The sequence below is a fragment of the Xenopus laevis genome, chromosome 7S (assembly GCF_017654675.1).
Source record: "Xenopus laevis strain J_2021 chromosome 7S, Xenopus_laevis_v10.1, whole genome shotgun sequence".
NCBI classification, from domain to species: domain Eukaryota; kingdom Metazoa; phylum Chordata; class Amphibia; order Anura; family Pipidae; genus Xenopus; species Xenopus laevis.
The window spans coordinates 84,767,719-84,839,807 of NC_054384.1; positions in this window are offsets into that span (position 1 = coordinate 84,767,719).

Below are 72,089 nucleotides of genomic sequence, written 5' to 3' on the forward strand. Positions count from 1 at the left end.
TCCATCTCCTTGTGCACAAAGTTAAATGTAGGCATATAAGTAAATGTTTGCACTTGTGCTCTACCAAAAAAAAGAGAGGAAACAATGATCTTTATGGTGAAAAACACAAAATAAATACAGGTATAGGGTGCTAAGGATAAGTATTTTTAAGGCCATAATCATCACTGCTGGCAAAAAGAAAAAAGGATTTATTCAGCAAATAATGGATTTGTCACTAAAATGCTAAATGGTGGTTATGGATGAAAGCACCATTGGCGTAACTGTAGAGGAAGCAGACCATGGGTTAGCCCCCTCTATAGTGGTCAAATCCCCCTCCTTATTGACACAATGATGCCTGTGTGGGTATGTGGCAGGGGGGTTGGGTGGGGAGCCTGGCACGCTCTTGCTAAACCCCTGTGACGTGCCCTAACAGTGGCAATCCTGGTTTTAGAAGCCACAAATTGATGTACATGAGGCTGATTTGAAGATCGGATTTGATTAAACATATGTGCTAAATTGCACCAATGCACAGTGTTGGACTGGCCCACCGGGCCAGGGTGTCATGCTTCTAAACTTTTGGTCTATTTCATGGCCATTCCCTATTTATATGAGAACAAAGAGGCTAAATAGATGGATTAATAGATTATAGTATGTAAGAAAAGAGACTATGAGAATAGAGGTTGAGTGAGGAGAGGAAGAATAATAGTAATGAGGGTGGGCCCCTGGTCTAAGGTTTTTGGTGGGCCCCTGGTGTCCCAGTCCGACACTGCCAATGCAGTTATCCAAATCAACTAATTAGTGTTTTGAGTCTATATTAAATAAATAAAGGCAATATCTGACTGGCTGGTATAGCATTACTTCAGCTCAACGGTGTAACTATAGATGAAGCCTGAAAATAATAACCACCCTCTCCAACAGCTCCCTTACCTGCAGGAGAAAAGGGGGGGCATAGGCAGCTTGGAAAATGTGGCATGGAGTAGGCTGGTGCCAGGGGCAGGTAGTAGGCAGGCGGGGAGCGGAGGGCACACATATTAGATACAGTACTTCATCTACTTCTGCATTCTGTATAATGCAGTAGTATACTAAATTGATCCAAGAACTACATGATTTAGGGTTTGGATAAAGCATTTGTCTTTTATTAACTAAAATTAGATGTGTACAACTTAATTTGACCAAAGTTAATTGGTTGCCATTGATATTGTGCTAGAGCATTCGGTATCTGCCCCTATCTAGTATTGCTGCTGTGACAGGTATTTGGTTGCCAATGATATTGTGCTGGCGCATGCATTATTTTCACCTATCTAATATTGCTGCTGTGCCAGGTAATCTCATAGAGGGGTATCATATAAGTCAAAGGTGGGAACTATTCTTTCTGCCAAATCTCTATGAAATATCAAAAGTGTGACTTTGCTTTTGTTGCAATTGTATATTTAAAATAAGCAATGTCCCTATGATGTAAATCAATTATAGATAGCACCATAAAAGGTTGTTTCTTTTATCCATAATATACCGTATTGGCAGTGTATGCCTTTTCTCAAGGAGCTGATCTATCAGTGGTGAACTGTAGCGCTGCTACAATAAATTGACAGGGATATGGGGGTATCTGGTACAGATCATTTCCACTGTTCTTCAATTTTCTGCTAGAACCAAGTCTACATCACTCAGTAGTTTCATTCATCCATTGCTTTGGAAATCATGTGAAGCAAACTCTTTACCCGTTTGACAGTTCCTATTATTTAAATCTTTCCTGTAATGTCCAAGCACTGCTGAGGAATCAAACGGAACCTTATAATTTGCAGCAGTTTTCAGGATTTCACTTCATCCCCTCTGACTAAAAGTAAAACCTAAGGTACCTCTGCAGGCTAACACTGTCACAACAGAAAATGCCGCAATAATCTCAAGGGGCTCTTTCTTAGATGTTACAAATAATTACATTGCTTGACTGCAAGTACAGTAACCAGCGCTATTTAATGCATGACATAACGGCGATTCTTACTTGCATGCCTAAGAGATTCACAAGGCTTTAGATAACTGCCTGGCTATCCTTTTAAGACCAATCCAAAAATTTAACTAAATGGATTTGAGTTTATTTTTTAATCCTTATATTAAGGAATCTATTATGTATCAAGCCCATTAAAGAACAAAATAATTATTGTACTTTACACAAATAAACAGTTGGACACACTAGGGAAACCCAAGGGCCTCTTAGCAGAGTATTTACACTGAGGAGTATATTTCATAATGTTAAAGCTACTGTTTTCACGTAACATCAATTAAACTACTCAAAGTCAAAACTCATCACTTTTATGAGAGTGCTGTTGTCACGGCCGGCACCCAATACCAGAATAGGTGCCAAGTACCCTGGTCTCGGCTCGGCTTCACCAGTAGTGTGACCACCTTTGGGCTTTGGGAGGAGCCCTCAGCTTACTTGGGTGCCACCTGGACTTAACGAGGGGTACAAGGCGAGATGTTCTGGCTGGCGAAGGGGCACAGCTGGTAGCAAAGTCTTTTGGGCCGAAAGTCACAGTACAAGAGGATTAGGCAGAAGGATGGGCAGACAGGCTGGGTCGAGGCAGACGGATATCAGAATCGTCAGGCAGGCAAGGGTCAAAACTGGGTAGTCAATCAAGGGGTTAAGCAGGAGAGTTGCCGTAGGCAGGCAAGGGTCAGGATACGGAATGCAGAATAGTCAGGAACAGGCAAGGTCAAACACGGATAATCAGATCAGAATTTCAAAGACAGACGCACAAGGCTCAGGAAAACCACTAGAACAAGTTCTATCACGGGCACTGGCTGGGGGTCAGAATGGGCCTTAAATACAGTCAGATTTCGCGCCAAAACGTGCATCAATGTGCACTGGCGCAATAACGCCTGTTCCTTTAAGAGGCGTGCAGGCGCGCCCTAGGAAACAAGGATGGCGATGGCGCGGGCGACCCTGCCGCACAGGTAATTTTATTATAGCTGTGGAGCATTGTTTCCATAAACACACACACGCCCACACAAACATACACAAACTATTAGGAATTCTCTCCTATCTCAGCAATATCTGGTCTAGAATCTGATCCTAGCTCTTCCCTTTTTTGGACCTGCCCCTACCCCAGTGATTGTTTGGTTATTGGGTAATTTTTCAGCTCATGCCTGGAATTCTTTGTGCACCTTCTTGTGTATGATGTCATTGTACTTTGAATTCCTCTCTTATCTGTTACTGCTATTACCTGATCTACCTGGTTTTCATCAAAGATTGAATACATTGAAAGATTACATATAGTGATGGGCGAATTTATTCGCCAGGCGCGAATTTGCGGCGAATTTGCACGATTCGCCGCCAGCGAATAAATTGGCGAAGCGCCCACGAAAATTCGCGGCAAAAATTCGTCGGCGTCAAATTTTTTTTCCGAAATTTGCAAAATTTTCACAGTTTCGTGAATTTCGCCCATCACTAATTGCAGAAAGTCTGAATATGTGTCATTGTATTCTTCTTTAACCAAGTCAAGACAGCTGCTCTGCCAAAGAATACAAGAGACTGCATGGTTTGCAGAAAAAAATGACTCATTATATTGCATAAAAAAGGCTGAGGTAACTGTGTCAGCTAAAAGTGTAAGAAAACTAGGCCTAACACTAGGTTGGGAGAAGGAAAAATGGAACACATAGAACTGTATTGTAGATTACTGAAAAGGTTACGTTTTCTACTGGCTCAGGGTGTCCTGGTTAGCTGTAACCTATGCTCTGGGGGAGAGATGTGTTTCACAAACACTTAAAGGGATACTGTCATGGGAAAACATGTTTTTTTCAAAACACATCAGTTAATAGTGCTGCTCCAGCAAAATTCTGCACTGAAATCCATTTTTCAAAAGAGCAAACAGATTTTGTTATATTCAATTTTGAAATATAACATGGGGCTAGACATATTGTCAATTTCCCAGCTGCCTCCATTCATGTGCTCTGATAAACTTCAATCACTCTTTACTGCTGTACTGCAAGTTGTAGTGATAGCACCCCCCCCCAGCAGCCTAACAACAGAACAATGGAAAGGTAACCAGATAGCAGCACCCTAACACAAGATAACAGCTCCCTGGAAGATCTAAGAACAGCACTCAGTAGTAAAATCCAAGTCCCACTGAGACTGATTCAGTTACATTAAGTAGGAGAAATAACAGCCTGCCAGAAAGTAATTCCATCCTAAAGTGCAGGCACAAGTCACATGACTGGGGCAGCTAGGAAACTGACAAAATGTCTAGCCCCATGTCAGATTTCAAAATTGAATATAAAAAAATCTGTTTGCTCTTTTGAGAAATGGATTTCAGTGCAGAATTCTGCTGGAACAGCACTATTAACTGATGCATTTTGAAAAAAAACATGTTTTCCCATGACAGTATCCCTTTAAATTTAGCATAGAGAAATGAAGGGCGTATTGTTTTTTGTTTTGGAATAGAGCACACCAATTGGATCTGTGCCCAGGGCTCATCAAGACTTTAAAACATTGCTGATGTCAGAGGTCAGAAGAAGCAATACCACAGATGGTTTTCTATCAGTACAGTGACTTCCAGCAATGTACATTAGGGGACGTGAAGTAAAAAAGGAAAACTTTTTTTATTGCTCTCAGTAAAGCATGCAATTGCTCAATTTGTCAGTCTTTACTGCATGGGAAGTTACTACACGTGGATTGTTTCTTGTAATCACCTAAGCCGGCTTTTAGTGCAGGCTCAATTTCATGCTTGGAAGGAAACCTTACATCAAAAGGACTTAAAATCTTGCTTTGTTCTTAAAATAAAGCTCTTCCAATATAAGTAGTGAGGGAAAATAGGTTAATCTTAAGAATCTCTCTGTCCTCTAAAGCTCAGTATCCTCCACTGCAAGTCCGGATTTCAAATTATATTTCCTCAGCTATTTATGGCAAACATCAGGGCTCACTTTGCTTAACGTTGACATGTTATAAAAAAACGTCTTGTTGAGAAAACACCTTTTACAGTGAGAAGCTCTTCTGTTTCTGTCTGTTCTCATTTGGAATGGTTTGCTAATAAGAATTATCAATCTATTTATTATTCTGTTTTAATTTTCAGAACCTTGATTGGTGGTACTTTTGTTTTAGTACCCTCATGCCACTGCAACACATCTCTGGTATAATCTGCCTGAAATACTTTGAAATATATTCTTTATCCAAATAAAGGTTTGTAAAAGTGAATGTCGCATCAATTACTTTTAGGAGCCAAACAACATACCCAAAATACCCAAGCAACCATGCATTGATTTGAATAAGAGGCTAGATTATGAACATTACGGATGGGCGAATTTGACCCGTTTCGTTTCGCCAAAAATTCACCGCCGTCGAAATGTCGCAGACGTCCATTAAAGTCTCTGGGTTCATTTCTGCAGCTAAACAAGGCGAAAAAATTTGCCCATCCCTAATGAACAGGAGAGGGCCTGAATAAAAATATTAGTAATAAAAAGTAGCAATAACAATACATTTGCATTCTTTCAGAGCATTTGTTTTTAGCTGGGGTCAGTGACCCCCATTTGAAATCTGGATAGCATTAGAAGAAAAATGCAACTTATTAACAAACTATAAAAAATAAACAAAGAAGACCAATTGAAAAGTTGCTCAGAATGAGCAATTCTATACCATACTAAAAGTGAACCCTTTAAAACATTGCTTATTATCATCTACAGTATACATGTACTTTGCAGAACTCATACAAAGAAACACTGATCTTACACTTAATTATTATTTAAAGGGTCGGTTCAAGATTGCTACATGTATGCAATTAGGCAAAACATGTATGCAACTATGGGCTATTCCATTTTCTCAGCCTTTTTAACTGACTGTGCAAAAGAGCACTTTCATGTCTGTCAGCTCCAGAGCAGGTGGTAGTTACAAGGTAAGCTGAAGTGAACAGATACTGTATCTGTGAAAAAGCAAATGAACTGCACCAGATTGATTCCACTCTTACCGTAATTACAATGCCTAAGAAATATAAACGGTTAGCAGGTGTTAAACAGAGTTCCATGCTGAGTTCTGTTTATGGCAGAGGTTCCCAACTTTTTTTACTCATGAGCAACATTCAATAGTAAAAAGAAACACCACATTTCTTTCCTTCTATTGTGTGCATTTGGGCTTCTGTATCAGACTTCCTGCCTTCAGCTAAAGCCTCCAGGGCATGGGTTTAAACATGCTCAGATTGCTCCTCCCCTTCCTGCTGTAATCTGAGCCCAGAGCTATGAGTAGGCAGGGAGAGACTCAGGCAGGAAGTTACTGTATGTCAAACCAAGCCAATATGGCAGCTGCTATACTAAACAAACAGGATTTCTAGAGCTGTTTACTTAAGTATGGTAAAGCATTCCACAGAAAAAATATAGTGTTCTATCTTGTACTATTGTGACTAATCTATTAGTAATAAACTGCCTTGGTAACTTTTCTTCTCCTTTAAATAACCAAGTACAGCATTTATCAGTGATAGCAGTAGCACCATAAATACCATACCACTGATCTTCCGAATGCCTTCCCAATACATTAGGTGAGTGGTTCCCCCTCAAAGTGGGTGCACATCCTGGAGGTCAGTTAGGGTGAGATTTGGAAAAGCTTGATTATTTGTTGTCCAGCATGCTGTTTAAAATCAAATATAAATACGGGTGGACAGTTCTGTTGGAAGATATACAGTATGGTAGCACTCTCACCAAGTGTCCAAACCACCACACCACACAGTAGTGCCTTAAAAGGGAATTTCCCTGTCCCTACTCCAGTGGGTCATTGCCTAGGTTACTAACCATACTACTCATCTTGTTGAAGCACAGAAACACTAATCTACGTCAAGCTCTCATCCTCTAGAAATCCACAGTAGGGGCTATTACTCACACTATCCAGTCCTCCCTCACTAGATCACTTCTATCTGACTTCTACTATCATGATCCCTTACTAAAGGGTCCCTTTTCTTTAGGCTGATGCCTTTCCATTCAGGCACATTCCTCCCTCTTCCTCTAAGTGGAGTCCACAGAGACCTGTGCCTAATATCCCCTTTTACCCCCTAAAATGTACTAGGTTATACTGCATAACACCCCTAAACCAATAGAGAATGTGCACTTCTTGACAGGCATGTCTGAGTGGGCATTTCCATGGGTCCCCCTAAAGGTGTATGACATTGTTATCATGTCTCTTTAATGTTATAAAATATTAATTAGTCAGTAACGCAAAGCTGAATCATGGATTAAACACATACACTCAATACTCTATTATGCTTTTAAAGGTAACCATAATGTTTTAAGGCAGGTTGTAAAGATATACAGCCCTCTTGGCTTGACATATAGTAGCATGTTTCCAGAAGCCAAGTTGATAAAATGCCCATAGATTTGATAGTCTCAGATCAATTTAATCTCCTGTGAAGGTTGATTGTGTTCGTTCACTGGCATAAAATCCTATAGTAAATTTCCCCAAGCATCCTGTGTTACTGAGTTATGAGTCTCTCTAGCTGGCATTAACTGCCCATTATGTTCACCTTCAAGAGGGAAGTAGCCGGTAATGTGAGTGATCATAGTCTGCATTTTTAATATCTGGTATTTAACTATAGTCAATAAATACAGACATTACCCTGTGGGTTCCCCAATGCATTTGCTTTGCTGGAGACTATAAAACACAGTGTATGCAAATTTGAGAGTGTGTGCAATAAATCTAGCAGAGCAATGTTTGCTTTGGATTCCACTTTATGGCCATTTATGTTTTCTTAAGATCATATGAAACACCTTGCAATTTTACATGCCAGCTGATTGATATCATTTTCTGAATTTTACCTTAGCAGGTCCTCCTTTTGTCTCTAGCTGCTGTTAGTTTGCTAGATAGGTTCATTATAGTTCAATATATTTAACAACAACCACTTATACTTTATATTGCTAATTTCATAAATAGGGTGAGCGGATACCATGCTCCTTGTGCTTTTTTAAAAAGCAGAACCTACTATAATTTAATGTGCCAATTTTCTCTTCTACGGCACTAAAATGGATTATAGACCTGTGCAAATATGCTACAAAATATAACCTGGATTATAAAAAGATTGGCTCTTGAGAGAGCCGCCAACTGGATATATTTACTGTAGTCTAAATGAATTTTGTCTTATTAATTTACTCTACAACATACAATTGATCTGGAGCAAGGATAAATATACAGGATGGTATCCATGAACATTACATTTTTTTTGGTGTGTTTAAAAGGGATCTATACTCTCAAAAAAGAATCAATTTTAGGTTATTAAGAGTGATCACAATTTACATACATTATTATATTACATTGACCGTTTTAAACTACTAATACTTTTTTCTCAGTTGCTCTCTTTCAAGGTCAGTGACACTATAGGGTCGATTTAGTAAACTGCAATTTTTATGTCAGGTTTTTTGACTCCAAAAATCTGAAAAAGTCATGGAAAAAAGAGTGATTTTTATTATGATTTATTATGCGACAAAACAGCGACAATTAGAATATGAATATTCTCCAGCTAAAACCTGTCATGTGGAAGTCAATGACAGATTTCCCTTTTTTGGGTTTTTGGGTGTTTTTGACAATGGCTTTTGTACGACAATACAAAAAAGATGTAGTTATTGTACGACAAGTCAAAAATATATGCAGGTTTCGTAATTTTCCTGTTTGTGCTTTTTGAAATTGGATCTTTTAATAAATTCCATAACTGATTTTAGAGAAAGTGAGTTTAGTTGTGGTTTCAAAAACCTCTAAAACCCCTAAAATGTTACTGTTGATGAATAGGCCTCCACCTGTCTGCACTTCCTGTGTTGAGTTAACCCTAAGGTTGCTAACTATTAGTCGAGCCTGGTATTAGCAGTCTAAAAATGCACATATCTCAGAAACTGCTAAAAAAAAAAATGTAAAATACAAAAACGCTGAGGGAGGCATCAGTTAATTTTTTGGATTTAGATCCCTTCACATGTTTTTAGTAACCTTTAAACATGGTACTCCATATTGGAAAACCCAGACCCAGATTTCTATATGGGCTGCCCCTAGATAGTTGGTCCCCCCAAGCATTTCCCCCCTCCCAAGCGTGTCCCCCCATCACGAGTGCGCCCCCCCCAGCGAACATGCAGGCTACTTCCGGAGCACTGGAGACTAAGTGCGCAGCAACAAAACTGGAACGTGCTGGGTGGCGTGCCGCCCCAAAAATCTTGCCGCCCTCGGCCTTGCCACAAACCCGGACCTGGGAAAACCTCAGATCCCAAGCATTCTAGAAAACAGATCCCATACCTGGGATGGCTTTAAGGAGATCTGTTGTTTTGCAAGACAACATGTTTATTTCTGTCCAAATATCTTGTATTTTCAGGTGGTTAAAAGGAAGAAACTGCTATCAACAGAAGAGGCTTCATGCTACATTTATTGCAGTTTCAGCATAGTCTTGACAGTTTAATCATTCGCGCTACCATTTCTCACTCGTTTGACCAACAGCCATTTTGTTAACCCCATAAGCAACAATAAAACAACATTACCAGTTCTGTAAATGTCATCATTTATGTTTGTAGAGGAAGAGCAAATGAATGCCGTGTGCCATAGAAATTTCTGACCATACAATTTGTTGGATGAGCTATACAACATCTTTCTCTTCACTCCTCACTTTGACACACTGACTGAACCCTGGAATACCTGGGCTTATGTTGCTGAGAGGTTATATACATTACATTTACAAGGAATAAGGGGATGTTTGCATATAGGGAGATAATAGGTCAAATACATATTATTTTTGGATATAAATGTGGTAATTAAAAGAGGAATATGGAGTGTGACCTTTCCAACATATGGAGCATGCTACCCATCTTTTTTCATTGTCAGAATGTTTTATAGAAACTGATGTCATTAGGAACAATGAAGTTTACATTAATAATGCAGCTACATTGTCACATTCAGGGTCCTGCCCTATAATGCAGTTTCCTCTCTATTATTTACAGACTCACATCTATCTATCAATCTCTCTCTCTCTCTCTCTCTCTCTCTCTCTCTCTCTCTCTCTCTCTCTCTCTCTCTCTCTCTCTATCATCTATCTATCTATCTATCTATCTATCTATCTATCATCTATCTATCTATCTATCTATCTATCTATCTATCTATCTATCTATTACTGGACCAAGCTGCTGAATCATGACAAAGAGGAAAGTTTTGGCCAGTCTCTTAGCTACATTATTATGCTATTGGGGGCAGGTAATCTAGTGCTCCAGGGATTACTGGGCACCATAGATTACTGATTTTTTTTCAATCGATACAGATTTCTGGCAAAATGCTCATTTTTGTGATTGGAGAAAATTTATGCAAAGAATGCAAGAATTTCAGCATGTGTTTTGTTTCACCACTTCGCAATTTTTTATGTGGTTTTCAGGGCTGTATTTAAGTCTAATGCAACCCAAGGCACTGGAAGTGACGCCATGCAGACAGCGTATGACATCACCTCCACTAACAAGCACAAGGAGTATGTTCCCACCCCCCAGCTTAGCTGACAGATTTACCCACAACTCTCCATCAGCAGTTATTTAGGCACCCTAGGGCTGCTCATTTAAAGTAGAAGGAAAGGCTAAAACTAAGTATTTCTTATCAGAAAAGTCTACCTAAATATACCAGTAAACCTTCAAAGTAATGCTGCTCTGAGTCCTCTGTCAAAAGAAACACTGTATTTCTTTCCTTTTCTTTCCTGTATCAGACTTCCTGCCTTCAGCTTAAACCTTTTTGCCCTGGTTGTGAGCTCAGTTTGCTCCTCTTCCCCTCCCCTCCTCCCTTCTCTGCTGTAATCTGAGCCCAGAGCTATAAGTGAGCAGGGAGAGACTCAGGCAGGAAGTGATGTCACACCAAGCTAATATGACAGCTGCTATTGTAAACAAACAGAGCTTTTTATTCAGTATGGTAAAAGATTCTACAGAATAAATGTAGCATTCTAGCTTGCACTATTGCAGCTATTCTATTGGCAATAAAATGCCTCCATAGCTTTCTCCTTTAAAGCTGTCATCCTAAGCACAGGCCCTTGGGTGCCTTTATATAAAGTATATGGCCCTGGTGGTTTTACAACCTTTTCTGCAAGGCAAAATAAGGCAGTGTTTCTCATCACTAGGGGCACATTAGGTAGCCCCATCCTTTGCAGTTCATATTCACTATAAAGTTGCCCTGTGTATGGTTTTGTTATGACACATTGGTCTTTCACCATCACATGTAACCCTGTTATATATTTCATTAGAATTATCTACTACCAGCCATTTTTTAATAATGGAAGGTTAATTAAAAAACCATGCATAACAGTTGAAAAAAAAAAACGGTCAATATAAAAATTCCTAAGACAAACAACAAAATTATTTTCATCTTTCAGGTATTTAGTATTAATTATTTGTCAAGTTCTGCCATCCTATGGTTAATGGTGAGCATATGCCCTCACTGTCCTTAAAATTATTCCGACACTTAGCTTTAAAAAAAGATTAAATTAAAAAAAATCGTGGTGTCAGACACATCAAGGGAAAGGAGAGGTAGATGGTTTCTTTATCTTAGCAAATCCTTCTTGCATCATTTCTTTAATCTCATGCAGGCTAAATGGCTTTCTAATCTTCTTTCAAATAAAGATCAAGCCATGCCTCATATCATTATATGAATCTTCATTGCTTTAAACCACTGGCTGCTTTAAAGGATGATTAAAAAAAAGTAACTGTCACACTCTTGAGGTGATGCCTGTATGTATCATCTATTATGCAAATCTACTGTATGTCTTAATAAAGCCCTGAATTAATATGAATTTAGCTACCATGAAGGAACCACAGCATTATAAGGCATAAGTTATAAGGCAGAACTTTAAAGATTAACGCAGGCCACTGTCGTAATACAAAGATAAAAAAAATCCACTTTTTTCTGTGTATGTCAGACTGCTGATAACAAGACCTATGACCTGAAAAATGGAACCAGGCAACGATAGTGTATTAAGTTATTGATCAAGTCACACCAATCTCACTTTCCTTCCGTATCACAAAGTGCCTTGTCCTGTTTCAAGGAACATTAGAATTGGTGGTCGGCCTCAGACAGGATATAGAGATTTTTGGGAATTACAGTATCTGACTAATCATAATGGCAGTACCCGGATTATAGAACTTTTCGCTCAATGATGGACCACTGCCAAGAAAAAAAAACTTTGTAAAATGTAGGATTTATTTACTCATTTTATAAGCAATTATTTTTATGTATTAATCCTACAGCATACCTTTAGGGAATATTTTCTGATAGGAAAGTATTGAATCACCCATTTATCAAAGTAGATAAATGTGTCAATTTATCTAAATGGATTTGACTGCTTTGAGCAGTTGAACAGATTAATTAGCGTTCAGTGTCGGACTGCGGGGGTCCGAGCCCAACGCCACATAAGGGCAACAATCCTCTATCCACCCTCCCTTCCACCCCCTGCCAGAGTGTAACTGCTTTCCTTGTATTGTTCAGGGTAGGGAGAGAACACAGATAACAGAGTGTCAGGCAGGGGGGAGTGGATCTGTTTCAGTTGGGGTGTTGGTACTCAGTGCTGTACAGTTGCTTTTCTGTATACTATCACCTATCCAAATCATTATCCCTAAATTATTATAATTGCATGCGGGATTAGCAATTTGAAAATGTTTTTTCTGAACTGGAACAAATCGGCTGGCACAGAAAATAGAGTGCTAGAACACAAACTCTTGTTCTATGTTTTGCATGTCGTAGGCACAGGTAGCACTTCGCAAAATTCACAAATGGCAAAAAATTTGCAAAACGCATTGAAGTCAATGGGTGTCAAAATGATTTTGACGCACAAATGACAATTTTTATACGTGCAATTATTTTGTCCAAAATTCACAAAATAGCGAAAAATTTGCGAAATGAATTGAAGTCAATGAGCGTCAAAATAATTTTGATGCACACCTATTTTGATGCGAGCTACAATTTTTAATACATACGACTACTTTGTCCAAATGCATTAAAGTCAATGGGCGTCCGCACCATTTGACGCGCAATAATTTTTCTACGCATGTCAATTTTTTTTGATGCGCCGGATTTTTGTCTGGGAATTTTCACCCAGACAAATGAACTTGCTTGTGGTGAAATTTGCCATAAATTTGTGTCTGGAGAATTTATTCAACAATCACTAGAGAGAATTGCTAAAATTGTCCCTTAAAATCTTGCAATGGTCATTTTCTGAATTGGTTTGGTTACTGATTAAACTTTGCGAACAAATAGCTGGTTACAACGAACTGCTTCCAAACTACCAAACAAATAAAAAGAAAGAAAAGTTGATACAAAGGAAAAAAACAGAAAACTGGTGGGATACTCCAAACAGTAAGCCTTGGTCTTAGTTAGAATCCTTCAGTGATTAATTCAGCTGTAGAAAGCTAAATATGATGATGGCAATGATGACATTAATTGATGTGCCACACTCCACTAACAAAAGTGTGTGTGTAATGAAAGGCACAAAGTTTGCCCAAGTCTAGGGACCCGAAATAACCAATAAATAGCAAATTCTACTAGTATTTTGCACCTTTCATAGCATAAACCATTGGTTTTGATCATGGAAGGTCTAAAGACAAACCTGTGGATTTTCCAACTTCTTTCTTTCTGGTGTCTCCATGCCACAATTTTAATCTTAAAGTGGAACTACTACTAAAATGAAAATTTAATATGAACCTCATCAAGAACTTTTCTAAATATAATTAATTACAAATTCCGACCCATTTCTTCAATAATCAAGTTGATCTTTGCTTTCCCCCATTTTAGCATCTGTCTTTCTTCATTCTCTCTTCATACAGGTGTTGGAAGTCTGATTTTGAAAGACAGCTAGGTCCATTGCAGCCTTTGGGGGGGCTCCTTTTGCCTAGAGGATGTATTAGAGATCATTGTTTCAAAAGCATCGGAAATCCTGTTTCTTTGTATTCAGGGTCAAACTTAGTGTGTGCTGGAGTCAGTTATTTTTGTACCCCCCCCCAAAAGAACGGTATATTGGATCTAACTATCAATCAAAATCTGATACAGACTCCTGCATGAAAAGAGAATTACGAGAGGCAAATGCTGAGAGGGGGATAGTGAAGATAAACTGGATTATTTCATAAATGGTACAGAACTTTCAATTGATTACATTTTAATAATGCAATAGTTCCCCTTTAAAGAGATACTGCCAACAGATTTTATTTTTTTAAATATCTATTATAACATTGGCTTTGCATTTTTTTTTTTATAATTTTGTCATGACATTATTTGCTCCATGGGTTTCCATAACCTTTCTGATCCCCCATGTTTCTGTATGAGGGGTTACCATATTTGTGCAGCAGTAACTGTAGTAACTCTAACTGACAGGCTGAGAAGGGAGAGTCAGGTTGGCAAAACAGTCAGGCAATTACTTACAAATGCAGCCCTATCAGCGGAAAACCATCAATGTGACCTATAGGTCATTTTAAACTACATTAATATTTTGAAAAGTAGTTTTTTTTGTGTCAATATCACTTTAAAGGACATATTTTTGTCTGTTATTTATGGCTTTAGAATGCAATGAAAAGCAAAAGTAATTCTTACCACCACCACCGCCACCACCACAACCACGAGTAAGGGTAGGTGGCATGTCCAGATTTCATTAAACCACTGTGAAATACACCCTTTAGCTTTAACCTTTCTGAACCTTGTTAGGTCCACCATTTGTACTTCACCGGAGGGTTCAAATCAGGTCCACTCCATGTCCATCTGGATGAGGACCTTAAAATGGTAGGACGTAATTGGGCTTCGTCTTTAGCTCACTTATCACTTTTACATTGCCAAATTGCACTTTTCATTTTTTTTCCTCTGTTTTGTCTTTACTATTATTACAGGTTTATGGAACCATTGTTATAAATATATTAAGCCGTCCCTTTTAACTAAAAGGCAAGGGTCAAAGTGAATTCGAGGGAATTTTCGAAATTCAAAGTAATTTTTTGAATACTTTGACCATCAAATAGGATACGACGACTTAGAATTTACTTCGAATTCGAAGTAAAAATAGTTTGAATATTCGAATATTTGATAATCGAAGTTCTGTCTCTTTAAAAAAAACTTCGACTTCAATACTTCGCCAAATTAAACCTGCCGAAGTGCTATGTTAGCCTATGGGGACCTGCTGCAGCATTTTTCTACGTTTTTGAAGTTAAAGTAAAAATCATTCGATCGTACGATAAAATCGTTTGAAACGTTTGATCCGAAGGATTTAAACATTCGATCGTTCGATTTCACTTTGATCGTTCGATGGCCAAATTTGATGAAAAAAAGTTTGAATTCGATATTCAAAGTATTTTAATTCGATGGTCGAATTTCGAAGTATTTTTAACTTTGAAATTCGACCATTGATAAATCTGCCCTAACTGTCGTATCTCTTGACCAGTGTGTTGGAGGTTCCACAATACAATCAAAATCATTATTGCAGACAAAGCCTCCCTTCTTGTTCATTTTTTATGCTATAGTTTTCATAACATCCATCCCAAACGAATTTAGCCCGCTGCCATTTGCTTCTGTTCAGAATAACATTTACAAACAATCCTTGACTCTGTGGAGGATGTTTTTACATTCTGCATCATATTAACATTTACTTGAAAAAACCCTGTTATGTAAGAGATAATTGTAGATAAATTTGATGGGAGAGAAATTTTTAATCAGTGCTGCCCACTCCTACATTTCTTACTGTAACTTTTAAGACGGCAGTGACATGCTGTGAATTCTATGCAACTGCTAAAATAAATTTTTGTGAAAGTGGAATTGATGTAGGCGGTATCAAAGTCAAATTTTGAAGCTTTTCACTGCGAAATACACTCACCCACGCCAACATATATATTGTATATATTTATATTAATATTATTCTTAAAGAGGCAGAATCTAACACCCTGCACTTAAAGAACACCAACACAGCTATAACTATAGAATGGAAAATGTGTGCAAATGTTTCAGAGCGTTATACAGAAAGTATAAGGGGCCAATTCATGAAGCTCGAGTGAAGGATTCGAATTAAAAAAACTTCGAATTTCGAAGTGTTTTTTGGGCTACTTCGACCATCGAATGGGCTACTTCGACCTTCGACTACGACTACAAATTGAACGATTCGAACTAAAAATCGTTCAACTATTCGACCATTCGATAGTCGAAGTACTGCCTCTTTAAAAAAAACTTCGACCCCCTACTTCGGCAGCTAAAAGCTACCGAAGTCAATGTTAGCCTATGGGGAAGGTCCCCATAGGCTTGCCTGAGTTTTTTTGATCGAAGGATATTCCTTCGATCGTTGGATTTAAATCCTTCGAATCGTTCGATTAGAAGGATTTAATCGTTCGATCGAAGGAATAATCTTTCGATCGTAGGATTTGCGCTAAATCCTTCGACTTCGATATTCGAAGTCGAAGGATTTTAGTTCCTAGTCGAATATCGAGGGTTAATTAACCCTCGATATTCGACCCTTCATACATCTGCCCCTAAGTGTCTATTGCAAGAGCTTATATAGCCTATACATATATACTATAAGTAAGCTTTCACAGCATAGGAAATTGCAGTTTAATACTGTTATGTACTGGGGGTTATATTTTATTACAGCCCTGTGCATATGTGGACAGAGTATGGATATAAGGGGTCAATTATGAGAAAAAATGCAATTTTAAGTGCAATTGGCGTGTTTCCATAATGCACTTCAAAGTCTGATTGGCATCATTTCTGGTGAGAATTACACGTGTGTCCAATTCTTTGGATGCAAGTGTTCCGCACCTATTGGACGATAAGCGGAACCTTGGTCAGGTGGGTGAGGTAGCTCCAGGGTTCCTTTGTGTCAATAGACACAATTGTAACAATATGGAAGAACAAAAATCACATTTTTACACATTGCACTAGAGGTCATAAATTACCCCTATAGTTTCGCTTTGGGGGCCTTTGGAACTGGAACTCTCTAGATAAAGGGGTTTCCTTTAGAGTGCCACGACAAAAAGAATTTTATTGTAGCGCTTAGAGATTAGGAGGAAGGCTGGGAGTTTAAGAGCTAAAACTCCTTTTTGATCTTACAGCCAATTCTGGAAAAACTCAACTTTGGGAGCAATTTGTGCACTTCTCTCCAGAGTGATAAATCTGAGGGTAAACAGTTTCACTCAATTGATTCAGTTATAAAGTATTATTATGACTAATATGCTGTAGATTGTGGATTGAATTCTGCAGCAGTCATTGCCTAGAGCAGTGGTTCCTGAATTGTGAAGCTCGTCATAAGGGGCACTCAAAGAAATGGAAATGAGTTTCAGTCTTGCTGTAGAATATGAAACAAATTTAGGGTTACAAAATGGTTTTTGATATTAATCAAAATCACTTGAGGGACATCCCAGTGCTTAAATATATTCATATAAAGTAGCAAAATGGCAGGACCTATTTATTCATACAATTTGCAGTGAAATGGAAATTTTGCATGGAAAATTGATTTAAAATTCCATAACATCACTAAATTAGGCTTATCATATAAAGTTAAATATTCTTTCATGTGTACACAAACTTGACTTCACACCTTCCTCATAGATCCCTTTTTGTGTTTTTAATGTACTTGGTACTTTTAGACCGTTTCTCAAAAGCACTAGACATAATAATACTATTTAGCCAGCTATAAAGGTACAGAATGCACCACAAACATAAATCAATGTCGTATTCACAGGGTTCTTGCCTTCTGTGTCCCACTGAACCGGATCATATCTGGACGGAAATGAAAAATCAAGTAATAGAATTAAACTGCAGGAACTAAAGGTTCTTTATTTTTGGTAAATGGGATAATTTCAAGCTCCACATTTCCTGATTGACAATTCATTTTCTTTAAATGCTAAGGTTTGAACTTTAAAGAAGGAATTGCCCAGGGACTACTTAAATTATAGCAGCAGGACTACTTTATGAAGGAAGAGAGATGGGAAAGCATGACATAAATTAAGTTTGGACTCATAAATTAAGTCTATGATTTTCTAAATGAAAAACCTTTGACAGCCACAGTGAGAAATCAGATGACCAATTGGCTATGACAATATACTGTATGTGTGTCTGTGTTATAGATAGTCCCTTGCATTTGTCTGTCAAACATATAATCTCAGTGGAGTAAAGGCAAAGTTTGTGTGCAGAAAATGAACACAGGTATGGGACCTGTTATCCAGGACCTGGGGTTTTCCAGATAAGGGCTCTTTCCTCAATTTGGTCTACTTAAGTCTACTTACATATAATTTAAACATTAATTAAACCTAATAGGATTGCCCCCCCCCACGGTAAATAAACTTCTCCTGGCCAGCGAGCGGGTACCGGCTGTGCACGGTGGGGCGGGGGTTCAGCACAGCACCCAAATGAGCTCAGTGAAGGCTTGCAGCAGTGTTAATAATTTCTATCAAACAATAATTAAAAAAAAAACATGGGCCCCTGAGCATTGTGGTTGCCCTAGGCTATAGACTATCTTAGCCAATGCGATAATCTGCCCCTGGGAAAATTTGTAAAATGGTGAAAAATTTGTCTATGGACGACTTTTTAAACAAATATTAGTCTATGGGTGCTTTTTCTGCTTTTGGGGTACCAGTAAAACATATTTTGCTTACTTGTGTTGATTGTGTTGAGTATATCTGCCATGTTTTGCTTTGTGTCAACATTGGCTGAATTGCATTGGAGTCAATGGGAAGGCAAATCAGATGTAGTTTTTACTCAGTATACCGTTACGCAAATCTCCTACATTGTTAGACGACCTCCTATCCAGGCCCGGACTGGCAATCTGTGGGTTCTGGCAAATGCCAGAGGGGCTGCTGTAAGGTCGCATAGACAGTCATTATTTAGTGGGCTGGTGGAGGAATATTTTGGCCTCTCTATACTTGGAATGCCAGGGCCTATTTTGACTCCCAGTCCAGACATGCTCCTATCCACTATGCTACAAAAAAGGCTCTCGTTAGCAATTTCTTAAAAAAATTATTGTTGATTTTTGACATTGCATTTATTAAAAGATGTGAATACAAAAAGTTTTTCAGTCAATTTCTAGCAAAAAAAAAAAATCAGAAAACCTCTTAATTTAAATGGGTCCAGTAAGATCAGCGCAGCTCCCATTCACTTGCCAGAGTTTGGCAGAGTTTTCTGTGTTTTTTTTTTTTGTAATGTAATAACTTCAAATTTTTACAGCTGTATATATATATATATATATATATATATGGAACATGGAGGAGCACTCACCAAACAAAAAGACAGCATGCCTGGGTGCAGGTAAAATGTGTACAAAATAGCCAAAATATACCGCATTCAACAGGCTCAGAGTTAATAGAAAAACAAAAGAAAGTCCAATGTTTCGATCACATCACAGTGATCATCCTCAGGGAAAAAAACCTGTTCCCTGAGGAAGATAACTATGATGTGATCGAAACGTTGGAAACGAGTTGCATAAAAGTGAGACCTTCTGGCCAAATCTGGAACTTCCAGGGCTCACTTTACTGAGAAACACAGACACAACTGATAAATCTAATTACCAACACATAATAATCTGGGTGCTCAAATCCCATTGCTTAATGTGGACTTTTTTGTCACTGTAGCAAATTTTTGGCATCGTTTTTTGAAACTTTTCGCCATTGGTGAAAATTTGCAGCGAAACCATACATGTCAAAAGAAATTATGTCATCGCTTCGGTGTCCATATCATATCTACTGTATCTATCTGTCTGTCTATCTATCCCCATCTTCCATATATCATATATACTTTATATCTATCTATCTATCTATCTATCTATCTATCTATCTATCTATCTATCTATCTATCTATCTATCTATCTATCTATCTATCTATCATCTATCTATCTATCTATCTATCTATCTATCTCTCTCTTTATATATCTATCAATCTATCTATCTATCTATCTATCTATCTATCTATCTATCTATCTATCTATCTATCTATCTATCTATCTATCTATCTATCTATCTATCTATCTATCTATCTATCTATCTATCTATCTATCTATCTATCATCTCCCCCCTTCCTAAGTGGCCTTTTCTATAATGAATGTGGAATTCCTTCCTGTTGTCTTCATTTGTTTTAAAATGCCCCGTGAATTTCTGAACTGATAATCACTGAAGTTGAGTCATCATTATTATTATTATTATCATGCATTTTTAATTCAAACGATTCACTGTATGAGCCTGTCTGTATCCAGCACCTTACATGAGAACGACACTCACTAATAGACCTTAATAACTGTGCTATTAGCACTGCGAATCCTATTGATTCAAATGGCAACTAAGCTATTATAATCAACTAATTACAGACAGAGGTTTCCGAGAGTTCCTTCCGGTCTGTGGCAGTGTGTGTGATTAAGGCTGGATAATACCTGAGGATTTATATTTAAAAGCCCATTATTATTCTTCACATTGCAATAATCAGACATGCCTGGATGTGATAAAATGAATTAAAAAAAAAAATAAGCTAATCAATAGAACAATATATGGTGTTTAATTTTACTCAGTTCTACCCTGGGCCGGAAATAAAGTAACAGGCAGTATATTACTTTGGAATCGTAGCAGATTTTTAATAGGAGGTTTCCATGGAGATGCTCCACACACACACACACACAACTTGAAATTTCAGCAAACCGCTCCTCATTATTGTCAGCGTTCCTCCCACTCTCTCACTTCTCTTTCTTTCCAGCTCAGCCTGCCCTGTCTTCTCAGCTTTCTCCTCAAAACCTTTTTAAAAAGCAACGTCATCTATTCTCCCCTCTCTAATGCCAGCAGGGTCACGATGGTGCTTTAAGTGTCAATTATTCTACAGCTAAGGCGATAAGGCAGAATAGCCAGTAATTCCTTTTCGGGTGAGAATTTTCATAACTTAATGGCCTATTGTGAAAAGTAAATATGTAATACATAAATAAGCAAAGGAAATGTGTTTTTCTTATATTGGGCACCCCATGGCTTCTAAAGAAAAGAAGAGTGTCCTATACATATCAGTGAGGTTCTTTACTGTATAGCAAAGCAGCATTGATTAGACTTTGATTTACAGGTTTTATAAGTAGCCATATTTTGGTAGTAAGGGAAATCCGGCACTGAATTCCAGCTTTGTGCTGCAGGAGTCCTGTGTCTCTGCTATAAGGGAGAGCATATACACTATAATTTGATGTGCTTCCACCCAGGGTTAGGGCCCTGGGAACTTCTCTGATCCAAAATTACACACAGATATAGAGGTTGATTTGCAGGACACTGTACCTTTAAATAACTTATTTGGGTAGGACTACATGGACGTTTTCGTGTGATCCTGCTGCGATGCGACAAACCGATTGCGAAAAGTCGCATGCAACAAAAATAAGGTAAGTAAATGCATTTTCGCTTGGTTTCACAGCATTGATCCGACGCAACACGACTGTCGGATGCAGACTCAGCATTTCAGACGCAGCACGTCGGATTGCGACGAAAACGCTCATGTAGTACTACCCTAATACAGCCTCAAATAATGGAGTGTGATAAGGGCATAGACATGGAGCATCATAGAGGCAAGGTATGCACTGACCGTAAAAGTACTGACTTGCGGTTGTCACTGAGCTAAGAAAGGCCGAGCACTTTTGTACATACAAGTGATAAACAAGATAAAAGTAACTTTAATATGAAATAGAGAGTAATATTCTGAGACAATTTGCAATTGGTTATCATATTTGTGGGTTTTAAGTTATTTAGCTTTTTATGCAGCAGCTCTCCAGTTTGCAGTATGAACACTCCAAATTACCGTAGCAGCCACGCTCTGATTTGAATAAGAGACTGGGATATGAACAGGAAAGGCCTGTATAGAAAGATGAGCAATAAACAGTAACAATATATTTGCAGCCCGACAGAGCAGTTGCTTTTAAGATGGGGTCACTGACCCCTATTTGAAAGTTGGAATGGGTCAGAAGAAGAAAACAAATAATTCAAAAACTATAAAAAAAAAAGAAGAAAAATGAAGGGAAATTCAATAACATACTACAAGTTAATTTAAAGGTGAACCACCCCTTTAGTTATCACAAAGAACATCTTTTCTAAATACATTCCATTTATTACTGTAGTTAGTTACTCCATTTACTGGGCCAGATGATAATGTAGTACTTACTGTATTCTAGGCCAGAGACTACTAACATTTTGTCTGTTGCTTAGTAACTGCAGGCCCAACATTTTCAGGCAGCTGAAAGACTGGCACAGATGAGCTTTGCAAGTTTTGCAATTTGTTCCTTCCAGAACTGATAATTGTTTGCAATATGGGGAAACAAAAGTAATTTCAGATTAGCATTCAGAAAAGGGTCTGAAAAGGAGGGTATATTTAGGTGGCCAAGTGTGTGTGCCTTAGATCGTCCAAGCCTGCAACAAAAACTTTGTTTTGCAAATAAAACAGTGGCCCTTTTTTTCAATAAACAGCATGGCTGACTGGGCATCACAAGATTTGCTCACCTTCAGACAGAAGGGATTGGGAGCTGCATTTCAGCTTGATAGTACAAGTTGTTGTGCTGTCCCCACATTTCTGCGTAGAATTCTCTGTTGTATTGTATGGATGTTCTCTTACCTATAAATGAAGCTTGTGGTATTCCCTAGGAACCAGCAAGCTAAGAATACCACCAGCATCCAACTGAAAGCTGTCAGATAATTTAAAATCTAGTCCTGTAACACCTGGAGGGCTCAAAACAACGTATTTCAACTAGCATATTTTGTCTATTTGTTCTAAATGACAGGTACCCAAATAGACAAGGAGCAGAAGATCCAAATATCGAGCAGCCTGTGTATTACAGTCGGGCAAGGGTATACAAACTTTATCAATATGGGGTCTACTTTAACAATGCTCTTCCAGTAAAATCTACAACCACAAGGACACTGTTACAGTTCCATGTAAATGGTTAATTCAGTTCAGCTATAAAAATATAAAATACACAAGCGCCATGAATATCCTGTAAATGATAAATGGCTCTTATTGATGTCATCTATTATAAACAGAGCTTAATGATGTCATTTTTGTCATGACTCACTAAAACTTGTGTATTATAATAAATAATGTGCCCCTTGTTGGAAAATATGAGGATATTGGAAGGAACTCCTCGGTAACTTATACTATCCTCATATTTTACAATAATTTATTCACTATATAATACACAAAAGGCTTGAATATGCTGTGAATTATATCATTGTCAATGGTGCTCAGCGATGTCATCAGTTATAAACGGTGCTTAGTGATGTCATTTCACGTGGACTTGTGTATTATAATAAATAAAGTACCCCCTGTTATAAAATATGAGGATATTAGAGGTCCCCTCAGAATTTTGTGACCAAATAAAAGCACAAGACGAAAGACTCAGTGCTTTTGTAATATCCTTATATTTTACAATAGGGTCTACTTTGCTCATTATATATTAAAAAAAGAAAACTTCCCATTCCTCAACAATTTTATTTTATAAAAATCTAAATAAGAATCCCATGACTTAAAGGGGTTGTTCACTTTCAAGTTAACTTTTAGTATGATGCCGAGAGTGATACATCATGCTAAATGATAAATATTGAAGACCAGTTACAAAGTTGTTTTAGAATTGGCCATTCTGTAGCATACCAAAAGTTAACTTAAAGGGGAAGTTTACAGTCTGAATTTGAGGTGTAAACAATGCAGTTAATCTCAGTACTGATTCCTTTTAAATCTTAAACAAGGTAAACAGTCACAGCAGGCAGACTTTCATGTGGGGGGGCAAACAAAGGGGGGTTATGGGCCAGATGCAGCTCATGGGCCACCATTTGGATAGCACCTCAAGTGAAAAGAGCTGTCCTCAGGGTATACTTTGAACAAATGAATTTTTTCTGTGTTCTGTTTAACAAGAGAGAGAGAGCATACGTATAAAACTATATCACATATCACCATAAATCCAACCCAACTGTCACAGCAGGATCAGACTACAGGGCTTGACAGAGCTCATAAATCAAATTTGAGATTCCTATTGATGGCAATATTCTTGTTGCAACTTTTTTGTTGTTTTTCTACTCTCCTTTTATTAGCTGATTCTAAACATATCTTTGGATATTGAAGTATTATAATACACCACTGAATATTGTATTGTAAATACAGATCGACTTTAACGGTTGTGTCGTATAGCTGGCATGCCATGTAAATGTCAGGGTGAGGTTAAAAGTTCTAAATGGCAGATCCTGCTGCTGCAGGGTTGCTCAGGAGGTATGGGGGCCCATGAGGCCCAAATAATGTGCAATATCAAAATATATTGGTAACAGACTACAGCTGGCTCTTTAGACTTCCTGATACAGGAGAAAATGTTTTTGCTAAGTGTGACAGAAGAAGAAATATTTATTGCGTTCTTAAAAGGATCACCAGTGCTTCAAGGCTGTACCAGTGTCATTCCTGTGGAAGTCTGCTAAAAGTCCTCCTTCTGTTTACCATGTCAGTTTTGCACAGTAAAGGCATACCTAAATACCTGTGAAGTGTCAGGAGTTTACCAGTAATGGGTGGCCCTGTGACAACCTGCTGCCTCCATTTCCAGACTGTGATTTGCATTGTACGAAAGCTTCTATAAAATATAAGGGTCATTTATTTAACATTGCAATTTTCTGGTGCAAACTGCAATGTATTTTACCCAAAATACAGTCCCCCCCTGAGAATTCCTGGGTTTATACAGAGTTGCACCTGCTCCAATAGCATACAGTCAGTGCCAAACTTAAAGGGATCCTGTCATCGGAAAACATGTTTTTTTTCAAAATGAATCAGTTAATAGTGCTACTCCAGCAGAATTCTGCACTGAAATCCATTTCTCAAAAGAGCAAACAGATTTTTGTATATTCAATTTTGAAATCTGACATGGGGCTAGACATTTTGTCAATTTCCCAGCTGCCCCTGGTCATGTGACTTGTGCCTGCACTTTAGGAGAGAAATGCTTTCTGGCAGGCTGCTGTTTTTCCTTCTCAGTGTAACTGAACGTGTCTCAGTGACACATGGGTTTTTACTGAGTGTTGTTCTTAGATCTACCAGGCAGCTGTTATCTTGTGTTAGGGAGCTGTTATCTTGTTACCTTCCCATTGTTCTTTTGTTTAGCTGCTGGGGGGGGAAAGGGAGGGGGGTGATATCACTCCAACTTGCAGTACAGCAGTAAAGAGTGATTGAAGTTTATCAGAGCACAAGTCACATGACTTGGGGCAGCTGGGAAATTGACAATATATCTAGCCCCATGTCAGATTTCAAAATTGAATATAAAAAAATCTGTTTGCTCTTTTGAGAAATGGATTTCAGTGTAGAATTCTGCTGGAGCAGCACTATTAACTGATTCATTTTGAATTTTTTTTTTTCCCATGACAGTATCCCTTTAATAAAATGGCATATACATTTTTTTGCACAATAAAGTTAAAGTTGTGGTATTATGTCATTTTTAGCGTGCAGCGTTTGCACTTAATTATTTTGCCGCGAGTCTGGTGCACCTTTTGCTAGAGCCCACGTGGGAAGTTTAGAACTACAACAACATATGAAAAGAGGGGTCAAAAATTCCACAAGGGCCACTAAAAAGGGCCACAAAAATTCTCCATTAAAGCCCTGGGAGTCACGAAACGCATAGGGATATTGTTCCTTTTTTAATGAATCTACAATAAATATTATATTTTTAACTTTATGTTTGGTGGCCCTTGTGGAATCTTCCCGAGTGCCCAACACCACTCTTTTCGCATGTTGATGGTTTATCCGCTCCCTAAACTGATGGTCTGGGGCTGGTGCACCTGAACCACATACAGAGCAACATATTCTGTATCCTGTGCCCCCCTTTTTCGGTGGTTTAAAGTTATAAGCTTAGAACTACAGCCGTGTTCAGGATAACGGTAAGTCCAGGGACCCACAATGTCAGTGGGATATATGCCGAAGTGCAAGGAGCATATTTGAAAACAATTCTGCTGCTTTTTGGCCCAGTGAGCATTTTTGGACTAAAATGTAAATCTTTTTATTTTGCCTATTAGGGATAGCTGAAAAGTGCTACAGGAGAGAATTTGTAAAATGTATGCCTTTCTTAAGGGGGGTCGAAGCTTGACCTACTGGATGCCCCACTAGCTCTATAATGCAATGGAAATTATAGTTCATAATCCAGAAATATAATGGGCAGGATTATAACTAGGCACAATCACCATATTGATGAATTACCAACCTTAGCATCTCCTCGACAAACTGCTGGGAGCTTTAGGGTCACAGGTTAGATAGTCCTTATATACTAAAACTATATATATATATACTGTCACGAATGTAAAGAATATCCATCCGTTCTCCTAGTACATCGAGCTGAAGACAGACAGTGACATGAAGGCTTTTCAATAGACAGTTTCAAATCAAACTCATAGTGCTTGAAGATAAACCAAAAGGAAAATAAAAGCTGCAAGCGCAGGGAAGAACGTTTGGTTTGTTATTCTTGCATTGTTTTGTATACATTATTTGTAGAGCTCCAAGGCAAGTGTTCAGGCTTCATTAATATAATCATTTACATTTAATAAAAGTGAGAAAACAAAGAAGAGTCCCTGCTTTGCACAGAGCTCCGCAGTCTCTTCCCTGCTACCATAAATATTGGCTTCCAGCAAACGCTTCCCCTTAAGAATAAATGATGTTCACTGGGTGACACCTTGATATAATACACTGCGAGTATAAGATCTTCTGCGTAGCAGCTTTGAAAAGCTGAAACAAATAGAGGCAATTTGTGTGCCAAAATAAATCTCTGTAATACAACTATTTAAGACGTGCCAGTAATAAAGGCTATAATAGTTCCAAACTTAGTTAGGACGTGTGACCTTGTGAGATTGTGCTGCACATTACTCAGAAATCACCTTCAGGGATTCATTTTGTACAAGCTGCCAGGAGAATTGATGTCACTGGTTCAAGAATTACCATTTATTTATTTTATTGCCAGAAATTAGTAGCAAAAAACAAACCCAGCTGGAACCTCGGGTTAGCTGACTGCCTGAAACATTAGCCGCAACCTGCTTAGTTCGGCTAAATGCTGCTGAATCTGGTTTCTATATAGTGCTAAGGAGGAAGGGAGCGATAATCCATTCTTGCTGTAGTTTATTTTGCACTGAATTTCAGTTTATGACTGACTGCTCTTTACTATCTTCCCTTCTAATCATCAACACTAGAGGGAAACCTTGTGCTTTGTAAAATTATGCACATGTTCTGTACAACCAGGTTTAGTTACAGAGCTACCAACACTATATATCTTTGTATGTACTGTATGTGTGTGTGTGTAATATAAAGCTTAAATTAATGAAATCAGAAAAAAACAAAATTGTAAGATATTAGATGTCTGATTGTCCTATTTTCAGAGCTTCTGAGAAATATATCGTATACAGGGAGTTTGTAATTAAATACAAAAGTCCATGGTTAGGCAGGATGACTATAAAGATTATATGGGCATATTTCTCCAATATGCCCACTTTAATGTGTCCAATATTGGGCTAATCTGATCAGATTAGATCACAATAACAGGAACACAAGAGGTCGGAGCAAGGACTGCATCAACGAACCAACTGTAATGATCAGACACTGAAGTGAGCCTGTGTGGTGGAGAACCCTTGGGTATACCCGTAAATGGCAGAACCGACTCTTAGAGTCATGGTGATTTAATGAGACAAAGTAACTAAACAGGTGCACAATGAAAATATATAGAAATATACAAACCAGAGACTCAGAATCGGCAGAAATATACTGAGTCTGGTAAACAGTCCAAAGTTTGGGTCAGGCGCAGGCAAACAGAGTCTGATAATCAGGCCAAAAAGTCAGGTCAGGCAGCAGGCAATAATGTTCAAGAACAGGCTAGAGGTTGCAAACCGGGAAATCCAATAGGACAGGCTAGGAGGGGACAGGAGCACAAGAACAAGGCTGGGAATCACAGAATGAGGGAGAGTCTCAGGAACAAGGATCTCAGGAACAGGGATCTCAGGAACAGGGATTTCAGGATGGCAAGATCTTGGCTATGAAGCACAATGACCAAGCAAGGAGCAATGGCCAGGGAGAGGCTTATAAAGGATCTTGATTACGGAATGAAGAACACATGGAACTAATGAGGTGGGCGGAGACAAGGGAGCAGACAGAAACAGCACAATGAATACACGAGTAGGAGAACAGGTCCGGAGCAGCTGTCAGAGCCTCCATTGGTAGTGATGGACGAATTTATTCGCTGTGAATTTCCGTGAATAAATTCACGATTTTGCCGGAATTATTCGCAGACAAAAATTTGGCGTCATCATTTTGCGATTTTCCTGAAAAATTTGTGGACAAATTCGCCAATCACTATCCATTGGCTCTACTGGTAAGTGTACAGTCCCAGAAACACACACCTCAGGGTCGGACTGGGCAGGCGGGACACCAGGAAAAAACTGGCTCAGATCCCCACCCTGAGTTTCGTCCTGCCGCGCTAGCTGGTCGCGGCAAAAACACTGTGTGCGTGCTTGCTTGCGGGGGGCAGAGAGTAGCCCTAAGGCAGCAGCCCCAGGCCCCCAGTCTGACCCTGGACCGATGTATGGTCACTTTAAGGGGTGCAAGAGAGCATGTCTGTCAAGGGAGGAAGGCAGTGTGCAAAGTACAAAAACAAGGCAGATTGCACCTTCAATGTTGCAAATGGGGGGTGGCAGAAGAGTGCAAGTGCAGTACCACTCCACTTTGTTCCGTCCAGGATGCAATACATGTATTTCATTTACATGTAATCACTTTACATGTTGGGCTTGGAAGTGATACCATTTATTGGATTAGTTGGGTACAAACACAAGCTTTCAAGGTTATTTATAGCTTTCATCAGGCACAGCTTGTTCAGTTATGGAGCAGTGTTTCAAGTTAAACCTTTTATCATATGCAACTTTTCAATAACCGCTTTCTTACTGACGAGTCAGACCATCATAATTTGTTTCCATATAATCTCGGTTACCATATATTGAAAATGTTCTATTCTCTAAATATACTATACCTACGTATACATAATTCATATAACATCAATAACACATTCCATGATTGACATCACTGTGGCAAGGGCAAGGGATTTTATATTCACTGTACTTTGGTATAATTTTGGCTGAATAATGCTTACTGGGAAGGAAAATTCCAAAAAGATTCAGTGCAAGTGCTAATTGGTTAAAATGAGTTCATATACTGTAGTTACTTGAATGATTTAGGCACAAAAATAATTTGTGATTCTTGTTTCAATTTACCAATTAAGGGACAACAATTAACAATAAAGCAGTTTTTCATACCTGGATGAATACAAACCAACCTACCTACCTTCCTTTCTACTTGCCTTCCTCTCAGGACTTTGTACTCTCCTTTCTTCTCTCTCCTTCTTCCTTACCATTATTCTTGCTTCCAAATTTTTTGTTCACAGCCTTAAATTTGTCCCCTTTCCCAGTTCCCTACTTCCCCTCTGATCATATTTTTTTCTCTTTTCTGGACACTTCTCTTCTGTTTTTCCTTTTTTAACATTCTCCACCCCCAACACATTGCTCTCATCTTCTCCCAACTCCATGTTTCCCTTTTGCTCTCCATGTTTAATCTTCTGTTCACCACCTCTACTTATCTCCACCTTCCAGTCGCTCCAATTCATCTTATATCCACTTATCTCTCTCCTCTAGTGATGGGCAAATTTATTTGCCAGACGCGAATTCGTGATGAATTTCTGTGTTTCGCTGCAGGCGTATAAATTTGCGAAATTGCTGCGAAAATTTGCGGGCGTGAAAATATATTTGACACTGGAGACAATTCCGACACCGGCGACAATTCTAAGCACCCATTGACTTTAATGGGCGTCAGAATTGTCACCGACGTCGGAATCGTTGCTGGCGTCAAAAATATTTTGTCGCCGGCGTCAACATTTGCGGGAGAAATTCGCCCATCACTACTCTCCTCTTTACTTCTATTCTCCATGTTTCTGTTTTGCTCTTATTTGCACTTTCTCTGCCATCGCTGCTTGTTTCCTGCCATCATTCCTACCTTACTTTGCTCTTATTATTTTAGCATAATTTTTTTTTGGAAATTAGACTTTCTTCCTCACTAGTTAATATTCAGGTACCTGAACCTTATAAACATTTTTATTTTTATTAAACAAAACTTCATAGAATGTGTTAACGCTAACCTTTGCTTATCGATGTTATATTGCCAGAGAATGATTTTATATTGCGAGCAGCGCTAAACATTTTAAATATTACTTGCGATTTTTAATTACATTCCTCTTTAGTCTCCTATTTTTAATGGTACAAAGCTGAATTCATGCTATGATATACCTGCATTAATAACCCTTAAAAAGGGCATTTTGTTATGTTTTTGACCAGGCAGCTCCTGCTTTGCTGTGTTTGTTGAATGCTTCCTTACTAGCCGGAGCTACTTACGTGGGGACCAAAAAACAGCAATCGAAGCACATGCTGCAATTGTTTAAAATTTTACAAGTTTTTTTTAATATTTCTAGTTGTAAGTGTTACATAAATGCTTGCAATGGACAACACTCTATTAAATATTCTGCTGTTTTCTATTCTGCTATTTGGGTCATAGCCAATTATCAAATAAAGGCTTTTTAAGGAAGCTTTAACTGGAGTTCTGTCTATTGCAGACATTTCTGAAAGACCAGGTGCACGAAATCCTGCTATTGAATATATGTGTGTGTTTTTATGTCATATTAAAACATTTGGGAGCGAGTATCTAGATTTTTTACGGCAACTATCAGAATTAAATCTCCTGTTAAAGTTTGTGCTCTGACGTGGGATCTGCCTTTGGTTCTCAGGGCTTTTATGTCTTCTCCTTTTTGGCCTCTGGAGTTTATATTTATTTGGAATTGGACATTAAAACTGTTCTCTTCGTGGGTCTAACATTCTCTAGACATGTCTGTGACCTTCACGCCCTGTCTGTGGATCCTCGAGGAATCTGGTAAGATCAATCCAATCTCTTATAGGGGCCTTTTACAGCTGGCAAGGAGGGAGTTGGGGACGCCCCAATAAATCTCCTCGGAAATTGGCTCTTTATCTTTAGCCATTCATCAATGTGCCTGCTAATCCACTAAGTAAAGCACTCTGCATATTTCATTGCTTCACCATATGGGGGGAAAAATCTTGATTTAAACCCTCAATTGAAATAACTTTTCTATCTTGCTGAACTACAACTCACAACCTTTTTCTTGTTTGTCAATCTACAAGCATACACCACAACCAAGGAACAGTTATTTGATTTTCTTTACAGCAAAAGTGATTACCCACCTGGATTGAATCAGTAATTGTTTTAATGTATATTTATTCATGATTTATTCACTGTGTTTCCTGGCTGGCCAGTGTTTTAGAGATTATATGTTAATAATAAATTGTACATGTTTTTAATAAACTGGCCTCGTAATCCACCTTCTATCTGTTTTCTGTCTGTAGATCCAGCTTACACTACATTTCGAGCAGATTCTGCAGTCCTCTATCCAGTGCCGCAGTTCTTGCCTAAGGTGGTCACCAGGTTTCACATTCAGGAGCCCATTGTCCCTCCAAGTTTCCATCCTCTAGAGGAAGGGGAGGAGATTCAGAACTGGAGTGCCCTGGATGCCAAGGCTTGTCTTCAGATGTACATGTACATCCAAAATAGGCAATTAGGAAGGAAGAGAGACTTTTACCAGGTGACCCAAGGTAGGGTGAAGCAGCATCAGTGGCCAGAGTAAGAAGGTGGATTGTATTAGCATTCAAGAAAATGTATGTTCAGCAGGGTGTTCTACAACATTTGCAGTGTGGTCGCATTCAACAAGAGGGATTGCATCTTCCAGGGCAGCAGAAGCGGGAGCTTCTTCAGAAACAATTTGCTAGGCAGCTACTTGGATAAATCCCACTCCTTTCATTAAAATAACATGGTCAATGTCAGCAGCATCAGACTGGGGCCTCAGGCCCAGTCCTCTCTGATTTCGGCAACCCCCCCCCCCGTGCTTTTTACAGTGCGTCAGAGCTACTGGGGGAGGTAAGGAGAGGTAGTGCAGGGAGCAGGTCTGGGCCGGTGGGGCCCAAAAGAGCCGTGGCCCCCGGGGTTTTTTCATAGTGCCTCCCTGGTCCAGTCCGACCCTGGATGTCAGAGCTTCATCTTATTTTCTAGTTTATTAAAGTTCTTGCAGCAGTTGTTTGTATTCTTTTTTTACCATGCTTTATTATGGTATATTGCTTGGGTACTGACACTTTCATTTCATGCTGCCCAGGGATGGTCAGGAAAAAAGAAAATGTCTTCATACTTACCGTGAATTTTTTTCCTGGCCATACCTTTGGGCAATGTACCCACCTTAGTTTTTTTGCAGTATGCCTGTTACAAAGATATGAGACATAGGGTAGTCTGGGCTCTTAAAATCTTGCTTTGTGAAGTGTCTAATTAGGTTGGGGGGATTAACCCATTGTTTTTATGCTGTGCAAAGGGATGGCCCGGAAAGAAAACCAGGTAAGTATAAAGAAATGTTCTTCTATATGTGTGTGTTCTTTTCACTGTACAGTATGTGCAGAATATACAGTAGCTGCATTTTACTTTCCATTGATAACACAAATAGCAACAAGCTGTTCTGCTTGGCCTACCTTCTTTCTTTTTGCTAGGAGCACGTTCTTGGAACTGATGATATATTAGATTATATCAGGTTATGTCCGTTGCAGGATTTTATAGGGCTGATTCATCAGTGTGCCTGAAATAACTTGCTGCTTTATACATCAAATCTAGAGAATAACCCAGCACAAAGTGATATTATCTCAAGCGAGGTTGCATTACATGTTTGATGAATATACCTCCTTTTTTCCTAGAAAATAATTTCTGGTGCTAAATCTGTGAGGCAAAGACTAAGTAGTTCAATATATTATTTAGTCGGATGATTCGGTTCAGGGTCTTTTGCCAATTTTAGAAAAATTCTCTTGTGAAGTATGAGCATGGCTTGTTACACATTATTAAACCTTGGCACTGTTTGCGTAGTAGGATTTTTCTAGGACAGATTGAAGGCATTTTACCAACAACATATCCTCCTAAGAGCAAGACCAAAAAAGAGGCAGATGCAAGATGTACAGTACTTGCCAAAATAGGTTTCAGTATTAAACATAGGAAATGATTGTGCTAGTCTTGCTCTGCAGCCAGTGGTTGATTATAATAGGGGAGATTTGGGTGGCCCCTTATGGCACCGAGGGGCTCAAAATGCCAAGATTACTTCCATTAATATCCTTGTTGAAATTTGTAAGAGCCAGAAGGACAAGCTGCATAGTACTTGTGAGCAAATTATATTAGCAGGCCTGGATTGACGGTGAAATTCCACATCTGCAAATTCTTTCTCGAAACTGCGGCAAAAATTTGCCATGACAAAGAAGTCGCCAAGACAAAGTTGTTGCCGACACAAAAAAGTCACAAGAAAAAACACCTTTTGACTTTAATGCATTTGGACAAGAAGTCACTACAAGAAAAAAAACACCCATTGACTTTAATGCATTTGGACAAAAATTTGCCATAACAAAAAATGCCAATTTAATTTAATGCATTTGGAATGAGAAAAAAAATTGCGTGCATAAAAAGATTGTTGTTCGTAAAAATATTTTGTTGCCTATTGACTTCAGTGAGTTTCAGAACTTTTTTTTAGCAGTTTCACACATTTTTAAACAGTTTTTAGACAGATTCTCTCATCATTACTGCATAGCTTTTAGAATGTATTTGTGGTAGTCAGGACGTATGGCCTCTTTCTGTGCCTAGGGTTCTTTGTAGTGCTGGGCCCACTGCCTCTCACCATATATACATTTTGGGGTGTTAGTACCCGCTAACTATATACATGGGACTTTGGATTCGTGGACCCACTTCTCTGTATTTATTGTATGTGGAGTTGCCAGAATCCACTTCCACTCATTGTATATGATCTGCTTGGGGCGTCAGTACTGAATACACTGAGGGGCCTATCATGCTGTGTTAAACAACTAATGCTGGAACAAACAGTGTAAAAATACATGTAATGGTAAATTGATCAAGGTGTGTGTTTTATATTATATCGCCCCATACGCCAGATCTGTCACTGTTATTTTGCACCACTTTAGACCTCATATAATCCATTAAAGTCAACAGGAAAAATTCACATGGTAAGTTCTAGCAGAAGCTGATTTGGAAAAAGAAGCGTAAAAAACCTAGATGGATGAACCATCTGAACTAGGAATACCGGAGCACAATTTTTTGCTTTCATCAACCCATCAAAGAAAATGAAGGGGCAAATTCACTAAAGCACGAAGTGGCTAACGCTAGCGCAAATTCGCCAGCGTGACGTCATTTCGTTACTTTGCCGATTTACTAACGGGCGCTGGCGTGAATTCTCTACTGAAGTGGACCTACTCTAGCTCTACTTCGCACCCTTACGCCAGGCAAAGTTGCACTATGGCGAAGGGACGTAACTACGCTAATTCACTAACTTGCGGATTTTCATGAACTTTAACTCTTGCGCCAGTCTTGCCTTCGCCAACTGAGACCAGGCGAAGTGCAATAGAGTAGATAGGGCTTGCTTCAAAAAAAGTTGAATTTTTTTCTAAGTCCCAAAAAACGCTGGCATCTTTTCCTTTTTTAAGGGTGATAGGCTGAAAAAGATCGTAAATTTTTTTGGGGCTCCCCTCCTTCCCCCTTACATTTCCTAACATATGGCACCTAAACTATACAGTGGGCACATGTGTAGGTCAAAATAACAACTCTATTTTATTTTATGAAGCTTTCCCAGGCTTGTGTAGTGTAATGTATTTGCTGCTACATATACGTCCATTTTACTTTAACTTGGTGCCGTATGCAAATTAGGCATCGCTAGCGTAACTTCGCTTTGCTTGACGAATTAACGCTAGCGCAACTTTGCTACCGTTCGCCTTCCTAAGAGCAACTTCGGATTTTAGTCAATTAGCGGCACCCTGGCGAAACTTCGCCTGTCGAAGTGCGGCGAAGTATGGCGAAGTGTGGCGAAGCCTGCGCTAGCGCAACTCCGCAGGTTAGTGAATTTGCCCCTTAGTGTGTAAAATATCACTGTAATTAACAATACTGGCCAGTTTCAATATCATTCATTAGCATCTTCATTCACACTTTTATTCTAGAGCTGTTGTTAATGTACATTATACTCTTTCAGGAAAGCATCACATAATGCAATCTGTGAAACAATCCTGCTAATGCTTAGAACTGTCTAATGGGCCTTTTGTTGTCTTTCCTTGTGCAAAGAACTTTGCAGTGCACCAGAACAAACAAGGACAGTATCCAGATTATTTTTAAATCATAAACAATCATTTACAGATTATTATACCATTTTTGAGCTCAGTCTACCCATGCTGCTCCAAACGCCACAAAGCACCCAGAGTACTTATAAAAAATAAAAGCTGCATGTTTAAATTTAAATGGGCTTTCTCTTAAAGCAAAATGTGCAGAATTGGGGTTGCTGTTTGCTGCCCCACCTTGCTTTATGTCATAAATGCACCTCTCTGCAGAGAGTATACATTTTAAATGTCACATCAAATTGCACATCCACTCTAATGACCAATGTGTTAAGCATCCCCCTAGTGAATATCATGACTTACTTTAGAACCAGGGCTGCCATCTCTGCTGATGTCCCTACAATCCTCTTGCACAGTAAAATCCCACCTGTAATATTAAGGTTCAGATTTGTACTTTACTATGCATGTGACCTATTTAGGACAGCACAGAAGAATGCTGGGACACTGGTGGCCCAGTGTCTAAAGTAAGCATATTATATTCACTTTGCAGGTGTGGGGGCTAACATATTGGCACATCTTAAGCATTCCTCTTCAGTGAATTTGAGTCAAATTGAACTATCTTTTCACAGGATGGGCATCATCAAGTGTAAGGGTAAAGGTGTGGGTGTTATGCACCTACACCTCCCTGGTGCTGCTGTATAAAACAGTGGTATAGCATGCCGAAAGGTTTTTGCAAAACATATAATAACAGGGTTTATTGATAAGGTTCGACAGGATTAATACAAGTAAAACAAGTTAGTACAAGTTAAGTAGAGCCAGATTCTAAGACACCATTGTAGAGACAGCTTTGGGAGTTTAAGGATTACCTTCTAGAGTTTCTAGTGAATGTGGTCCAGATCCCTTACCGTAGAAATGGATCAAAGAGAAGAACACTGGCCTGATTCCCTCTTCAGTACTTTGGTCCCTTCACTTAGGCTAACAGAACCTTCTATCCCTCTTGGTTGGAGGGTATTATTCATGGAATGCACTATAACAGTAACTATATCCTGTGCTGACTAGACCTAGTTCACGGGTTCCCTCTTCCTTGACTTTCAATAGAAGGGTTGTCTTTATGGCAAAACAACTTTATTGGGCCTGGTTGATTCCAGGATGAAAGACACATCAACCGGTTCATAAAAAAGGGCATTAACTCAAGGGATAAAAAAACATAATTATGCCTCTTTATAGGTCCCTGGTAAGGCCTCACCTAGAGTATGTGGTGCAGTTTTGCGCTACAGTCCAACCCTTCTACTTACATTCAAAGCCCTTCACTCCTCTGCTCCTCGCTACATTTCTTCTCTTATCTCGCTATATGTTCCTAGTCGTCTTCCCCGCTCTTCTCAGAGACACCTTCTCTTCACACCATCCACATTCACTGCCACCTCTCGTCTCAAACCCTTCTATCTTGCTGCTCCTTACCTCTGGAATTCCATCCCTGAATTCCTCCATAAGGAACCCTCTCTCAATCTGTTCAAGAAAAAAAAAAGAGCCTACCCTTGAACCACTAGAACATAAGCCTAGTTCTATGCCTACTGACTATGCCTTATCTTGTGCACTTTTTTTTTCATCTCCAAATTGTGCCTGTATGTTAGCCTCCCATCCACTTAGACTGCAAGCTCTACGGGGCAGGGACTGCCTTCCCACCATGTCTCTTACCACATAGCACTTAAGCTCCTTGTCCTGATATGATTCTGTATATATTTATTATGTGATTTGTCTTCCCTGTGTATACTTTTATATATATTGTACTTTTATGCACTGTACAGCGCTGCGGCTCCTTAACAGCGCTTTACAAATAAAGTTCGAATATAAATGAGCTGGAGAGAGTGCCGAGACGTGAAACTAAACTGGTTAGAGGGAGGGAAGACTTAAATTATAAGGTTAGACTGCAATGGTTAGGTTGTTTTCTCTGGAAAAAAGGTGCTTGCGAGGGGACATGATTACACTTTACAAGTACATTAGAGGACATTATAGACAAATAGCAGGGGACATTGTTACCCATAAAGGATCACCCTTTCAGGCCACTCTTTCAGACTAGAAGAAATTAACTTTCATTTAAAGCAACGTAGGTGGTTCTTCACAGTGAGGACAGTGAGGTTGTGGAATGCACTGCCGGGTGATGTTGTGATGGCTGATTCAGTTAATGCTTTTAAGAATGGCTTGGATGATTTTGATGATTTTTTTTATGTCCTATTGCTGTACTGGAAAAATGATGCACTCCACCTGTACAGTATGTGTATGCCTATGTGCTTTACTTGACAAAAAGCATCCAACTAACTAGGGGATAGACGCACAGTGATACACGCCGGGATATTTCCACATTTCCATTGTGGACAGATAAGAATAGAAAGCATAGGATATGTGCTTTGGAGGATGTTTTCTTCTTCATACGCTGGGCAGAGTTGCATTCATTCTAAATCTCTATGACATAAGTAACAGCACTTAAAACTAAATACATTCCGCAATAGAAAATTGTTCATTTTCTTTTAGCAGAAAAATTTGCAGGAGAGAGTGAAAGTAAAATATGGCTTAGAATAATCCCACACAGCTCTAGCAATAAAATGTGCTCTCATAATCACTGTGGCTCATTTGCCTCTGGGTTTGCACTGTAAGTTGAATTGCATGCTTTATTACACTGAATTTTTGTTTTCTTCAGATTTTATTTTCTCTCCTTGCTTGGATTTATTTGCTTTCTGAAGCCTGTGCCAAAGTCACACTCTGTACACATAGTGCTGTATACGGTCTGCAGTTAAAATATGGCTGTCATGCTAAATATATACAAGGTGTATGTAATCATACTTGTACCAACAGACTGTCTGTACTGGGCAACAATAATGGACAACATACTGCTTAGCTATAAATAGTTGGCAATACCAAGCTGCAATACATAAGTGGAATAGACAGCATTCTGGGATTAGAGTTGAATAAAAAAAACAAAACTCACTGCTCACTGAATTATGCCTCTTACCTTCTGCTTGTTCTGGGCATTCTCCTAGTTGATCACAACAGCACACTATGGGGCACATTTACTTAGCTGGAGTGAAAGAATAGAATGAAAAATGCTTTGAATTTCGAATGTTTTTTTGGCTACTTCGACCGTCGAATTGGCTACTTCGACCTTCAACTACGACTTTGACTTCGAATTGAACGATTCGAACTAAAAATCATTTGACTATTCGACCATTCGATCGTCGAAGTACTGTCTCTTTAAAAAAAACTTCGACCCCCTACTTCGCCACCTAAAACCTACCGAACCTCAATGTTAGCCTATGAGGAAGGTCCCCATAGGCTTTCTAACAAATTTCTGATCCAAGGGAAATCGTTCGATCGATGGATTAAAATCCTTCGAATCGCAGGATTCTAAACGTTCGATCGAACGATTTCTCCTACGATCGTTCGAACGAACGAATATCGGTAAATCCTTCGACTTAGATATTCGAAGTCGAAGGATTTTACTTCGACGGTCGAATACTGAGGGTTAATTAACCCTCGATATTCAACCCTAAGTAAATGTGCCCCTTACAGTAGGTGCAAATACAATCCTCAATAATGTCCTACATACATCAAGCATAACATGAGGTTTACGTGTAATAGAAGCTGATTCTACAGGGCTATTAAATTCTAAGGCTAATTGCACTGATGTCTGAATGGAATAATAATCTGAATGACTTACTAATCAGCCTTGTTTTGTGACTTTTATATTCTAGCTCTCTCTCTCTCTATATATATACAGTATATACATACAGTATTTTTCCAGTGAATCAGCAGAAAAGAAGGGGGGAGCTACCGGGGGCATACTTGGAGTGACAGATATTCACTGCTAAATATCTGTGGTTGCCTTGGGCTGGTACAGAACCCCAAAATATATTGTTTATTATTTTTACCTTGTCTTTTGTTAATTCTCCTTCAAGGTATGCAGTCATAAGATTAAAACAATATAAAGTGTTTAAGGGGTGTGGCTTTAAAAGCTTCTTCTTCATTTCCCCTTCATTCACCAGGCTATGAGTAGAGGGGAGAATGAGTGGCCACCCATTCATTGCTTTTTTCTCTTTCACATTGTTGTTGATAATTTATTTGTGTCAGCACTATAGTCATTGCATGGTGAAACAACCATTTTGATTCCAAATCTCACTGTACAATCATATTTTTCATTGCATTGGTTGGTTTTATAGGATTTTAGCCACTGTGTTAGTTGGCCAGGGTCAACCCTGTTTATGCATCTAAAATAATAAATAACATGTCTATAAAGAGATGTTATTTATTTACCCATTGAAAATTTGTCAAAATGTTTACTAATAATAACTAAATTAAGAAAACGCATGATTTTTCTGGGGTCATCTTACTGTAAGGGGCATATTTATATGTCGGAGATTATAAGTCACAAGTGATGTTGCGTATAACAACCAGATCAAATCAGATCTTTGCTTTTGTTTTCTAATTTATATTTGACTTTATCAAAATCCAATTGCTGATGGTTTGCTATGGGCAACATGACTGGTGATATTTGTCTTCAATGTTAATAAATATGCCCCTAAGTGTCAGACAACACCCTTCCCTGTGCCAACAGCGAAGTCTCACTCTGCTAAATGGCAAAAACGTTGCCCACAGCAGACAATTGTGTCAGTGCTTAACAAACAGAAGAGAATTGAAAGCGGTTGCTGGGGAGAAAGGTGTTTTGGATGGTATGTGTCTCCCTGACAGACTCTAGTAATCAAAACTCTTAAGGTGGCCATAGACTCAAAGATCTTTCCCCGATATGCCACTAACTATATCGAGGGTAATTCGAACGTTCGGCCGTATGGCCGAACGATCGAATTACGATGCGCCAAGGGGCTCCGACAGGTCGGTCGGTTAAAAATCTAACCTTCCCGATCGATATCGTGGCCAGATATCGATCGGGAAGACCATACACGGGCAGATAAGCTGTCAAATAGGTCCAAACGACCGATATCGGCAGCTTTATCTGCCCGTGTATGGCCACCTTTAGGGATTTATTTTATAAATCCAAATTTATCTCAATATTTTCTGCTACAAACTCGATCAAATCTGCTCGGGTTTTTTGTGCTTCATTATTATTTCATATTCCTGAAAATTTGCTTTGCGTGAAAAAATTTGATTTTTTCCTGATATTTTCAAATTTTTCATCTGACTTTCAAGATTTTTTCAGATTTTCACTCGACAACTCTGATTTTTTTACCAAAAACTTCAGGGTATTGCACAAAAACCAGCGCACATCAAAAAAATCATTGAGACGTCTCCCATTGACTTATGTGCAACCTCGACAGGTCTGAGATACCAGATATTCTGATTCGGACTTTTCCATCCTCTGGGTTTAATAAATTCTGAAAAATATATGACTTTTTAAAACTCCAATCTTATAAAAAAATCATTAATTCTTCATGATTTTTGCATTCAGAGTTTAGTAAATAACACCCTAAGTGTATTTACTACTGCCTCTGGACAGGCTTTATTTATATCTAGTTAATTGTGTGTTTCCATAAAGTGTAGCTTTATTTTTCTAGAAAAATAATTTTATTTTTATTTCACTGGGGAAAAGCAAAAATAAACCACTGCCTAATATTTTGCAAGTCACTTTTATCACTTTTTTCTCTCTCTCAGACCACTTTTTAAATTTTCATTTATTTTTTGAAAAGAAGATAACAATTCTACATGTTTGAAAAGCAGGCTATATTTACACAGCTGTCCAATTTCAATAGATTCAAAGTCAACTTTGAATGCCATTTCCCGGGTGATTACATTATGTGGACATAAAATTCCCTGCACTGTGATGCCAGAATATGTTGTACTCGCCAGGCAAAACAGTAGCAGCGCAAGTGATTGTAATTTTATTTCTGGTTTTTATGCAAAAGCCAATGGGAAAACCTGCCAGGGCTACAAACTGTGTTTGACCGGGGCAAAATATAATTTTAATTGAAAAGAAGGTTTTTTTTCCTCCGCAGTTAAATGCTCTATCGACAACAGTTTTTTTCATATTTCCAGTGCTTTGGGATAGAATGGTAATAGCTTTAATAATACCTGGGATTATAACTCATTAATTTAGAATATAAATAATTTTAGGATAGTAACAAAGACATATTTTTATTATTTTTTTATTCAAATGTAATTATTCTATTGGCATAGAAATTAGTTATAGACAAATAAATGGATACTGTCATTATTGAGGTATTATTGGCTCATAATCCAGAAAGACAGAATTTAGTAGGCAATATTTTGGGCAATTACTGTTCAAATCATAATGGATATAAGGAATTCCCAACAATATTTCTATTTCCCCATTGCCTTTAGTGCTTTAGACTCCTAATGATTGTGATACTATCAGGCTCTGTTGGGATTAAAGCCAAGGGCCTTTGGGTTTCTGACTCAGTGCCTTGGCCATTGGGCCAGGTGAGCAGCCTGCATGGTTGGTCACTGTCTATTATCTGGCTTTTGCAACCATAGCCCAGCAGCAGCCCAATTGGTGTTTTGGAGTCAGCCAATGAGGGCTGACTCTGCCCTATTTAAGGCCAGCCCTCCTCACCTCCTTGCCTGAACATTGGCTACCTGTACTAGCACTGGGGCATCGCCCCTAGTTAAAGGTTCCTGCTCTAGCCTTTCCTTGTCTTGTTCTGTTTTGTTCTGTTTTGTCTCTGACCTTGATCGCCTTAGCTTCCCCTCCCGGTTCTGCCCCAGTTCTGCCCCAGTTCTGCTTTAAACCTTGCCTTGCCTTGCCTGTTCCTACTCCGGTTCTAGTCCTGCTATGACCTTTATCTTGTCTTGCTTTAACCTTACCTTGCACCTTGCCCTATCTTTCCTTCTCCTGTCTGAATCTCTTCTGCCTCAGTGGGCCTGAAACATAACAGCCATCAAAGCATTGCCATGCCTGGTATAGAACCCTGAGCCTGCAATTTCTATAGCTTAAGAATTGCTCAAGAACTGGATCCACAGCTGCTGAATCAACATCTGTCATAAATCTTTCTTGTGAAAAATATCTTTAAATTGTCAATGCAAGACGATACATACCTTTGGATATGCTAGTGTTTGCAGGCTGAAGATACTGCTACAGGAGGGCATGTGAGAGTTAGTTGACATAAGGCAAAACTTGTACAGATACATATTTTGGGATCTTAATTATCATGATTGCTCATGTTCTATTGTTACACATATTCTATATCTAAAATGTTGGGGAATTCTCCCTGTCCAGGTGATATAATAATTTGGTGTGAATAATGAAAAAATACTTATGCAAAATGATTGCATGGGACTTTTTGTTTAATCACTATGGAATAATGGGCGTCGGGGATCCCTGTTATAGGACTCTGTTGCACTAGTTGGAAAACATTCTGTATTATATTTTCAATACTAAGGCTAATGGCAGGAACCCTGGAACTGCTTGGCAGATAGCATTCTTTAGCGAGCAAGAATCACTATCCCTAAACCAATGACCAACAGGGAAAGACAGGGAACCTAAAAATGGCTTTGGAGTTTTGGCTTGGAGTGTGATCCAAGATGCAGTACAGAAGAGGGTCAGACAGAATTGTGGTCAAGGCTAGGAGTTAGGGCAGGCAGCTAACAATCAGGAACAGGCATGGAGTCAATAACCAGGAGAGCAAACAGGTACAAAAGAGCTAAAGGGCAAAGAAAAGGGGGAAGGAAATGCCTTTTAAAAATTCAAAATTGGTGTCAAAAGTGACATCAGCAGGAGTACTGGCCCAACCTCCTGTTTGATCGCAGCTCTCGAGATACCCCGGTCACACCTTGCCGGTCAATACATGAATCCACTGATATGCTGCGGAGCGCTGATCAAAGATTGCTCAGGAGTCTGGTACTTATAACATCAAATTTACGGCTTTATTCAAACGCTTGTGAAGATTACATCGGAGGGAGTATGATTCTAACGCGTTTCATGCCCTAAAACTGGGCACATCATCAGAGTGATTAGTGAACACGTATGTCAGTGTATAAATAGCCACGTGTATGCATATCATTAAGAGTTCAAAGGCAAAGTGATGGTTTAAAGACAAAGTAATAATTTTAAAGTCAAAATGATCCTGTGATTATAAATATGTTTATAAGGTGCATAAAAAATTAATAAATTGTATAAAAAAATATAAAAAAATATATACATAGATATAGATATACTTCACACCATTCCATAAAGTGCATATTTAAAATCCTAGTACATGTGTATATAAATATATATATGTATTGATACAGATATCATTATAAATGAATGTGTAGATTTATATGTGAATTTATATATTTATATGTGTTCCATTACTGTGAATGAATCTATATATATTCAATAGGTTTCATTAAAATAAACCATGATTGCCATATTACTCAATGTTTAATCAATAAATAAATAAATATTGCAGTGATCAAAAATGTTATGTGTCCTTGTGAATGATTTATGTGCTCATATTAATTCAATAATTAGCATCACTTACTATAGATAAACAGAACATATGTCTATATGCATACCCAAGCAATTCTAATATTCCAAATATTAAAAGACATATTCAAAGATTTTTTGTTAATATTATAATTTTTACTATAGTGTTCATATCTTAATCTATTAATAGAACAGGATAGATATTTGTAAAAAAAATCATAAAGATTTTCAACGCTTTATACGAATTTTAGGGGAGCATCCTAATGATGATATTTATTTACTTATTCTAAATGTTGGTATTAATTGTTAATATACCAACTTTTAATAAACATTCACTTATCCCATAGTCTCCTTGACCAAATATATTTATTTTCTCTTTTTTTATCTCTTTTTTTATTTTTATATTTATTTCAATCTCATTTTGTTAATTATTATGAATTCATTTTAATGGGATTAAATGTTCAGAGGCACACCATTACTAATTAGTTAATTATTTAGGTTTGTATATATACATAGGAAAAGTCGGGCATTTTACCCCAGAAAATATTTTATATCAAAATCTCTGTTCAACCCATTTGGTGTAACTGTATCCAATACGGTCATCCACTTGACGTCTTTCATGGATAACAAAGTATCTATATCGCCTTTTCTCTTCTCCAATTTTACTGTTTCTATTACCTTAAAAGATACAAAATATTCATTAGCACCATGTTCCTGAATTACATGTTCTGCCACAGCTGAAGAGATATCTGCTCTATTAATGCATGCTAGATGTTCTAACACTCTGGAGCAGATTTACATATGGTCAAATATCGAGGGTTAATTAACCCTCGATATTCGACTGCCGAATGTAAATCCTTCAACTTTGAATATCGAAGTCGAAGGATTTAAATCAAATAGTTCGATCGAACAAATGAAAAATCGTTCGATCGAACGATTAAATAAAATCGTTTCGAATTATTTTAATCCATCGATCGAATGATTTTTCTTCGACCAAAATTTTTTAGAAAGCCTATGGGGACCTTCCCTTCGCCTATCTATAAATAAACTGTGGTTTCTTTAAATCTAATTGTGTCAAGATGGGATCTGATCTCAATACTCCCCAGTGTTTTGTAATTATTTTCTGTATTTCTCTCGCTTCCATATTATATGTGGTAATGAATTTAATTGCTGTATGCCCGACCTCAGGGTAAGTTTTTAATAGTATGCACTTGCTGCATACTCACGATTTCAGCACTGATTAACATGCAGCTTTGACTGCACACTTGCCACTATATATGCAATATATATTTTCACTGGATTATTATTGAGAGGCGGATAGCACAGGTATATCCACAATGGCTAGTATAGCATATCACTTTGATGTATATACACGGTCACTATTCACAAATACAGGCTATAATGACGTCACGCTCTTATTTTTGGCGCCAAATGGGTTTAAATCACGGGTTGTACAATGTACTGTGTTCACTTCCTGAAGAAGTGTAGGAGCCAAAACGTCAGAATAAAACTACTTTGTTTGCACTAACAAAAGTCCTGTGAGTGCGGTTTATTTGCTTTTGGTTTATATCATTATTTAACCAGTACCCAGGCAGTCGACAATTTTGCAATGTTAGTGCTTCAGCTTTATTGATATATAAATATATATATATATATATTCCAGACACATAGTTTTGAAGAAGTAAATATATAGACCAGTGGATCTTTGTCTCAGAGGCATAGTAAGGGAGAAAATGAGCAATAAAGCACCTGTATCTAGCATTCTCAGTGCACTTGGCAGAAAACAGTAATAATAATTAGTGATGGGTGAATTTGGGCCGTTTCGCCAGAAAATTTGTGAATTTTGTTAGTGAAGAGGTTGGAATATGGGGGCAATACTTCAGATAGGGCAGCCATGTTCTTTGTAAGGCTTCATTTATTTGTAATTGAGTTACTACTAGTGAGGTGATACTGCCAAAGCATTACGATGAATTGGGTAATATTGCACATTGATTTCCTATTAACTTTAATTTCAGTAGATGATGTAATTACCCGCATTTCTTACCTTTTTTAACAGTCAGTGCACCCTTGAAAACTGGAAGACAGTTTGGGCAGAACAAGCAATCGAAACAGTGCAATTACAATGCATGTTGCCTTATTACAATGTAAATTAAAAATGAAAGTTCCCAATGAGATTAAGCTGATTAATGAAAATGAGTCCACAATCTAGTTAACAGAAATGCAAGAAATCTGAATCTAGGATTTTTGAAATCATCGATTTTAAAAGAAACCAAACGTTTTTTTCTGTGCTTTTTCCTTCATATGGAAATGTCTTTTCCCACATTCAATTGCAATATCTAGATGTAAAAGCATCCCAGTGAAGTGCTGTACGGCACTTTACTGAAGAACCAAAAATGCTAAACTATCATACGGGAAATGATTACAAATACGCTAATGATGAATGGAAAGAAGGCTCAGGAATAATTATTGGTTAACCTTTGATTTAATTAGAACAATTATAATTAATCCTACTTCAGTAAGATATTATAAAAAAAAATTATCAAATAAGTCAATGATGATGAGTCAATGATACTGAACCTTTTTACTCTTTTTATATTCAGTGCAAATAAAAACGAGAGCAGGCTAAAAATACGTTGTATAGCATAATTTCATTCAGATAATTTTACTAAGTCATGCTTGTTTCTTTGCTGTAAGACCAATAGCATATGCATTTTTTTGCCAGGAAAGAAAATGTGTTTTTTTTGGGGCTGGATGTATTTGAGATGAAAAAGAAAAATTCCATTGGTATTAGGCTTAAAAATGCCTATTGTCTCCAATGCATTCAGGCTTTTCTCAAATTTTTCATTGGTTTACTGAATTTGGTGCAAGAAAAATCAGGTGAGAAAAATAGACTCCAATGCATTTCGCATGATAAAAAATGTATTAAAAAATTGTATATAAATTGACTCAGATGCAAGAAAAAAAACACAAATTGACTTCAACATGGTTGGAGTGAAAAAAAAAGAAGGTGAAAAAATGTCCATTGCCACTTCACAGATAATTAGGAAAAATTATGACTTATTCGGATTGTCGTACGAAAACCACAACTTTTTTCGGATTTTTTCATGAAATCTTCAGAAAAGCCGGATTATTGTACGAAACCCAGTGCAGACAATAATACCTTAAAATTGCAAATTGGACCTCTGTCATTGACTTCTACAGGACTTCAGCAGGTTGAAGATGGAGTATTTTCGGATTCGCACTTTTTGCAGCCTCAGGGTATAATAAATCTTGAAACATGTGAAGTTTTTTTTTCCACTAAAAATTCGGATATTATAGTAAAAAAAAAACTCAGTGCATAGACTCAGGGCTGTAGGTATTTCCCTGGGTTCCACAAAAAGCCTGAAAGCTGGGCATACTTCTTAGTTGCTGTTTTACTGTGTGTTCCCATTGCCTTCAGGGTCAACTGTTTCTAATACTATGAGTATACACTATTTCTTTGTTGGTCTATGTTCTGTCCATGGTTATAACTCCTACGTGGATTGTTCAACTAAATAAACAGTTGTTTGGTTAATCATAAAGAACCACTGGCGCCCAATCCTTGTGCATTAGTACATTGTTAAAGTTTCACTACACCCTGCCTCCACACCGTTGCTAGGGCTTACACCTGAGAAAAAGGTCTCATCCGTGGCACAAATATACAAAAAGTAGGCTTTAAGTAAACCGGGAGTGTTCAATTTATTATAGCGCTACAATATTAAATATAATATTAATATATTAATATTGATATTTTTATATGTAATATTAATGTTAAATATAATATTACATATAGGGGCATATTTACTATTGGTTGAATATCGAGGGTTAATTAACCCTCAATATTCAACCCTCAAAGTTAAATAGTCGCAGGATTTAGCGCAATTCGTTCGAGCGAACGATTTTCCTTCGATCCCAAATTGCCTAGAAAGCCTATGGGGACCTTCCTCATAGGCTAACATTGGTGCTCGGTAGGTTTTAGGTGGCGAAGTAGGTGGTCGAAGTTTTTTTTAAAGAGACAGTACTTCGACTATAGAATGGTCGAATAGTCGAACGATTTTTAGTTCGAATCGTTCTATTCGAAGACGTAGTCGAAGGTCGAAGTAGCTAATTCGATGGTCGAAGTAGCCAAAAAAATACTTCAAATTCAAAGTATTTTTTATTCTAATCCTTCACTCGAGCTAAGTAAATGTGCCCCATAATATAATAATAGTTTAGAAAAGTCCTGGTTTGATGGAAGGCACCTGCACATAAAAAACAAAACTGCTCAATGCTCTGCTAACATTACAGTTCTGCTACATTTGCTCATACAAATACAAGAGACCCCCAATTTTACATTTTTAATGGACCAGAAAAAAAATGGTGTAAAATCAGGGAAAATGTAAAAATCAGGGAGATGCTTAATGAATTATATATTGATTGGATTACAAAGGGTGTATAAAAATGAGGTTTTACTGTATTCTATGGACTTGAAAAAATTAGAAAATCCAAAGTTGCATTGGCTTTTGATTTGTTCGCAGTTGGCACAAGATTAAACTGAAGGCACCATATGGTTATTTCTGTGTTTTAAACAGGACGTGATGCATTGGCAAGCCAAAATAACAAATATTCCGCATACCTCAGTCTTTTCAAAGCTGCAATATGTTCCTCAATCATTTGCTCTTTATTTTACATTTTAGAAGATCATCTGTCAGAGTTTTTAAGCTCTCTGTGTGAAAGTAGCAGATAGTTTTTGTCATAAACAATGTTATCCCAGCATTCGCATTACCTTGAGCGGATTAGCAGGCAGAAACGGCACTCAGTACTTCAAATGCTATTTGACCAAGCGTCACTTATTTAATAGGGTTCTAGCAACAAACAATCACTGGGAGTCCTAGAGGAATTAAGTGGTAACTATTAATCCTGACTCCCATGCATTACATTCAGTTGGTAGCAATAAGCTACAAGACATTGATTGTAGGTATAGTGGGCATGTTGCAGTGTGTATATACTGTAGGAATGAATAATAGAGGATGAGCATGGTCCCAAAGTTGGTATTAACATACTCAATTTTAGTTAGCAGGATGTGAAGCCTTTGTTTACTAAATGGCAGTATAATTTCTTAACAAATATTAACAAGGCTCCCAGGTTGTAGTGTATCAGCGAAATATTTTACAGGCTGAATAGTTATTTAGGACTTTCCATGGTGAACAGATTTAATCAGCTAAAGTTAAGAATGTTTAATTTTATTATCAGTAATGTAACTAGAGGGGAGCAGGCCCTGGTGCGAGACGTGTAGCCGGGCTCCCCGCCCCCCCTCCGCCAGAGTCAGTGGCGCACGAGCTGCCGGGGGGCCCTGAGGTGGTGCGGGCCCTAGTGTATTTGCCCTAATGACTCAGTGGGCATTGGTTTGAAGAGGTAGTGGTAGTCAGTGTATTGATTATCTTTCCTAGTAAAGGAGACCTACAGTATAACCCTAAGAAATAATTCTAAATCCTATTTTATGATGTTAGTCAAGCAAAATAAACTTCAGGTACCCTATAAAAATTATTTAAATATTGTTTTTTTAGCCGTGGAAGAAGAAGGCAGCAGCCATTTTGTAGACACTGTTATTGAGGCAAGCTTTGTATCGTCCCAAAAATCTTGTTTCTGTGCCAGAATGTGGGACCCGATACCTATGCCCATGCACTGACTACACAATTAGAAGGTTAGGAGGAAAGAGGAATATGCGGCATGCAGTGATATCTAGGAAGTGCAGAATGGAAAGTGAAAGTAATTGCCTGCCCCACCTCTATGCCTAAATCATAGAGGAGTGACAGGCAATATATGATCAGATACAGCCGAGACTTTTAAATGAGTTTATAACAGATATGGATGTTTGAAATTTAAAAAGAATTTGTGTTTCATGTTTAATTTGAAGAGAACTTTTATTACACAGCTTTTTATATCCGGGTGCCAGGTCCCCTTGAATTAAAGTGTAGGGTTGTGGTCAGAGTAAGTTGTTTTATTTAGTCTAAATCCATCAGAAGAGGGATGTGGTAGGATTGCCCTCTTAGGGTCATTGACAGCCCACCACCTGTATATATTGGGACCACAGCAATAATTTAAATGAGACTCAAAAAATAAAGGAAATCTAGGTACATTTAATAGCTGTAGTTTGTTGCCAAGCTACCCCTTCTGAGGAAGGTCATAGGTTTGATCAAATAATGGTTACTGTTATCCTGTTAATGTAATTGTTATTATCTATCCAAATGTAACAGAAAAGGGGTCCATCGCACTCCCTGATAATAGGGATGTATCCCATTCTGTTCTCATTGCAGAGGAAATACAGGATTGGTGCAGAAGGCAATTACCTGTTCTATTTTTATCTGTAATGCATGCCTTAAAATTACTTAAAATCTATTGCTGAAAAATTGTATATGTTTTATTCATCCATGCCATTTGTTTTTGATTATTTATACAGCCTAGGTGATGCAAGACTTAATTTGGTATGTATAAAGATAATATTAGTGCGTTGATAGTGGTAAAACAAAATAAGTCCAAAAGAAATCCTTTATACTGAGTATACAGAACAATGCCAGCGAGAGTTTTGATAAACATTTGTTTTCCAGTGGTTAACATGGGTCCCAGTTGCTATAGAGTTTCCTCTAAATAAAGATTGCAGCAAGTTTATTTATAGAAAACCACTAGGTTATTTCATTCTGTAAGAAAATTGCTCCATTTCAGAATGGAGCCTAAAGGACATATCCTCCTACATTTTGTCGTCCCCATGCAGAACGTTCACACCCACAAAATCTTAACAATAGTTACAAATGTATCATTTTTTGGGCAGATATACAACATGCAGCTGGTAACAATTTTATTTGTATTCTTTATGTCTGGCACAAAGACATTCAACTTAACATGTTCTGTTATGAAAGGGAATATGAGACACAGAGGAGCAAATTCACTAAGCAGCGAAAATGCGCTTGCGACGCCTTCGCCAGGCGAAGTTTCGCCAGGGCGCCGCTAATTCACTAAAATTCGAAGTTGCGCTCAGGGAGGCGAACGGTAGCGAATTTGCTCTAGCGTTAATTTGTCAAGCAAAGCGAAGTTACGCTAGCGATGCCTAATGTGCATACGGCGCCAAGTTAAAGTTGAATGGACGTATATGTAGCAGCAAATACATTACACTACACAAGCCTGGGAAAGCTTCATAAAATAAAATAGAGTTGTTATTTTGCCCTATACATGTGCCCACTGTATAGTTTAGGTGCCATATGTTAGGAAATGTAGGGGGGAAGGAGGGTACCCCCAAAAAAATTTACGATCTTTTTCAACCTATCACCCTTAGAAAAGGAAAAAAAGCCAGCGTTTCAACTTTTTTTGAAGCAATCCCTATCTACTCTATTGTACTTCGCCTGGTCTGAGGTGGTGAAGGCAAGTCTGGCGCAAGAGGTAATTTTTAGTAAAATGCGCAAGTTAGTGAATTAGCATAGTTACATTGACCCTTCGCCAAAGTGCAACTTCGCCTGGCGTAAGGGTGCGAAGTAGCACTAGAGTAGGTCAACTTCTCTAGCGAATTTACGCCAGCGCCCGTTAGTAAATCGGCAAAGTAACAAAATGTCATGACGCTGGCGAATATGCGCTAACGTTAGGCTCTTCGCGCTTTAGTGAATTTGCCCCAGAGACTCAAGAGGTAGCAGCACATAATGCAACCAATAGGTTGTATTGTGCTTGTATTCTAATGATATTAAATGTGAATTGTCTTGCTGCTCTAAGAAAGTCCAGTTGATAAATAGATGATTGTGGACAAAAAAAGAGGCACAGCAAATACACTCACCAAGTTGAAAAGATGGTCCAGGTGCACCCGTTTCAGACCCTCAGCTCAGGTAGTGTTCTGGCACCCAAGAACTCTACAAAGGGCCACAAAAATAAATGTGACATTTTTTTTATTGGAACTTTAAATATCACCATTAACCCTGCATGTATTTTTCCCCCAATGGCACTTAGGCATAGGCTTCTTGTAATATGCCTATTTGATCAATATATAGGGCTTGTGTTGGACATGCACTCATTAAATAGCATCTATGATTGTGTAAATGGAATTTCACTTTACTATGCACAACAGGGAAATTAGGAATGCGCAAAAGTCTGGATTTGGATTTGGATATGAATGAATTCCATCCCTCTTTGCAGGATTTAGTTTCAGGTCAATCCTAAGTACCTGGCTGAACCTGAACCCTAAACGTCATGTGATGGACAGGTGAATGTAACAATTTTTTAGCATTCTGCAAATTTTGGCGTTTTTGCACATTAGCATGTGCAAATTAGGGTTCAGATTTAGTTTGGAATTCAGATAAACCTTTTGCAGTGGATTATGTATTAGTTGCGGATTCCTAAATTAGATTAAAAGCACTTTCAGCAAGTTATTCATATACACTCTCTGTATAATGAGATGTCATTACATACGGGCATGGGACCTGTTATCCAGAGTGCTCAGGACCTGGGGTTTTCCTGATAACGGATTTTCTAGAAAATCATGTAAACTTTCAATAAACCCAATAGGTTGGTTTGGCTTTGGATCAAGTTCAAGGTACTGTTTTACTATTACAGAGAAAAAGGACATACTTTTTAATAATTTGAATAATTTGGATAAAATGGAGTCTATGGGAGATGGCTTTTCTGTAATTCGTAGCTTTCTGGATAATGGGGTTCCAACATTCTGGATTACGGATCACATAACTGTAGTTTAAATGTAATTTAATGGTAGGGGAGTAAAGGGAAAGGCAAGTATTCACCCATTAATATTTTTTATTTCCATCTTTACTCTATGCCCAGAGACAGAATTGCATCTTCCAAACATGTATTCTCAGGTGTACATTAGCACATAGCTGTTCAGTGCCATAGATTTATGCACAATGGCCTCCTAGATATGAGCCTTGGCAGGCAGCCTATACTCAAAAGATTGTAGAGCCAGATGATTGAGTGGTATTACTCTAATCTGTGTAAGGCAAACTTCTGCCTTCCAAAGAAAAAGAAGAGAAGTGGCAATGTGGTTAGCATTGCTGTCTCAAATATATAGGGTTTTGGGTTTAGTGCTGACAAGGATACTTCTATGTTCTCCCTGGTTTTGTGGTCTGAGTTCTTTGCTTCCTTTCCATGGGCCAAACAACCCTAGAAGATAAGTCTTTGGAATGACCTTTGTGTGTTAGGAAAATAAGAGTGTAAGCTTTTCTAATGCAGGGAGTTATGTGGATAATATTACATTCTCTCCAAAGTGCTGCTTAGTATGCTAGTGCTATATATCAGAGGACAATAAATACCAAACACAAATGGACAGCAATATCGTGCAGCATCTAGTACACCTCCTTTAATACGGGAAACTGGGCTAATGGCTGATGGAAGAAAGTCCTAGCAATAAATCTTCACACTGAAAGGGCACTGAAGCAAATCTATATATATTATTGGCCAAACACACTAACAAATCAATGTTTTATTTCCAGAAGCAAAAGTCGCACTTATGGTAAGATGACGAGGTATAAGATTCAGGAAATTGTCATTGATATTTATAAGCTCGTTCCTAAATCACTGTGGGCTGCAAGAACCATGCAGAGTTTTGCTGCCTTTGTAATAAAATTTGCTTTTCCCAGCTTCCATATAGTTATGCTTTATTTGCATTCACTTTAAGCTATGCTTTCTAATATTTCTAACACTTCTCATGGCATCCCTTAGACAAAGGCAGGACTTACGGGATACTGGGTTTTTTTGTATTACATTACTGAATTGTCAATGGCCACAGACTCTCCGTATTCCTTATTCTTTCAAGATAAATCTCTAATGAGAAATTTACTTTGACTTTAAAGAAAATGATTTTACAAGAAGATAAATAGTAAACAGTAGTTTAGAGACTCCAGGTAATGTATGCGGTAGGATTAATTGTCATTTGGATGGAACAGTAATCAATCTGGTACATGATAGGAGATGTCTGTTCCTTAATATTTTTCTGTGCTTTCTCTGTGCGAAGATGAGTAAGTGCAAGACTGAGAGGCCGTAGCTATGGAAATATAAATTGTTAAAATTGAAATAGTTTTAGTATTTGAAACTGCCAAATTTAACTCTTGAGCAATGCAAATGATCAGGGCTCAGGGTACAGGAATACATGGCATTACAGAGAAGGAGATAAAGCATTTTGAAAGAATGACATAATTGGGAACATTTACAAAATATTGAACTAGAGAAATTCCCAACAGCTAAGTTATTAACACTTTTCTGACTGTCAGGAAAAAAATTAACTCATTATGAAACATTTATCAAAGCAGAGCAATATACTAGTTTGTCAGACAAGTTCCATTTTGTATTATGATAACTGCAACTGCACTCAGCTCTAACACCCCTAGGCCCGGATTTGTGGCGAGGCCACTAAGGCCTGGGACTAGGATGGCAAGATTTTAGGGGCGGCATGCCGCCTAGCAGTATTTTAAGGAGTGCATACTCCTTATGCATAGTCCCCTGTGCTCAGCTGCTTGCATGGACGGTGGGCGGGAACTCAGACCCTGTGTCTTGGGACACGCAATGCAGAAATCCGGCCTTAAACACCCCTCCAGATCCTTAATCCAAATTAACAAGCAATGCATTAATGTAACACAATGCATGTAAATGGAGGAAATTAATGAACAGTGACATGGAAAATAATTTGTTAATTGGAGTCAAATGAGGCCATGTGAGAGCAGGCAATACCCACCCTCCTGAGACCCATGTCTAAGGAGTTATAAATTATAAACATAAATTATTTGTATGAGTCTCTTGTGGATGAGCTAAAACTGTAGGCATCCGTAGTAACAACTAAACTCAGAATATCCTTTGCTGGACAAAAGTGACAAAAACACTGCAACAACAAAATAACACATACACAAAAATACCAGAGGTCCTCTGCACTCAACCCATTATCAATATATTTAAGACATTGAGACATTTTGTGCATACTGCTACTGAAAAATGCCTTACCCTTTAAACAAAACAGGGATTGTTTGTCCATATATTACAATATATTTAAGCTGGCCAACTACGTCAAAGTCATCCCATATCTGGCCAGTCCTATGCTCAATTTTATCTGATTCATTAAGAATTCTATTGCTTTATTATACATTTTACACGGGGACTAAGTTTTACCTACAGCTTACTTACTGCTTTCAAAGTAAAACTATCAAACTTGGTTGCCCTTTTATTGGCCACCAGTGTGATCACCAGACTTTAGCTGGAAAGCTAAATAGAAAGTAAGAAACTGGGATAGTGGGAATAAGGAATGTGGTTTGTTGGTCCCAGTAGCTCAGAGTGTCTCTGAAGTAGGAGGTCTGGTTCAAACTGGGAATACAAGACTTATAGAGCACCTCATGTGTCTTGATCCTTTAAGGATTAAAGGAGAACTAAACCCTAAAACTGAATATGGTTAAAAATGCCATATTTTATATACTGAACTTATTGCATCAGCCTAAAGTTTCAGCTTGTCAATAGCAGCAATGATCCAGGACTTCAAACTTGTCAGAGGGGGTCACCATCTTGGAAAATGTCTGACACTCACATGCTCAGTGGGCTCTGAGCAGCTGTTGAAAAGCTAAGCTTAGGGGTCGTCAAGCAGAGAATTAGGTTGGCCTGTAATATAAGTTGATGCTACAAGGCTGATGATTAAATTCTTATATAATGTTAGAGAATTGATCATGATAAAACTGATGCAATGAGTGTTGTTTGTAACTGTAAGGTTTACAATGTATAGATCACTTCTGCTCCATTTGCTACAGTATTTAAATAGATTGACATTAGGTTTCTTTTAGAGGAGTCAGGGTTTAATTATTGCCCACAGTGTGAATTTGGTGCCTTTGGGTGATAGTGGTACTGCACCATTCTGTAATCCCATCGTAACATTATCAACAAGGACTTCAATTTTCATCATAGACAAAACCTGGCTATTTCCTGTGGGAACATGCACTAGAGTAACTATAGAGGAAGCAGACCCAGTGGTTGTGTGTGTGTGGGGGGGATTGTCGGAAAGGGGGGCCTGGACTGTGGGATCTGCTCGCTCTATAATTGTTAGAAAATCCCCTTTCAGCCACTGGCCACTTAGATTTTTTTGCAGGGGAGTCCGACGTATCTTAGTTATGCCACTGGGAAAAATTTTCAGTTACAGGTGTCCTCTAATATTACTGATCCATAAATTTGTTTGCAGACACAATCCTAACCAGAAATTGCTGAATGCAGCATTTGTCTTATCTTAGATAAGCAAAAGAACATTTAATGGACTTGGCACACTAAATCAGAATACTGAAACCAGACACAATGTCATGCATTAAAAGAACCTTGAGATATTAGCATGAATGCCTTTCAACTGAGGTTAATGCGGGATAAATCCTGATTACATCAAAGCTTGTGTTTATTGGGGAATTACACAGATTTTTTTGATTACTCAGGTATAGTACATTGTTCTTTTACCTCAAAGAATACTAGGTAATGAAAGGCAAACAATAACAATAAAAACTTTTATTTGTTTTTCATGACCAGAATACAGTACCATCCTACAGCAATGGCAAACTGTCTGTGAGTTAACTGAACCTTCATTAAAGGGTATGTAAAGGCAAAAAAATTAAATCCTATTTTTACTTTCTTTAATGAAAAAGAAACCTATCTCGAATATAGTTCAGCTCTCCTGTTAAGATAGCAAGGTAAACCTGAGACCACAGTCCCCAGTGACCTACTTTCTCCCCGTGTGGGGTCCTAGGGTCTGGAAAAACAACCAGGCAGCAGTTTCTTGGGACTTCTCCACCTCTTCTCTATTTTCAATTTCCTACTTTTTTTCTCAAATGCTGGTTTGGGTTTAATTCACTTCCTATACAAAACCAATTTTAATTAATTGTCTCTGCACATGGGCAATCTGTGATTGCATCTAAGTTGCGGCACTAGCACTTTATAAGTATTTACTCTATGGCGGTTGAATCGTGTTTTATATAGTTAAATTTAATTAAAAAATTGTCTTATAAAACGAATTAGCACACAGCACTTTTAATGCTTTACAAGCAATTATTTTATGATTTAAGCACATTGATATCACCTTTTAACCCAGTAATTACTGGCACCACGTTGAATATTTAACCCATTGAATTATTTTCTTAAGCACTTGTCTAATTCCTAATTGGTTTGGGGTGTGGAAGGAAGAGGGGTTTTACTTCTTTTCTCTTGGTCCAAGCTTAACACCTTTACAATCATATAATAAAAAACACCTTAGGGGGTTATTTATCAGAGGTCGCATTTTAGAGTAATGCAAATTTTTTTAAACTCTAATAAATTTGATTTTATTCACATTTCGAATGCTATTTATTTATGAAAAAAAGTTATTTATGAAAAAAATTCGATAGAATAGTCCCAACCCAAAAACTCGAATTTAAACCAAGTTTTCCCCCGAAAAACAAAACAAAACATTTTACGCGTCAAATTTTTGTTGACGAGAAATTTTTTTTGAAGAGCAACATGTTTTTCTCCAATTGGAGTCTATGTGGCATCATTTTTGAAGCGAAACTTGGCAAAAATTTGGCTCATCACTACTATTAACATCTTCAAATAGTTCAAGGGACCTCCGCCATTGACTTCTACATGAACTCTGCAGGTTTTAGTTGGAGAATATTCAAATTAGAACTCTTTCCAGAGTTGAGGTGTAATAAATCTCCCTTTCAAATTCAAATTCGGGTTAGTGGTTTTAAATTAGAATTTGTAAGTTTTGACCAAAAAAAAAAAATGTGAATATTCAAATTCAAATTTACCTTTCAAACCTGCCCCTTAATGTTATAAAATATGTGTGCATGCAAAATTGAATTACTAGTAAAATATGGGGTATGGGACTTTGCAATAATCAATCTCATTTTTTATATATCGAAAGCAGTATATCTATAATATTTTGGCCTGAACAGTCGCACTTTTATTATAACTTACATATTTATGAAACAAAACAAGTTTATTTTTGTATACTACCCCCTGCGCATATCAGAACAAAGGTGTTGCTATGAGTGGAGGCAGTATACAAATTCTTTTGTTGAAACAAGAGATCTGTAATCTTGTCAGAAGCCACTAGTTATTGATACTTCCTCTCCTTCTTGTGTATATTGCACCTAACCTATTTATTTTATAAATATTCTTTCTCCAACTGCTTCTGTCTGACCTTCTCCCATCTATTCATAGAAACACTCTCATTATTATTATGGTTTACAGCAGCCGAGATGAATGGCACAGATACAGAGTGTTCTTGTAGAATTTAGACAAAAGTTAAAAAGCAACTTTCTGGTGTACATTTGTAATAACATCTAAAGTGGTAAAAGTAAACAAAATATACATATTCACACGAGTAAAGTGGAATATTCCGGTGCAAACTAGGCCGTTGTCAAGGCCACAGAAGGAAACAACAGAAAAAAGTAAATTTGCTCACCAGGGGATTACTCCATTCACTGGGGATGTGGTGCAGACTATAGTTTACAGAATAGTTTTTGTGTATCTCCTGCCACAATGAACAGGGTCAACTCTACCCCTTCTACTTTTAAGCAGGAATGTACCTGATAGAATATTACATTTAACCCAATCCAAGCTTTTTGCAAAATCCAGATCTGGCTGAACCTGGACAAGCCAATCTGGACCTGGAATCAAACCTTTAAAGTCACGTGACTTTAAACCTCTAGACAACTACATGCTAATTTTTTTTGTTAGCAGTTGAATGTGAATATGCAAAATAGAGTTTGAAATGGTCAAATAAAAAAATAATGTATGAGAGAACTTTCTGCATTATCCCTTTAAATGTCAACAGCTGCAAATTTCTGCATGTGGATTTATAGTATAAAGAGTTTTAATAAACTGATTTCTGGAAGGAGAACTAAAGCCTAATTAAAGTAGTAGGCTAAAATGTTGTACATGAAATTTTGGTATTCTGTGTCAGCCCTAGGCGACTACAGCCCTTGATCAGGGAAGATCTGTGCCCCGTATATGCTCCTATAGCTCCTCATCTTCTTTTCTACTAATTCACTGCACATGCTCTGTGCTGCTGCCACTTACCTAAGTTTAGGGACCCACTCACAATATACATTATATACAGAATAGAAATGTTATAATATAAGGCTGATTAGTAATTAATACAAATAATTACTACATGGCAGCACAGGAACCAGTACAATTAGCATCAGAATTTAATAATCAGCCCTTTAGCATCATCGTTTATTACAGACAAACCTCATTTTCTGCTTCAAAATTTGCAATGACCCCTAAGATTTGCTTCTCAACAGCTGCTCAGAGCCCACTGAGCATGTGAGTGTCACAGACACTTTCCAAGATGGTGACCCCCTGTGACAAGTTTGAAGTCCTGGATCATTGCTGCTACTGACAAGCTGAAACTTTAGGCTGGTGCAATAAGTTCAGTATGTAAAATATGGCATTTTTAACCATATTCGTTTTTAGGGTTTAGTCCTCCTTTAATGCTAATAGAATTATAAAAACTGTATTTGCTTGGTCCAACCCATGCGGTAGCCAGTTGCTACACACTACAGCTATTAATTGCACACAAAGAGAAAAAAATATATCATGCCAGTGCTCGAGTTCAGCTTCTGTGAATCCCTTTAAATAAACTTTACAAATATAAAATAGAAGTATAATGATGTGAGATCAGAGTTTAGCCTTAGCAACCACGAAACTTCACTTTGGTTTTCAAGCAACACACCCACACAAAGCAAAAAACACACAAAGCAAAAAACACACAAAGAAATCAGTTGTCTGGATACAGTGACTCAAGTCAATGTTTTTATTCGGGAAATAATATTCCCTAAAAAGGCATGCATAGATGAAACCTTGATTAGATTAGCTCACAGGGTTAAACCAGCCAAAATGTCATTGTTGCTCTTTACTCAAGTAGTCACTAGGTGCAAGAGGGAAGATAAAAAGGCATAAATTAAAGAAGAAAAGTGTTTTATATATAATAGGGTCCCTGCACAGACCTCCTCTCAAGAAACAACACTAGGGTTTCCACCTTTTTAGTTCGGGCAGGGTTGTCAAAACCAACCAAAGTCAGCTACAAAACCAGCCCAAAACTAGCCAAGAGGCACTTCAAAAGTAGCCCAAAAATAGTAAAATATGTACAGTAAAAAAAAATCTAAAAAGATAAATGAATATCTGTGAAAATACACCTTTTTCAAATATTCACGATTTGCAAATTTTCCCATAAAGCAAAATGGGACAGATTCGCCCTTTACCAGGGGTGTAACTACAGAGGGGGCCCAGGAGGTATAGTGGTCCCTAATACATATACAGTTTCAATAAATATTGGTAAAATAGGTAAATCTCTAGACATTTTGGTGGCCAGTAGAGGGATGGGAGACTGGGGTAGTGAGCCCACAATCTGTTAACTCCCAACTTCTACACCAGTTAGTCCCATTGCATGTTGGGTATTGTTGTCTTATATTAAACTTGGCAGTTGTCAAATTGTTAAACAAAAACTACATTACCCAACATGCATTGGGAGACACAGGCTTGGAACAGTAGGGCAAGAAAAAACTTTGGCTCGTTACCTAAGTACAAACCAGCCAAAGGCCCAAAAAGTAGCCCAAACCCGTACCTTGGTTAGTTTGTACTTTCAAAACCCGCCTGGGCTTTAAAGGGATACTATCATGGGAAAAATTCTGCGCTGAAATCTTTTTCTCAAAAGAGCAAACAGATTTTTTTCTATTCAATTTTAAAATCTGACATTGGGCTTGACATTTTGTCAATTTCCCAGCTGCCCCAAGTCATGTGACTTGTGCCTGCACTTTATGAGAGGAATGCTTTCTGGCAGGCTGCTGTTTTTCCTTCTCAATGTAACTGAATGTGTCTCAATGGGACATGGGTTTTTACTATTGAGTGTTGTTCTTAGATCTACCAGGCAGCTGTTATCTTGTGTTAGGGAGCTGCTATCTGGTTACCTTCCCATTGTTCTTTTGTTTGGCTGCTGGGGGGAAAAGGGAGGGGGGTGATATTACTCTAACTTGCAGAACAGCAGTAAAGAGTGATTGAAGTTTTTCAGAGCACAAGTCACATGACTTGGGGCAGCTGGGAAATTGACAATATGTCTAGCCCCATGTCAGATTTCAAAATTGAATATAAAAAAATCTGTTTGCTCTTTTGAGAAATGGATTTCAGTGCAGAATTCTGCTGGAGCAGCACTATTAACTGATTCATTTTGAAAAAATTTTTTTTCCCCATGACAGTATCCCTTTAAATTAGTAGCCCAATTTTGCTGGAAACCAACCTGGCAACTCTGAGTTCGGGGGAAAACGTCAGGAGGCAGGGTGGATGACCTCAGGGATGGGCCAGTGACATCGGGGCTGATGATGTCAGGGGAGGGACTGATGGCATGAGGGTGAGACTGATGATGTGGAGATCAGTGATTGCCTGATTGCCTTGTCATTAACTTCAATGTCCTTTCTGGATTTTCTAATTTGGAAATTCAGACAGGCAGTTTTCACCCTGACAGCCATTCCACTGACCAGGCCGTCAGGTGGCAACCCTACACAACACCATACTGTCGAAATGGGCACAGTTACCCAATGGCCAATGCAAGACTGTGCAGTTGGTTTTGCAGCTGCCATGCAGGGGCGCTCCACCAATGAGGCGAGTTGAGACACTCGCCTCAGGCGGCAGCGCCCCCCTGGTTACCAGGGGCGGCAAAAATGCCGCTCCTGGTAACTAAGAGCCGAATTTCCGGTTTTCAACCCGGAAATTCGGCTCTTCTAGTGCAGAGAGCGCAAACGAGCTCTCTGCACTAGCGTCGTGCAGCGCCCCGACCACCTCCTGCGCAGAAAATGTGAGCGCCGTGAGGAGGGGTCGGGGCGGCAACGGAAGGCCGCCTCAGGCGGCATAAAGGCGCGGATCGGCGCTGCTGCCATGTTTAGGCGAATCATATTTTGTCAGCATTTACACTGCTACTGAAACACAGCCCCCAACCACTGACCCCAATGAATGAATTGCATGGGGCAAGAACAGAAGTCTGTGCAGTTACTGTATATAAAATACTATGTATTATATGTTATGAAAAGATGATTGACATTTTAGTACAGGTAAAGAATCTATTAGCCAGAAACCTATTATCCAAATCTTGTATTGCCATATCCCATAGTGTTCTATTTATATTGATACATTTTCCTTTTCTCTGTAATAATGACATTAAACTTAATTTATGAATGCAGCTACAAGTGCAATTGAATGAATATTGATGCAAAAGTTTCATATATTGACACCATTCATTAAAAGTACATACAGATATACACGGTACAGGCTCCCGGCACTTCTGTATAGCTTTGCTAAGCTCCTACGTGTGTTGAACAAGTGGGCTGATTAAAGCTCAGATCCTTAGAGTAACAGTCACAGCAGTTTATGTCAATAGCCACAAAAGACTTGTACCAACAGAATAACATGCTAGTGCCATTTAAAAACAGTGTGGTGGAAGTGTTGTGATCACAGCTTAGAAACTGTTAGCAAAGTCACAAAAATGCACAAGTGCAGTTGCGTTTGTTTTGATGCTTTGCATGCAATTGCGGCGGATGGAATTCTGCAAGAAGCTGAACGTTTGAAATCGGAGAAAAAAAACGTTGCCTCGGATAAAAAAAATCATAGCAACTTGTCTGTGAAAATTGCCCTTTGCAAGCAGCATTGCATCTGTAATAAATCCTTATGGGGTTATGTAATAAAAGGGGCAGTAACCCATAACAACCAATTAGCAGGTAGAATTTACTAGTCACATGTTTAAATGCAAGCATCTTCTAGGGCAGGGATCCCCAACCTTTTTTTACCCGTGAGCCACATTCAAATGTGAAAAGAGTTGGGGAGCAACAGAAGCATAAAAATGTCCATGGCGGTGCCAAATAAGAGCTGTGATTGTTTATTTGGTAGCTCCTATGTGGATCGGCAGCCTACAGGAGGGTCTGTTCAGCATTACCCCTGGTATTTATGCAACCAAAACTTGCCTCCAAACTAGGAATTCAAAAATAAGCAACTGTTTTGAGATCACGGAGAGCAACATCCAAGGAGTCAGAGAGCAACATGTTGCTCACAAAGCACTGGTTGGGGATCTCTGTTCTAGGGTTACTGCTCCAGGGCAAACTTAGTCCCTTATAATACATACAGGGGTAGGGTCAGACTGGAGGACCCAGGGCCCACCAGGGCTGCTATCTCAGGGGCCCCCTGCCCTAGCCGCAACCCCCCTGCAGCCCCATCCCGGCATACGTGTACTTTTTTTTTTTTTTTACTGTGACTGAGGCAAGAGAGAAGGGTTGGGGGCAGCAACAATTTATTCAGGCAGGGAGTCGGGGCCCATCGGGTTTTTTTTCCTGCTGGCCTAATCTGACCCTGTATAGGGGGTAGATAGGGGATAGTACCTTGTTGATATTGATTTGTATGAATCATTTCCACCCCAGGTCCTATTGATAATAGTTTCCATCCAAGTATATATAGACACAAATGCTTAATTTCATTGCAAATTCACATAAGCATTACTAGTGACTACCTCAAATCTTTTCTCATTATAAATGTCTGGCTTTGGTGAAAGCTATATCTTTTCATGGACTTCCCATGGCTCACATATTCATCTGCTTTGCTCCTGTTCACTTTTGAATGTGTTTTCTTATAAATTACCCCAATTCCCTCTGAGAAAACAGACAAGAACAAATGAAAAAAACTACAAATGTCTCCTTGCTGAAACATTCAATTAAGAGCAACATCCTGCTCTGTAAATGCAGTCACAGATGGAAGAGACTTTTCACTGTGTAGGGGTGCTCTTCTCATAAATATGGGAACCTGACACTGAACATATTGCAGATTATCAGCGATTTCTAGTTCTTTCGTCACAAAGATGTTTATATTTTCCCATGATTTTGGGACTGCGTGGAAATAAAATTCTTCCCACAAAAGATAAGGTAATTAACCGTTTCTGTCACAATTTCTGGAATGATTGAAGATAATGCCTGAAATAGAAACTCTCAGAGGTGACCTTTGGAGAGGACAGGATTTCCCCTGGTGTAGTTGGTTGGTTGAAGTAGAGAAACCATTGTTAGAATTGATATGCCAAAGATGGAATCTTTCTATTTTACACAATTACTTGACCATACATTATTTAAGAACACTAAATCCTCAAAGATTTCCTGATTCTCCTCCCTAACTTTGAGTGTGTCATGGCCATTAATCCCGTTGGAAAGCATATAATTCATGAGCACACCCATGCCTCTAATTCAATTTTCCTGCCTGGTGCACAAGACCTTGGAGAGAAAACACTCCCTAAGCAGAAATCAGAAGGCCCTTAAGGGGCACAAGGAAATGGAGGGCCAGAACAGGTGAAGGAAGAGTTCCCATAAATTGGAGTTAGCAAGGGGTTTTGGGGAGTGTAGTCCAGCAGGAGATTGGCTAGAGGGCACAGGAGTGGATAAGAGTGGAGAGTAGTCAGGGATCGGCACCATTTTACCTTCACAGCCCGCCCCTTTGTTAGGTGAGGTCCTAGGGGACGGAGGAGTCATTAGTTGCAGTTACAGGGATATGAAGGTTGTGGTGTAGTGTCAGCAGACTGGAGTCATGGCAGAGATGGCTAGGTCTGAGGCTAGGGAGCTATGGATATTAGCCACTGTTAAAAGGACAAAGACAATGGGACTAGCCTCAGGATTTTGATACAATAGTTAGCAGAGGAGCAGCCTTCTGTGGCTAACGGTGATAGTTGTTCTAATATTATATGTCTGAAAATGGAGAACTATATGATTGTTAATTTATTTTTTTGTGGCCTTTTCAATCCACTAAAGAAATGTTTGGTTGTGTGTTTACTAAAAGCAGGAGAGATGGGGGGAAAAGAGTCCAAGACTTGATGCTGCCCATTTCATGGTTGGTCCAGCATACAGTATCAGTTCTTGGTGGTGAATCCATTATCGAGGTAGGACCACTTAATTATCCCTCCCAACAATACTTTCAAACATTCACTCAAGCTTTGGCAGATGTAGGACCTGTGTCTTAAGATTAAACATCAAGCGCTTGATAGTGCTTTTGTGGATGCAATCATAATTGATCCTTCAGATCTGCAAAATGTTCTGCTCAGGAAATACCTGCTTGACCGGCAATGAGCAAGCAGAACAATATACCCTCCTACTACCCACTGATGCAGCTCTGCATAACCCTCTATGCTTAATTAACTAGCATATGGAGCAATGTGTGCAGAATTCAGATACTCTACATTTCCAATAAATTAGTAAATCAACCCCTGTCGATAAAGGGCACCTGCAGAGCTATCGCATCCCCCTGGTCAGGTGGTAGCTCCGGGGTTCCCTTTGTGCTCTGTGTCAATAGGCGCCTCACTATTGTGCCAAAAGAATAATGCTCAGATGCCATATGGACGACAAATACAAAAAGGATGCCAGAAAACATCAGAAATTATGCCTGACTTATACAACACAACTGCTCCTGGTTTACAATGAAGCACTCATCCAAATGCATCCATTCCGGTAGGCGCAGCCCAGAAGCATCAAGAGAATCTCCCATTTGCATCTTCATTGAAACTGGAATTTTTGGAAAAATGATGCATTGTAGGAAAAAAAACATAGCAATTGTGCTCAAAATTGAACTTTGTTCACTGTGCCCTGGAAAGTGAACGTGCCCTACAATAACTGGCTAATGCTAATACATTTGCCAAACAAACATTGGATGGTGCAAAGCAAAGATACACTGAAAATGGTGGAAAAGAGTTATCAAAAAACATTTTGAAGGCTATATGCTGTGTTTATAATGGGGTCAGTAGGGATCTCTTTCTAAACTCCAGGAGTCTTAATTAGTAACTGGAATGCTGGTAGTTTGTTTGCTATCTTCTGTAGGCAGAAATTCAGTTTTGTTCCTAGAGGTACCATTCACACAAGCAAACCATACATTACCTTTTCCCCTGACATCTTTAATGATGATAATGCAGCACTGAGTTCCATCTCCATGGATTTCCAACAAATCTCTGGCTATTGAAGTAAAATTGCATGCGTTGGATATGCTGACATATATTACAGGCATATTCAATTACACAAAAAGGCATAGAAGTAAAGCTTAGGCAACATTAGAGTATAGGGAAATGAGGGGGAGAATGAACGAAAGATGTAAGTACTTTATGTGTTTTACTGGACACCCACACATAGAACGGAACACAAACTCACTACACTGTACAGAATGTGTCTGTACCTTATCTGCTTCCATCTGCAAACAGAAGGTGAATGTAATACTTGGCTAGCTCCAGTAGGTTAATATAAAGGCCATAAACAAGATTTATAGTTTAATTTAAAGAACTCTGGACATTTCCAGTGGGAGAGTTCAGCTTGCTAGGTGTAAGGAAATAAGTAGTTAGTAAATGATACGGTTTAATATGAGCATGGTGGGGGAAGGTTGTCAGGAATCCGAGGTCTACAAACAACAAATTCAAAGCAAAAATGAATTTCAGAATGTAATATCTATAGCTTTTCTAGAATGCAACTGCTATACTGTATATGTGTGTGTGTTTAGTCTTATATATAGTTTCATATTGCTGCAATTAAGTACAAGCTGTACCTTTTTTCTCAGAGAGGCAGATTTGTTATGAACCCATGCTGCCCCTAGGGTTGTCACCTTTCCCCTTAGCTAACTCTGGGTGGGTCCGTGATGTAACAGGGGCAGTCCGATGACGTGGAGGATCAATGAAATGTTGGGGGAGGGTCAATCTCGGGAAATCTTGCACGAAAACTGGAAAAATGGGAAGGTAGTTTTATCTGCCTATAAGCATAATTTCCATGGCATGCTAGGTGATAACAGCAGCGTGTGGAAGGGTGCTCCAGTATTTTTAGTGGGAAACTAGGGTTGCCACCTGTCTTTTTTTTTTTTGACCCAGACAGACTGGTATTTAGAAGGTCCTGAATCCCCTTTGCTAAATGTAAGGGTACTAGGGTTATCCCTAATGGGTTTCACGAATACACCTACGGATGCCCCACTAGGGACAAATGATTCAATCTTTAGACTGGTCTCCCAAGCTTTCGTAGCCGAGCACATGAAACTTGCTTTAATCTTTAGGGCACAGCTTCCATCACTATTCGCAGTGCGAGCACAACAAAGCCCCTTTTACTGGCATCTCTTAACAGGGTCCCATTATCCCTGTATTTGTGATGTTCTAACTGGCACTGTCAAATAAATACTGTTGTAAATTTAACTTTTCATAGCTGGAACAAACCTCTACATTTATCAAAACATGTTATGAAAAATACTGCAATTTTATGCTAGTATAAGTATCCCAGTTTGGAAATTTTGAGAGAATAGGGATCCTTTTATAGACCACATAGGCAAAATTCAGACAGACTCTCTGTTTTGTACTTTATAGTGGCACCATGTCAATTCTCACATTGGTGCCTTGTAGTTGAGTTTTTTGTCTGTACTCCCCCAAACATGCCACTTAATAATGATGGGGTTCATAGCATTTCTTATCTGCTCTCTCTTCTGCTTTCTTTATGCATGGTGTATATATAGAATATCACTTTCCCCATTAGTTGGCTAGTTGCATAACCCTCTGTCTACTTTTGAACCCAAAAGGCAAGAACAAGTTAAGCCACTGAAGTTATTTATACTATTACACTACATACTTGATTCTTAAATATTCTGCTTTTTAACTAGCATCTATTTTCAACAATAAAGAAACACTGTAGGGGTTATTTACTAAAATCTAAATTTTTCCCATTATTTTATTAAAACAACTTCTACCAAACTCCCATCCACAATTTTACTTTATTTATCAATAAAATAAATAGAAACATTTTAGATTTGACGCCCTAACACTTTATAGATTATCATACAGATTATCATTCAGATTATCATACAAAACCCAGCACAGGTCATGATATATTCTAATTGTAAAAGGAGCATCTGCCATTGACTTCTACATGACCTCTGCAGGTTATTAAAATAACAGTTATAAGGCAAAGTAATATTACAATAGTTATGCTCGTAAAACTGTTTAAGCATTCAAATAAGTAAATGTCTATGTATTGTTAAAATGTCAAGAGAGCTGAACATTTTTTTTTTGTGTCAACACAAAAATCTTCTTTAGCTGAAAATATAGCATTTGTGTTTTTTATGATAAATCCATATGTCAGCTTTTATTACAGTAAGCCAACATTATGTTACCACTAAAGGCCAAGTTTATGTCACCATCACATTAAAAATACATTGTAGCACCAAGAACATTCGATGAAAATGTTGTCGTTAAACTGTATGATAGAATTTAATTTCTGGTGCTGAAAGTTTACAGATTTGTTTGAACAGCCCTTACATTTGAAAGCCTCCTGTTAGTTAAATTACCTTTAAAGGAAATCTATTTACTTATTAAAAGATACATAGAGTCATTCTATTTTTTCCCACATATCTTGAGAATATTTGCTCTCAAGTTAAGAATGTTTGCCTAGATACATTAGATATTGCAACAAACTAACCACAAGTTCCATTTTCTAAACAGAAATGTCATAGCCATAAAATGCACCTCAAATCCAAATGGATATTAAATAAAAGAGTATTGGTATTTTTATTTGTTACAGTTACAGTGTTAGACATGAGCAAATATGTTTTTTCCACCTGAAGACAATTTATTCTCTCTCTTTGTATCTTCATGGTGTCTGTAGTACTCCCTTAAAAACATCTGAAAAATAAGAAACCTTCAGTAACAATGTAATTGTCAGGATCAGCCCGGGATTCGAACTCCTTGAACTCTTGTTTTGGACACTGGTTGCATATGCCTCATGAGCCACTGAACTTTTGTGTTTTCATGCTAGTATAAGTATTTTATGTTTCTGTTTATCTGCCTGTTCACAGTATGTTTCCTCCCTATTTTCGTTTACCCTCATGTGTCTCCCATTCCTAATCATCTTACCTTTATAAACCCCGCCCTGAGCTTTGCTATGTAATTTGTTTGTTCCTGACCTGTTACTTGAATCTTGTTCCTGAATCTTGTTTCTGAATCTTGTTATCTGTATCCTGTTACCTGAATCCTGTTACCAGGAAACCTTGTCTTTGAATACCTTGTACTTTGTTCCAGAGTGAGTACCTTTGTTCCTGTGTTCCCCATTGTTTCCCTCACCTTGTGGATACCCATATTAGCCTATTTTGCTTGTTCCTGCCTTTTTGTTTTCTGTGTTCTGTCTGCCATTAAATCTACTATTTACTTTTATCATGTCTTTGCCTCGAATCGCCTATGGCTACACCCCTGGGCTCCCACCATTTCCACTACTCATGGAGTGGCTATCCTCTGTTACAGCGGTTCCCTGCTGTAAACCTTACAGTAATGTAAAGGAGGACTAAAGCTTAACTAAAGAAGTTGGACAGACATGTGTTTGGCTTCTGTACCAGCCCAGGGCAATCACATTCCTGTAGCAGTGAAGATTTGTACCTCCAAAGATGCCTCAGTAGCTCCCCAACTTCTTTTCTGCTGATTCACTGCACAAGCTCTGTGCTGCTGTCACTTACTGAGCTTAGGGCCAATGCACATTATGCTGAATAGGAATATATATATATATATATATATAACAGCGCTTGGTTGGTGCACCCAGAACACAAAATGGATGCCTTGGTGCTGGAACTGCAAAATCATTATTGATAAAGTAACAAAAAGAGTCCGCACGCATAGGTCTTATGTGAAGAAAAAAACAAAAAAATGGTCGTTTATTTAACGTTTCGTCTCAGCTACATGAGCCGTCCTCATGTAGCTGAGCCGAAACGTTGAATAAACGACCATTTATTCAACTATATACACACACAAACATGGCAGTTAGCGCTTATTAAGTCCTGGCTCGCTCCAAATCCCCACTGCCTATCTGCAGCCATCCTTGCAACCCTAAGTGACACAGAGATACTTCTTCTGCAGATACTTCTGAAAAAACAAACAAGAGAAACTCCTAGATTAAACCATCTTCTGTTTTACCTAGGGCGGAAAATATGGTTAAACTCAATAATTATGTGCCCACTAGGCTAAAAACACCCAGGCACACCTATTTGGGACAACTTAACTCTCTGTGAGTATGTCCATATTAAGGCAGAAGACCATGGAATCATACTGTTGCCCTGCACTGGTAAAACTGATGTGTTTGCTTCAGAAACACTACTGTATTTTATATAAATAGGCTGCTGTATAGCCATAGGGGCAGCCATTCAAGCTGGAATAAAGAAGAAAATGCACAGTTTACATAGTAGATAATAGAACAGTTCCTATTGTATTCTACTGGACTTATCTAGTATTTGCAATATAAATGTAGGGGGATCAGACAAGTGCTTCCCCTGTTTTTCTGTCTGTGACATCATCCAGTTCGGTTACAGGCTGGAGAGCCAGTCGATTGACTGTTTGCACCAATGCATCCCTGGGAGAGGAGAAGGGCCCAGGGGAGTGGTTGACTTTGGAGCCAAAAGCACGGGGTTACAGACAGAGCTGATAAAAGGAGCCCCTGCTACAGCAGCCAGCCAGAGCCAGAAAGGGGCTGAGAGAGACAGCAGGGAGAGTGCAGCATGTAATGTGAGTTCAGAGTAGTCAGGCAGGCAAGGGTCAGAATTGGCAGACTTCAGAATAGGCAGGCAGGCAAGGGTCAAAACAGGAATCAAACAAGACTGGAATCGTACCCAGGATACTAACAAGTTAGACCTAACAACGGGCAACGATTACTGGCCCAAAGCCCCATTAAATGTAGAATTCCGGCATAAACCCCTGCAAGACCCTAGTCCCCGCTAGACGACCAGGGTATGTTACACTTTGCTTCATGGTTTTTGGGTGTTTTCGAGACCTGTTTTTGTGCGCAATACAAAAAGATTTGTGGTTATCTTGCAACAAATCGACCACTACTGAGACATACATTTAAAGCTTTAAGAGATGCAGTTCAGAAACGGTTCGGGACTACTGGTTTGAATTGCCTTCCTTTTGTTAGAATTAAGTGTATTCTACAGCTAATACACTTGGACTGCTGTCATCTAAAATTTTCAATGCAAGTATAATTAATATGTGTAATTTTTTTCCTTCATGAATATTTCACCAATTGACTATTTTTATTTATATGTAATAATGGTGGGAGTTAAGAATTACTCCTCATCCAACTAATGTTAGTGTTTAATGAGGACCATGTCAGTAACTAGACTTCTCTGGAGGATAACATGCAACTAATACTGACTTCAGGTCAATATAGTCTCTGTACCAAGTGCTTTGTTTTATTGCATTCACAATGAATGTTATGCACATACTTCATGAGCACACAAAGACAAGAGACCTGTTCTGGGGTGTTTTTTTCATTATTAGCTTTGGTTTTAATGTACTTCAGAGTTCGATCACTGGCTTATTGGTTTGTGGGGAATCTGAGACAAAAATGTGATTTGTTTTGAATGAAAAGAACGGGAAATTAGAACTCTCTGTAAGCCACTAGGGTGGATTTACAAAAAAAGACTAGTAAATGCTCCAGGGTATAAAAGCTCTACATTTCTCAAATGATTCTGTGGAGCCCTGTTCTCATTCCCACACATACTGATGAAGACATTCCATATATATAGGCAATAAAAAACCTTAACTGAAGAGATTTTTTACTTGCTTGTTCATTTTCCTCCTGACATCATGAGATAGCTAACTGTATTGCAATGGTAGAACTAATGCATCCACACAAATAGGTTACGCTGAGGCTTTAGGTACCATCATTTATCAAGCAGTGGTTTCAACCTGTCCTAGGGTGTTAAAAGGCAATATAGTAGATTAGATGTAAGCAAACTGATTGCCATCCTGGCTCATCCTTCCTTGATCCTATGCACCTCTTCATTTCCTGCTGCCTCTTGGAATATGATCCCAGCTGGAAGTAAAGTAAAGCAGAAAACACAGATGTAAAACTGAAATATAAATATATATTTAGATCAGTAAAAAATTATTTTTAGCCAATTCTAAACTTTGCAGTAAATGGCAAAATATAGGAAATACTTGATAATAACATGAGTGCTTCCTCAAAGATACAAATCTTTAACCAAGCAAGTAACATCTCATCATGCCAATGCCAAGTCATACATACAAAACTATGTTTGTGGGGAAAAGTCCTATGTACTTTTTAAATAAAGAGGGGCAATTGTTGTCAAGATTGTGACAAAGACTCCTGAATTTGCTGATCTTTCACAAGGAGTCTGAGAGAAGGTCATCATGAGCTCTGGGTAAAAATGTGGTGAATTTAGCATTTCTTCGGCATCTGAAATGTAAGCAAGAAAAAGGTAAGATTGTACAGTTCCTAAAATAAGTGATATTTTGCATTCTTAAGTGGTTACTTTGCATTTGTATGTGAACTTGAGGTTGTATTGTCACATCATTTGACAAAACTGGACATTTTCCACAAATGTTGAACCTGCTCAATAGTAATATAGCAATACTACACTATCCATGAATTTTGGCACCATTGGGAGATGCACCAGTCAGGGGCCCTGTAGCAGAAGGGCACCTCAAGGGATGTAAAAAGTGTGATTCCCAGGTTGGAAAAAAGGGTTTGACTTTCAG